The sequence below is a fragment of the Astatotilapia calliptera genome, chromosome 22 (assembly GCF_964374335.1).
Source record: "Astatotilapia calliptera chromosome 22, fAstCal68.1, whole genome shotgun sequence".
Lineage (NCBI taxonomy): Eukaryota > Metazoa > Chordata > Actinopteri > Cichliformes > Cichlidae > Astatotilapia > Astatotilapia calliptera.
This window is the reverse complement of record NC_137442.1, coordinates 35,606,329-35,667,276: the sequence shown is the minus strand read 5'-3', so window position 1 is coordinate 35,667,276 and position 60,948 is coordinate 35,606,329. Positions and strand designations below refer to the sequence as shown.

The 60,948-nt window shown below is 42.1% G+C and overlaps 2 protein-coding genes across 2 annotated transcripts in view; one reads left to right on the top strand and one right to left on the bottom strand.

Moving 5' to 3' along the window:
* The first annotated feature begins 769 nt into the window (after window positions 1-769).
* Window positions 770-31,501, top strand: lrrc3b (leucine rich repeat containing 3B). The gene is made up of 2 exons (XM_026156338.2): window positions 770-909; window positions 30,253-31,501. Exon 2 carries the CDS (start codon window positions 30,399-30,401, stop codon window positions 31,179-31,181), a length of 783 nt encoding a protein of 260 aa, XP_026012123.1. The 5' UTR covers window positions 770-909; window positions 30,253-30,398; the 3' UTR covers window positions 31,182-31,501.
* Window positions 31,502-53,714: 22,213 nt separating this feature from the next.
* The window catches only part of LOC113014825 (tropomyosin alpha-1 chain-like), a 13,178-nt gene continuing 5,944 nt past the window's right edge, over window positions 53,715-60,948 (bottom strand). Inside the window, exons 3-10 of the mRNA XM_026156576.2 lie at window positions 60,473-60,606; window positions 58,295-58,412; window positions 58,048-58,118; window positions 57,794-57,869; window positions 57,541-57,603; window positions 57,271-57,340; window positions 55,408-55,486; window positions 53,715-54,348 (exon numbers count right to left, since the gene is read on the bottom strand). Coding sequence (XP_026012361.1) covers window positions 54,345-54,348; window positions 55,408-55,486; window positions 57,271-57,340; window positions 57,541-57,603; window positions 57,794-57,869; window positions 58,048-58,118; window positions 58,295-58,412; window positions 60,473-60,606 — 615 coding nt within the window. The 3' untranslated portion in view covers window positions 53,715-54,344. The remainder of the gene's footprint in view (window positions 54,349-55,407; window positions 55,487-57,270; window positions 57,341-57,540; window positions 57,604-57,793; window positions 57,870-58,047; window positions 58,119-58,294; window positions 58,413-60,472; window positions 60,607-60,948) is intronic.

Genomic DNA, 60,948 nt, shown 5'->3' with positions numbered 1-60,948 from the left:
ATAAGCACTTATCTCCTGGGAACCTTTAATGCCTGGAGAAGTCCTGGCAGTCAGTTTAATAGTCATTAAAGTGTCTGGATCAAGAGGTGGACCTCTAGACTGACAATATTCACTTCAGAGAAAAACCCAACAATGTAATGAGCAAGCACTTTGGCGACAGTGGGAAGGAAAAACCAGGAACACAAGCTTTCACTAATCACAGCGTTGTTTTCCTGCTGAGTTTCTGACTTTCAGACTCGCACCCATTTCCCCTTCACCCAACAGAGCCTGTCCATCTTTTATATACAGTTTTTTCTGACTTCCTCATGGTGCCATTGTTTCACTGTTACTGTGAAGACGTGACAGAAAAATCATGGCATAGTACCTGGGATTACTGTACTTGTGAAATACTTTCTGGAACTGAAGCTACTGATAAAAGTGCAACTGGAACATCAAAATGAAAAACAAACACAAGAACAAATAGGACAATCTCCAAATGTGACACAGTCCAAACAATAGTAATCTTGAATATAGCAGCCTGCTCAAATAAATGAATTTTGTAAAGACAAAACATTTAAGAATGTAAAAATATGGCAATGAAAACATTCAATGGGTTACAGAGAAAGTGATTTTAATATATGGTTCATCTGTCTCCTGTAGTGCCTGGTCATCAACATTTTATACTGAAAGGTGAGACCGGTAGTGGGACCGCCTGTGTCACCCTGTAGCTTCACACAGCAGCCCCTCCCTTTACCCCATTCATTCCTGTGCAGTGTTTTATACTGAAAGGTATAAGATGCTAATTCACACAGCGATTTGTACACGCGTGAGCGGGCAGCAGAGCAGAGACTGCGCTCTCAGCCTGTAATCAGCTTCATGCGATCCGGACTTTCCGCTCCAGCAGTTTCTACAGCCGATGACTGACTGCAGGTGAGCAGACTTGTGTCGCCTGTTGCTCCTGTGTCCGTCTCCGCTGTGTTACGTGCGGACTACCCGTCCTCAGTCAAGGCCGCTGCTTTCATCAATGTTTGCATGGAAAAGAAATGTTTCTTTTTTTAATGTATGATTACTGTGTGATGTTATATAAAACCGCCTGTGTGCTTGTAGTCTTATCTTACAATTCGATTATGAAAGCTTTGAATTGGTGTAGGCAGTTCAGGTAGGGTGATGCGTGATATTTTCACAAGGAACGTCGTGCCAGACGCCATTAAAAAAATAGACTTTAATGTTTATTCTTGTAATTATCTGGGCAGCTTTGCGCATTAAAGTTCATTCGCACGCCATTCAAGAGTAGCGACACCACACATTCATTCGGCTTTCGAGAAAATAGCGAGAAGCTGTTTATTTTTTTGCATAATTTCAACTTTATTCCGGCTAAACCCGCAATTTGCTGCGATCTTTTCTGGGTACACGCACCTCGGATGGCGGTAGCTGTCGTCTATCAGTATTAAAGTTCAAATAATTAGTAAATAACCGCTGCTGAGTCTGGTGTGCGTCGACTTATGCTAATATCTCGCTGATGGATCTATTGCACGGTTATTCGTTTGCAAAAACCAGGCAGCGTAAAGTTGGGTAAAGATGGGTTTGGAATATTCAGTTAAATCAAACGGGAGAAACGACAAGCTGAGAGCTTTCAATGTATGCAGCAGTTCAAGCGTTTTTACGCGCATGGCAACAGCTGGATCTTACTGGGATTGTGTATCTCAGACTGCAGGTGTATATATATATATATATATATATATATATATATATATATATATATATAGATATATAGATATATATATATATATATATATATATATATATATATATCATACACATATATGTATGTATGTATATATATATATGTGTATGTATATATATGTATGTATGTATATATATATATATGTATGTATATATATGTATGTATATATATGTATGTGTATGTATATATATGTATGTGTATGTATATATACATATATATATGTGTGTATGTATATATATATATGTATGTATATATACATATATATATGTATATATATATATATATATATATATATATATATATACACACACATATATGTATATATGTGTGTATATGTGTATATATGTGTGTGTGTGTGTGTGTGTGTGTGTGTGTGTATTACTCATATCTGGGTAGTCCCCTAATCATTAGTAGAGACACAATCTCATATCATAATGTCAGCTGCAAGCTTTAGACATGTGACATGAGTAACTTTAAAGTAGTCACTTTTGCATTGCCCCTGTGGGGTGTGCCCCCTCTGTGGGGTGCACTGGGTTGTTTATCACGTGGGTTGTTAATGAATCATTACAGTGCAGTGAGGAATTTTGTTGATATTAAACATCTGAGATGTTCGTTTAGCTTTGGTCAATATATGGAAATGTTAGTGCGGTGAAGGATGATCCAAAATACGTACACAGAGAGGCAGGTGGAGTTGAACAGGGGAACCCTTTATTGGGCTGTATGACAGAGACAGTATGGCAATAACATCTCACTCTGACAACAGAAGGATATCACTTTAAAGGAAACGCCTGGCAACAAAATGAGACACAGATGAACAGAATGTAACTGATGAGACAGGTGTAAGCAAACCTAACACAGCTGAACCAAATGAAAATCCGAAAATTGAGAGTAAGACCCACAGGCTTGATAAAAACCTCTACGCTAGACAGAGACTAGAGGAAAGAAACACAGAGACAGGGAGAAAGCTGACACAAAATTTAATTCAGACCTGAGAACTAGAAGCAAAGTTAGTTATACTGAAGAACTAGAAATTAATTTGCTTCGCAAACCCAAGATCAAACAGGAACCTACAAAAACTCAGAACCAACAGTCAACACCCATTAAGGTCCATGGGCTGTTGAGGGGAGGAGGTAATTTATGATGTTCATGTGTCAGAATAATTTTCCATATTGTTGTTTTAGTATTAAAAGCTCAGCCAGTCTTAGTAATTAAAAACAACTTTAGAAAACTGAAGGTAATAGTTTTGATTTGAATCAGTTTTTCATTAGCAAGCTAAAGCCATGTGATGGCCAGGTTAGGTTTTCTCTAGGTCATCTGGGGATCTCCGGATGTTTCTGAACAATAAAAAAGGAAGAAACTGAGATTCTGGGTCAGATTCTCTGTGTTGCTAGATCAACACTAGCAACCTGTAAATGTAAAGAAGGTTTCTTCACCTGCACGATCGAGTAAGCATCGAGATGAAGAGCAGTTCAGAGTCAACTTTGATATTAATGCAATTTATTAATTCATTTTTGTTCTCACGTGTTTTCCTTGACTTGCTCACTATTGTTATATCTGTTGGAAAATCTTGCACAAAAAGACTTGTGTTTTAGAATATATACTTAGAATATATATATTTAGAATATATGTCTGGGCTTTTTAATCGTATCAATGATAAATCAGTTCAAATTACTGTCACTGAGTTAAATATGTCCTTTATAAGGGCTACGTTAAAAAGCACTGCAGGTTCCTTTATTTCACTGCTCATACATAGAATAATTCACCATAATCATCATTGGTTCAAATTCATGGTTTAAATACAACAGTTTAGTTTAGAGCTGGTGCCTAAACTAATATCTGTATCTGAACTAAAGAAGTTATACATGAAGATGTGAAAAAAGTAAAAATTTTTACTGAAATCCAGCTGACAACTACAGGGACATATAGGGTAGTCCCAAACTGTCACAGGGTAGTTGATGGTTGATTACTTTTTTGTTACAGTTAATTGTATTCTAATTTTTGCGTCATAACTTTTGCACTGTCCACTTCCTGCTGTGACAAAACAAATTTCCCACGTGTGGGACTAATAAAGGTTATCTTATCTTATCTTATCAAAAATGAATATGATACCAATATTTAATCAGCACCTGAAGCTTCAATTGAATGAATTAGTGGTTATTAAAAGATGTTTCAATGACAAGCGTTTCATGCAAGAGTAAAAAGTAGGGGTGCAACGATACACAAAATTCACGGTTCGGTTCGATACTTTGGTGTCACGGTTCGATATTTTTTCGATACAAAAAATGTTAATGCCTTTTTAATTTTTCATTTATTAAAATTATAAATATATATTTTAACTCAAAAGTACAGTTTTTAAATTTAATGTTGCTGAAACAAAAAAGTAATAAAAAAAAAACTATCTGATGGAGGAATCACTCATCTTTGGAAAAGAGAGTTTATTACAGAGAAATGGCTCTTTCAAAATAAAAGCTATACTATACGCTTCTTCTGGGCTATATTCTCAGCAGCATATTAAACATATCAGGTCCCCATAAGGAGAATCCTGTGCTAACGGCTGTCTAAATGACTCGGGTAAAGTTTGTAGCATGCCTGCTTGTTGTTTTTGTCTTTGCACTAGGATGCTGTCGGAGTAAATGTGCAGTCATATTCGTTGTGTTCCCACTAGTGCTGTCAGCGTTAATCTGAAATGACGTTAACACCACAACACGGCAAATCTCCGTTAACGAGCTACCGCGGATCGCCCCGTGCGTGGGGCTGGACGGCCAACACGTTAACGAGCTAACTGCGCTAACACACTAGCTCCCACCCATGTAATTGAGCATTGCGTGGCACATCCAACATACTGTTTTACTTTAGTCCATGACGCGCTTACCTTCAGGGTCATACGTCACATGAAAACCAAAATAGTTCCAAACGCCAGATCTGAATGAGGGTGGGGGAGGCTCAATTTGACATGTTGCAACTAGCTTAGCTTCTGTCTTGCTAGCTTGCCCTGCGCTCAGTGGATCTGCGCTCGACAGTGCAGCCTAGGCGGAGTAGTCGAGCGCAGATCCACTGAGCGCTCAACACAGACAGCATAGTCAGAAGGAAAGTTGATAAAATAAATTAAAAATTTTGCATTGTTTGATACCGAACCGAAAGCACTGTATCGAACGGTTCAATATCGATACGAGTATCGTTGCACCCCTAGTAAAAAGTGTGACAGCAAACCCCAGTCTATCCTAGTTCATAATTACAATAATGTATTTATTGCATTTTGCTGATTAATTTGCACTGGCTAAGAATATTTGGCAAATTTTTAAAAGGTTTTAAGAAAAGACTTCCTTAAATGTAAAAATACATTTGAAAAATCTCAAATACAGTGAAGTCAAATAAAACGAGGTAAACTTGCATAAAATAAAATAATTTGCACACTGTCTTTTTTTGGGTGGAGGTTTGTATTAAAAGTAAGAGGGAAAAAGAGTTCTGATATCTACAAGCTGTGGCAATGTGTGCTTGGTGTGAAGTCAAACTAGTGAATGAGTGAATTAGTATGTGTAAGTATTCAAAAGAGCAAGTGGAGGCTGCACTGACACAGAACATAGAACAACAGAACAGTTTGTCCTGTGATTTGATGCAGTTTTGTGCTCCTGAAAACAGACATGATGGTGATGTTGTAGATGTTAATAATTAAAGGTAGTAATAATTCAGTGTGAAACCCAACAGCTCCAGGTCTTTAGCTCAGTTTTACTGGCCTGTGGACCTTTTTTTTGTTTCACTTTAAATCTGAAAAATGATGTTACATATGCTAGTCAAGGACACCCCACCCCCCCTTTAGATGAACCCCTGCTTGTTGCAGGTATTATGTGATAGAACAGTGAACCAGCTGTCCTCAGGAAGCAGCCTAATTTAAACATGGTATGTCAACAGTTGGTCATTAATAATGTAGTCTTAGTCTTACTGTAGATACTGTGGATGGAGCAGCTCCAAAGTTCTCTTTTCGTCGTGTCGCAGTTTGTTAAACAGATGGTTTGATGAAGGACTCAAAACACCTTTTTTGCCACTAAAGGTTCGAATGGTGATGACAGGAACAGGCGTTTGTTAGGGCAGGGAAATATGGCCAAAAATATTTATCACGATATACATTTGAAAATTTGTGCTAACGATATAAGTGACGATATAATTGACACGAGACAAAATTCTTTACAACTCCACAACTTTATTAGTGCAAAAAAACCCCATCAATGTATTTTCACTTAAACAAGCAGCTGTTTGTTGCATTAAAGTTTTATAAAAATGTAACAGTGCAAATGCAAATTCCTTGCTGACAGTTTAACCAAAAGGCATTTCCAGTGGAAACTGGCCGACACATCCTCAGCATAACCATGTATAATATCCACAGAACTTAAAAAGAGGTCATACACACACAACACAGCAATATTATGTTGAAGCACAGTACGTATCACTCCGCGAGGCTCCGCCTACGATAGCCGTAATGCTCCGACAATCCATCAAGCGGTGCGACTTCGTGGCTTAGCAAAGTCGTACTGAAACATTTGACAGATTTTCGAGCGCCGTGCACATAAAATCGATTCCAGGTCAGTAAACACAACCAGAGTTCATACATAAGACACACGGGATTATAAGGAGCTCTGTCGACTTTCAGAAAAATCAAAGGATTGATTTTAAGTGCGCCGTATTTTCCAAACAATACACAACGGCCCGCTAGCATGCTCTACCAAAAATAGTGCTTTGTTGTGTATCTGACGGGCGAAAGCTAGACCAGTTCCAGTGAACCATTTTTACAAACCAGTTCTGGTTCATCGGTTTCATTCAACGATCCACTTTCGCCCTCCTCATTTCCGTCGCCGCCATGGTTTTTCTGCCATGTTCGTATGAAAACAAAGGCTCTGCACATGTGCGTTTTACCCATATTCTATCGCCATATTTCATTTTCATTTCTTGGTAACGGCTCCGCTTCTCTGCTCTTCGCGGATGTTGTGTAGACAGACAACATCATCGTCAATGCTCCTGTTGTGTTATCAGTTTTTACAAACTGGGTTTGATGTTTTTAATCATTTTGTAGATGAGGCCTAACGAGCGTAGTACCGGTTTAGACTGCCAAGCTGGCACATGTGGTGATTTAAACCCATTTCGACAGGCTGTGCACACATTTACTCACTGACATTCAAACTCTAAAGTCTGTGATTCTTAAATTTTGCAGATTTCATAGAAATCTCTTCTTTTCTATGTTAAGCCCAACATCAGTTCCATGAGAAAGCAGACTTCCCTGTGTAAAAGCCCCTCACGTATACAGGCACACCGCTCTTCCTCCTCCCTGCTCTGCTTCATCACGTGAATAACCAGCAAGACCAGAAGGCATTGTGCAGACACATACAGACTGCAGTAAGTGGCACACAGAGAAAAGAGCGTGAAGTTATTTTTACTGCTTTAATTTAAAAGGTTGCAAACTGTGATGTGTGTAAAGAGTATCTGCTACCGTGGCAACCGATTTTTTCACAGATACAAAACACGTACGTATACGGGAGCCATGACTGACGTGTAAAATCCATCTTCAGCTAATGTTCATTTTAAAAGTGCAGTTGGACTGATTACCTATACACTCTATTCAGACATTCAAATAATATATACAGCTGAAAGTTGTTTAATGAATTATTTTATTGGAAATAAAAACATATCTCAAACCTGAAATAAAAATAGATAATTGTAATAACTTTGTGTTAGCTGTGAAAGCAGCACTAGAATAAAATTCAACTTAGTTTCATGTATATAGTGCTAAATTACAGCAAACCCCAACAGTCGGACACCCCCGTGAGCGTTGGCGACAGAAAGAAACCTCTGGTGGAATCAGGCTGGGTAAGGGCCTGCCATCTGTCACGACAGGTTGGGGATGATAAGAGGGCAACGCTGTGGAAGAGAGAGAGGAATAATAACTAATGATTCAATGCAAAGTTGTGTACGAATATATGGAGAGTGAAAAGAGCAGAGTAAAGAAGAAACACTCACTGGCCCATGGAAGCCCACAGAAGGCCGGGTTCAGGGTCACCTTCATCAAACAGAAAGTTAACTCATAATCTTAAAAGTAGAGAGCAGACAGGCGGCCTGTCTCCTGCATCTGGCACAGAAAACGAACTGCTGTTCAGAGAAGAAGCCAGTTCCAAGAAATCAAGAAATTCATTAGTGACAGTAATCATATTTCTGCTTTTCTACATATTTGGCAAGAAACCTGGTAAATAAATACTAGAATCAGTCCTGGTTTTTAACATAAACATAATCAGCTAATTATCCAGTCTTTTAATAGTCATGAAAATATGTTCAGATCTAGCGTATTGATGATGCATTCGCCTCATAAATCACGACTCACTGCTCTCCCAAACATGGCCGTGCATAGGCTTCCCTTATATGTTAAAAGTATCTTTATCTCTGATACTGTCCTTGTATTTACTTGCTATCAGATTGATACCAAATTTTGAAGTATCGCACTCCATTAACAGAGAATCAGAGTTCAACCACTGTGGTTGCAAATGTGACCTCATTTCTCGATGGTGCGACTAAAAAGATTCTAAGTGGCATCGGTGTGACCAGCTGTTTGAGTGAAGAAAGTCTCCGTGTGGTCAACAACAGACAAACACACATTATGCCCATATCGTGGTCTAAACCAATCAGAGATAGTCAGGGGTGGGACCTCTGATTGGCCGTGGTCCAGATATTCCTGTCAGCCTACATGTATGTATGTTTGAAAGCGGATAGACAGGTGAGTAGTAGGGGTGGGTTTCAAGAATCGATTTTCCGATTAGAATTGATTTTAGCTTGAATAATGCGACATTGATTCATTAAATCCTGAATCGATTGTCCATCCATCCATCCATCCAGCCATCTTCATCCGCTTTATCCGGGGCCGGGTCGCGGGGGCAGCAGCCTAAGCAAAGAGGCCCAGACCTCCCTCTCCCCAGCCACCTCCTCCAGCTTATCCGGGGGAACACCAAGGCGTTCCCAGGCCAGCCGAGAGATATAATCTCTCCAGCGTGTCCTGGGTCTGCCCCGGGGCCTCCTCCCGGTGGGACATGCCCGGAACACCTCACCCAGGAGGCGCCCAGGAGGCATCCTTGTCAGATGCCCGAACCACCTCAGCTGGCTCCTTTCGATGTGGAGCAGCAGCGGCTCTACTCTGAGCCCCTCCCGGATGGCCGAACTTCTCACCCTATCTCTAAGGGAGAGGCCAGCCACCCTTTGGAGGGAGCTCAATCGATTGTATTAAATGTATTTTGCCAGAAACGCCAGAAGCTCACAAAACTATTTAAACAACCACCAAACAGCCAAAACAGTAAATGAGAGCACCACACAAAGACATGAACACAAAGTGTGGACGTCGGGGCTGAAAGCCGACAGCTCAAACCAGAATGTACTTCAAGAACAGTTTCTCACCTCAAATCTGTGTTTTCTGCATTATTCGTTTGCTTGTCGCGCACCGGTCTGTTGTTGTGTACAGAGCTGACGGCCGCTGTTTGTTTTTCTTTTCCACAAAAATGACCTCCAACAAGAAAGCCTCATTTCTGCTGTTCAATACTGAAGAAATTTAAACTTTTTAAAATGATGCCAAATTGCAAAACGCTTAGCCGTGTCTCTAATCAAACCTCTGTAACACTTACTTCACTTCAGCAGCATTCACATGTTGATTCATGGTTTTGTTCAGTTTCTGTTCTACTGCAGAATATTTTTAAGGTTATCTGCTACAGAAAACCTGGCCAGGAAAATCTGCTTCATGTTTTTCTGTTTTATCCTCAGTTACTTTGACACAAAGGCCTCTGCTGTGATGTTTGCATCTCTGATGAAGTCTCACAAGTGTCAGTACTGATAAATGATCAGAATTATATTTCTGAATGTCTGAGTCAAAATTGAATCGAATCAGGACCTTGTGAACCGGAATCAAATGGATTATAGAAAGATACCCAGCCCTATGAGCAGCCTAGGCCTGACGGAAGTGGATGTAGCTGTGGGTAAAGAGAAAAGATGAAAAGAATGATCGGTAACTTTTGTTAAGTTAAGGCCTGATCCATCTAAAATTCAAAGTCAGTGCTCTGACATGGAGCCATCGACCTCTCTGGTCCAGAGACGGCATCACATAATGAGCCACACACGATCGACTCCGAGCCAGAGCCCAGTGAAAGTAAAACGGGGAAAGTTTATACATTTGGAACAGAGTGGCTTGAGCAGTCTCCCTGGCTAAGATAGAGTAAAGCTGACAACATGATGCACTGCATTTACTGTCGTGAGTGTGGAAAGACCACAGCCGCCAGTACTGCATTTGTGACTTGTGCTGATAAAGCACAGTGTATCCAGAACACATTATATGCTGCGATAAATGCACTGCCCAAGTGTCCCCTCTCCCCACGGCCTTTCAGCAGCAGGCAGCAGCAAACAGGTCGTCAGAGGAGCCGATGTGATGATTAAGTTTAACATTGTCTACAATATTACCAGCGTGCCAAAGCACTTTATGCACAAGCACTTTTTCAGTAACTTATCTTTCTTGTAGAAATGTGCTCCAAATAAAGAACTTTGTGTTGACAAGATTGTTAGTTAATCATTTACAAATCAATGTTGTCTGTATGGACAGCAATTTCCCCCCCAGAAAGTGCACGTGCCTGTGGTGTTAAGCGATGCGGTTGAACAATTTGGGTGCACCTAAGAAAAAGAGTTAGGCACACCAGTGGAACCGTGGCAAAAAGTTAGTCTAGAGCAGGGGTGCCCAATCCCGGTCCTCGAGAGCTACCGTCCTGCAGCTTTTAGATGCATCCCTACTCCAACACAGCTGAATCAAATGGTTTGATTACCTCTTCAGCATGCCATCGTGTTTGGCAAAGGCCTGATAACAAGCCATTCATTTGATTCAGCTGTGTTGGAGTAGGGATGCATCTAAAAGCTGCAGGATAGTAGCTCTCGAGGACTGGGATTGGGCAGCCCTGGTCTAGAGCTAGGGCTGCTCGATTATGGCAAAAATGATAATCACGATTATTTTCACTGAAATTGAGATCACGATTATTTGACGATATTTATTTAACCCTTTAAGACCTACTATAGAACCAAGTCCACCAGAGCTTATATTATTTTTTTACATGCTGTAGTGCCATTTGTGGGAGCATTTCAAGTTGCTATACATCAATACAACTGTTATAGCCCATATTTTAATAATATGTATGCATTAAGTCCATAGTAATTACATAAATTGCAAAAAAGTGCAATAAACTACAAAAAAATTGAAAATTGCTTTTGTTTTGTTTACATATATTTCTACTTGGAGAAATTTAAGAGGTTTATCCCTCAAAACTTTAAATACAATAAAGTTGCAAAAAATAGTTTACAACAACAGAAAATTTATTTTGAGTGTCTTCATAGTTTTATTTTGGAGATACAGCAATTTTTATATACTGCAGGAAAAACAAAAAACAATCCTATGATGCAAATTTGCAAAGAAAACAGCAGGTGCATCATTTCACTGTGGGAAGTGTTACGAACAGCTGACAGGATCGGCAAAGCCTGTTTCTGGAATATTATGTTTTTGTTCCTGCAAGCGCTTTTTATGCAATTTTTGCAAAGCTATATGTGGAACGAAATCGTGACCGAGGACAAGCTGATGGCATCAGATGTAAGTACAACTCCTCCGGTTTCATATGCAAAACAAATTATTGCGCTAGCTTACACGGTTCAGGTTCTACAGGGATTTAACAATAGTTACGCAAAACGGAGCGTGCTGCTCTGACCGGCTTTAAAGGGTTAACAATGACTTTAAAAAATAATATAAAATAGTGTGCAACACCACTGAAGTTTTTTTTTAAACTCTCTTTTCAACCAACGGCAGTCACTCTCCAAATAACTTCTGCTTAGCTTTCCGAGCTTCCCTCGGGTCCTCTTAATCAGCGGTCTCCAACCTTTTTTGCGCCACAGACGGTTTATGCCCGACAATATTTTCACGGACCGGCCTTTAAGGTGTCGCGGATAAATGAGGGAGGGGCTAATAATCGGCTCAGTCATTTTTAATGATCGTTGAAAGCCCAGATCGTAATCGTGATTAAAATTCGATTAATTGAGCAGCCCTATCTAGAGCCCTGCTATATCTTATACACCAATAGGATTGCCTTTCATATATTACTATTTGGGCTCAAATTTTGGGGGGTGTTTGAAGGGGCACAAAGATATCAAAAATAACTCCCCTCAAATTTCTTAAACCAAACGTAACAAGCCTGTTTGTGAAAATGGATTAGAAAGTACAGATATTTGGGTAAAAATATGAAAACTTGCTAGAAAGGATCATTGGAGGCCTTCTCCCACCCACCTCTATCGCAGTCAAAGCCCTGGGGGGGCCTGGGGCGATCGTGGCTCAAGAGTTGGGAGTTCGCTTTGTAATCGGAAGGTTGCCGGTTCGAGCCCCGGCTTGGACAGTCTCAGTCGTTGTGTCCTTGGGCAAGACACTTCACCCGTTGCCTACTTGTGGTGGTCAGAGGGCCCGGTGGCGCCAGTGTCCGGCAGCCTCGCCTCTGTCAGTGCGCCCCAGGGTGGCTGTGGCTACAATGTAGCTGCCATCACCAGTGTGTGAATGTGTGGATGACTGGTTGTGTAAAGTGCTTTGGGGTCCTTAGGGACTAGAAAAGCGCTACACAAATACAGGCCATTTAACAAAGACAAATACTGTATAAAGATTCAGATTCAAGATTCATGGTCTTTATCGTCAGTGCAACAATATACACAGTATACAGCGTACCGAGAGGCCGTTTCACCCCAAGCCCCCCATGGTGCATTATAGGTATATAAGAAATATATCTCCAAGAGATATCAAACTAGAAATTACAAATAAATAATAACTTGCTAAATTTAGGTAAAATTAAGAGCTTTAAAGGTACTGTATGTACGATACACAAAGACGGGACAGAGACAATACAAAGTGGATTGTGCAGTAGGTGTTGAATACCAGGTTGAGTTATGGTCAGGATATTGTAAAGACAGGATGAAGACATGTGCAAGATGCAAAATGTGCAAATATAATATAATTTGGATGTGTTCAGTAACTATGTGACTGAGTGTGCAAATAAGCATGTTGTTCCCAGGTCCAGTTTGTTGTGGATTTGTGGAAGTTTTTGTTGTTTTTGAGTCCTTTGGTGAATACTATATGGCACATATGTCAAAGTCAAGGACATTTATATCCGGCCCGCGAGATCATTTTATATAGATGTACTATTATTGTTATGCATGGCCCGGCGATATGAGGCGCTAATAACACACAAACTACAGATCCCATAATGCAGCGCTGCAGCCTCCTTGCTGAACGCTAGGCTAACTGGGAACATTTGCATCAATCAAGTCAAACTTCTGTTATTGCGAAGCTAGTCGCTCATAATGGTGGAGAGAAAAGTTGATTCTGAAAGCAGAGCCTTTCAGCACCGGTGGGAGGCTGAATATATGTTTACAGACATGCCGGTAAACCCGTGTGTTTTAGTAGTGGAGCTAATGTGGCTGTAATGAAGGAATTTAGTTTAAGACGGCACTACGAGACAAAACGTCAGGATAAGCTGAAAAACCTAAATGCAGAAACTACAGGAAGTAGAAGAGCTAAAGAAGAATCTGACATTTCAGCAGACTTTTTTCACCAGAGCAAAATCACAAAGTGAAGCTGTTGTGAACGCAAGTTTTATTGTAGCAGAGGAGCCAAATCAGCCCGGTACCACTCTGAAGAGCTGCAGGATGAAGCTGTGCGACGTCTTGTGTCCAGACAAAACGCAGATTTTGGCAAATGTGAGCCTGAGCAGAAATACGATTGCTGATCGGGTTTGTGAGATGGCCACTGATTTTTTAATTTTTTTTTGTGATTAATATTTTATTGTACTTTTAGAACACTACAGTCCACTGCAGAGACAGATTACATCACATAAAAAAACATCAGCATAGCAGCAGAACAAATTCAAATTCAAATTTTATTTGTCACGTACACAGTCATACACAGTACGATATGCAGTGAAATGCTTAGACAACTGCTCGTGACCTAAAGAAAACAAAAAAGGAAAAGGCTATGAATAAGATAGGAAATAAATATGAAAAATTAAAAAGGGTAAATTTAACTAGAAAGGAATAAAATATAAATTAAGGTTAAAAATGAAATAACTGTACAACACAAATTAGAATGAAGGGTAAATTTAACTGGGAAAGAATAAGATAAAATATATAAATTAAAGTTGAAAATAAAATAACTGTACAACAAAATACACAGTATAAAACTATATAAGAATGTATGAAGAAATATATATACACACACACACACACACACACACACACACAATAACAGCAGCTGTACAAGTATTAACTGGAAATGAAAAATATAGTGACCAGTGTTGTGCAATCAATCAATCAATCAATCAATCAATCAATCAATCAATCAATCAAAGCTTTATTCGTCACATGCAGGTTGCCCTGCAGTGAAATGGGACCCCCCCCGACCTTACACATATAGCACAAACATTACATGGGGATACAGGTCGGAGATTGGTAGAATCAAAGAAAAAACATTGAAATGTACACTACAGTGGGGAAAGTACAAGAGGAAAAAAGAGACCCCTACTCATGCTGTGCTTCCATGGTAGGACAGCATGAGAACAGGAAACAAAAAACTCCTTTGCACAAAAAAGCACATAAATGTCCACAGCACAACATTGTGAAGACATGACAAGCCACAGGGGTGGGTGGGGGGTGAGGAGTAATCCGAAGAAACACAGCAGCCACCCTGCACAGCGCTACCATTCCAGCGCGGCACACAGACCCGCCGTGTTCCCTCGCCAGAAACAAGCATCGAAGGCGTTGGAAAGGGAGGGGGGATTCATGGGACGGGAAGAATAGTCATCACACAGTCGTTATCAGGGAGTTGTTTTGGTGGGCTCCAGCCTTGGGCCTAGCAGCTGGCGCCGTGGTGTCCAAATGTTGAATATTGTTGATTTCTCCTTTGTGAGCAGCTCAAATTTAGCCCTCTGACACTGGTCCCTCGCTTCGAATCCAGCGGGCAACCTTGTGGGGGTTTGAACAGCCGGTTCCGCTCTCTTATTTCTCTGATAAACCAGGGCTAAGCCAACGCCGATCAGCATGAACCCTGTTATCATGGTTCCGAATAGGTAGATATCTTCAGCGTCCTCGATCGACAGTCCCGCCAGGCACACGGTCCTCCAGTTCTGCCACCCGTCCATCGTGTAACCGGCAGGGAAAGTCCCTCCAGGGCACTCAGGCTCTCCCGAGCCCCGACTTCTCGTTAAGGGTGTCAATAGCACTCAGAGACCAGTTGATCAAATCCATAATTCTCTTTTAGGTCCACATTATGTCTTGTGCAGTGCAAATATGCTTAAAGTGATTTAAGTGATGAAGTGAAAACAATGTCCAGAAAGTCCAGTGTGTGTGTAAGAACCATATGTGTGGGTCAGTACTGTGTGGTGGTGTGATTGAGAGACCGTATCGCCTGCGGGAAGAAGCTCCTCCTCAGTCTCTCTGTGTTGGTCTTCAGGGAGCGGAATCGCTTTCCTGACCTCAACAGAGAGAACAGTCTGTTGTTGGGATGGCTGAGGTCCTTCACGATCTTCCTGGCCTTGGTCCAGCACCGCCTGCTGTAGATTGAGTGCAGGTCAGGGAGCTCGGAGCGGATGGTGCGCTCAGCTGACCGCACAACCCTCTGTAGAGCTCGTCTGTCCTGCATGGTGCTGTTCCCGAACCAGGTTAAGATGTTTCCCGCCAGGATGCTCTCTATGGTGCACGAGTAAAAGTTCCTGAGCACCTTGGAGGGCAGTTGGAAGTCTCTCAAGCGTCTGAGGTGGTAGAGACGCTGTCGGGCCTTTTTCACCACGGTGTTGATGTGACAGGACCATGACAGGTCCTGCGTGATGTGAACTCCGAGGTATTTGAAGCTGTCCACTCTCTCCACTGGGCACTCGTTGATGACGGGGGTCTGGTAGTTCCTCTCCTGCATAGTGCTGAAATCCACTATCAGCTCCTTTGTCTTACTGACGTTTAGAAGGAGGTTGTTCCTCTGGCACCAGTTCTCCAGATTCCTAATCTCCTTCAGGTAGGCCGTCTCGTTGTTATCAGAGATCAGGCCCACCACGACGGTGTCGTCAGCAAACTTGATGATGGTGGTGGAGCTGGTAGTGGCCACACAGTCATATGTGTACAAAGAGTACAGCAGGGGGCTCAGAACACACCCCTGGGGGGCTCCAGTGCTGAGAGTGGTGGAGGCTGAGACATGTCCGCCCATCCTTACTGCCTGTGGTCTGCCAGTTAGGAAGTTGGAGATCCACTGACACATAGATGAGCTGAGTCCCAGATGCTCCAGCTTGGTGGTGAGTGTGGAGGGAATTATGGTGTTAAATGCAGAGCTGTAGTCTATGAAGAGCATTTTAACATAATTCCCCCTTCTAGTGTCCAAGTGAGTGAGTGATGTGTGGAGGAGATGAGAGATGGCATCGTCTGTGGAACGATTTGGACGGTAAGCGAACTGTAGTGGGTCCAGTGTGTCTGGTAGTGAAGAAATGATGAAGTCTCTGACCAGTAGAGAATACCAAACCAAAATGAGGGGGGGCAAACAAAGCAAGAGATAAACAAAAACATGAAAAAAACCAACAACAAAAAAACAAACATACAAAAAAGAAACAAAAACAGCCAGCCTTTGACTATGTGGGTCTTACTGCATGCCACACTCTGACATCCCTGAGAGTGCTTTGTCAGAATTCCAATGTCTGTCCCACTCTAAGGTCTAGTCTGTTCGTTTAATCTGGACAGATATGGATCCCACTTCAGATGGAAACTCTCCACTTTATTCAGGAGCCTGTATGAGAGTTGTTCTAGTGCAGCGAGTCTCCCTAGTTGAATATGCCATACAGAGACAGGTGGGGTGGAGGGGGCCTTCCACTGGGAGATAATGAGTTTACGCCCCAGCATCAATGCAGTCTGTACCCACTCAGCAGCCTTAGGCGGAGCATATTTAAGGAGTGATGGGTCCCCCAAAACAAATAGTCTTGGTGAAAAAGGAATATCCCATCGTATGGTTGATTTGATAAAGTCATGTATCTCAGTCCAAAAGATTTGGGTTTTAGGACAGCTCCAAATCATATGGGTCAATGTGCCTACCCCAGTCTGACATCTCCAGCATTCAGGGGACTGTATGAGGTTCGCCCTATACAGTCTGTGTGGCGACCAGTAAATTTGGTGTAGTAATTTGAATTGGATTAGTCTCGTTCTAACTTCCCTGGACACCTTTTTACTATTCTGCAAAATTGTAGTCCATTCCTGATCTGTAAAAGCCACACCAAGGTCAGATTCCCAAGCTAACTGGAGGGCAGGTAGCCCTTTACTCGTGCCCTTAATAAGCATTGAGTAATATTTAGAGACTTCACAACCCCCCCCCCCCCCCCCCCGCCCCCCAAAGATTTTATTGATGTAGCTGAGATATTCAATAGTTGGAGGTGGTGTGGAGGAGGAACCAAAGGTTTTGAGCAATTAGTGCCGGAGCTGCAAGTACCTCCAAAACTGACTTTGTGGCAACTGAAACTGTGCTTTAAGGTCGTTGAAGGACTTGAGAATCCTCCCCTGATACAGGTCTCCGAGAACAAGTATCCCTCTCTGGACCCACAGTCTCCAGAAAAATGGCGACTTATTAATGCAGAGTTTGGGATTGAGCCATATGGAGGCCTCAGTATGAAGGTGGGAGTTAAAATTTAGTAGCAAGGCCACCTTCTTCCAGACCGTCTGCAGAAAAGAAAGAATGGGGTGGGTTTGTATATCTGGTGGGAGCTTGGTGGTTAAAATGTGCATCGGAGGGAGTGGTGAGCACAAAGTACTCTCCAGACTAAGCCAGGGGGGGGGGCTCATTCTGGAGGGAGAGCCCAGTGAACCATGTGTCTCAGACTGAAAGCATAATGGTAAAATAGTAGATTTGGGACCCCCAGGCCACCCGACTCCACTGGTTGCTGTAGCTTTTTAAGCTTTATTCTAGGGCGTCTGTTATTCCATATGAATTGGTTGCATAATCTGTCAAATTGATGGAAATATTTTGATGGGATTTTTAGCGGGAGTGTTTGTAGTAGGTAATTAAATTTTGGAGCACAATTCATTTTGATGATGTTAACTTTACCCCAAAGGGTGAGAAACAAAGGGGACCATCTAATTATGTCGGTTCTGAACTTGTCCAATAGAGCTTCAAAATTAGCCTGAACTATGTTGTATAACAAACGGGGGAATGTAATGCCCAAGTATTTAATACCAGTCTGAGGCCAGCTGAAATCCCCCGGCTGGAACAGGGTTTTGGGGCAGAAGGCTGTCAGAGGGAGCGCTTCAGACTTTGACCAATTTACTCTATATCCTGATATATTAGAGAACCGGTTAATAATTCTCAAGAGAGCAGGTAGAAATCGTTCTGGCTGTGATATTAGGACCAGGGCGTCATCAGCATAGAGCATCAATTTGTGGTTATTATTGTGGACCTGGATACCTGGAAAATCAGGGTCTCTACGTATTGTCGCTGCCAGAGGCTCTAAAACTAAAGCAAAAAGCAGAGGACTCAGTGGGCAGCCCTGTCTTGTACCCCTGTGGAGGTCGAAGGACTGTGATATAATACGGTTCGTTAGTATTGATGCTCTTGGATTGTTGTAGAGAAGTTTGACCCACCTTATGAATTTTGGGCCAAAGCCAAATGCTTCCATTACACAAAATAGAAAACGCCACTCCACCCTGTCGAATGCTTTCTCTGCATCTAGGGAGAGGGCTATAGCTGGAGAAAAGTCCCCCGTAGGGGATTTATTCTGGGTTGCCCACATAATATCAATTAGGCGTCTAATATTATCGGCAGAGCAGCGAGTCCGAATAAAACCAACTTGGTCGGGGTGTATTAAGTAAGTCATGACCTTATCTAATCTGGTTGCTAGTAACTTGGCTAAAATTTTGCAATCGCAATTGATCAAGCTTATTGGTCTATAACTCTTACAGTCAAGCGGGTCTTTGTTTTTCTTTAAGACAAGGGAAATAAGTGCCTCTGACAGTGTTGGTGGCAGGCTGCCCTTATCCAGGGCCTCCTCAAACATTTGCAGGAGTAAAGGGAAGAGCTCATCTGCAAAGTTCCTGTAAAACTCTGCTGTAAACCCATCCAACCCAGGGGCCTTGTCAATTGGGAGATTTTTGATTACCCTTAAGATCTCTTCCTTTGAAATTGGGGCGTCCAGGGAGTCCACCTGTGTCTTAGAGAGAGTTGGGAGGTTGAGGGGGGAGAGAAAACTGTTAATTTCCTGAGAGTTTGCTTGTATTTCTGAGGAGTAGAGTTGCATATAGAAATCTCTAAAGGCTTCATTCACTTCAGAGGGTTTTGACACCATAGTGCCATCCTGTGCTCTAATTGCTGCTATGATAGTCTGAGCTTCTTTTTGTTTAATATATCTTGCAAGCAGTTTGCCAGGTTTATCTCCATCTTCGAAGTATTTCTGCCTAGCCCGAAATAGAGAAAACTCCATTTTCTGAGTCAAAATTGAGTTAAACTCATATTTAAGTCTAGTTAGGTGGGTCAGATTTGCTGAGCTCGTGTCTGCCTTAAAAGCGGCTTCAGCTATGGCAATCTTCCTCTCCAGGTCTATCTGCTTGGACAGAGCAGTTCTTTTCTTATATGAGGCATGCTGGATGATGAACCCTCTAATAAAGGCTTTCAAAGCTTCCCATGCTACACCCGCACTGGGAGCTGTAGAGAGGTTAATTTCGATATAAGAATTGATCTGCTCTCTCAAGGAGTGGAAAAAGTTGGGATCATGTAAAAGGCTTGAGTTTAGCTTCCATCTGGGAGACTTGGGGGGGCTACCAAATGAGCTCAGATGCAGGAGCACCGAGGCGTGGTCAGAAACGTGTATACTACCAATAGAGCAAGACATTGCTGAGGGCATGATAGAATTTGACACGAGAAAATAATCTATTCTTGACAGAGTGTTGTGGGGGGCAGAATAAAAGGTGTAATCTCTTGTGGATGGGTTGAATACTCTCCATACGTCCACCAAACCCAAGGTCCTACACATTTTTATAGCGACCGAAGCTGATCTAGAGTGTCGCTGTGAGGGAGTGCTTCGATCCAGTATATCATCCATGACTAAATTGAAGTCCCCTGCTATCAGGATTGGGTAGTCGCCCATATCACTAATTTTGCATTCCAAGTTTCCAAAAAAGGTGGGGTCGTCGATGTTTGGTGCATAGATATTGCTTAAAATCATCCTATGGCCTTGAATCTCAGCCAAGAGTAGCAATGTCCGCCCATCTTCATCCTTAACCATCCGGGAGCATTTAAACTGTAACTGCTTATGAATTAAAATTGTGACACCCCTACTCTGACTGCTGCCACACGAAAAAAATACCTGACCCACCCAATCACGCCAAAGTTTATCTGACTCTTGGGGAGACAAGTGAGTCTCTTGAAGAAAGACAATGTCAACTTTTTTTGATTTGATAAATGTCATGATCTTCTTTTTTTTGATTGGATGGTTAAGGCCCTTTACATTCCAGGTCATCAAAGTAAAGGCCCTTTATTGCTTATTCGCCATCATGCAATACGTATCAGACACATAGCAGTGGGGAAACGTATTATTAGAACCAGGAGTTCAATACAGAGTGGACAATAAACATTTAAACAGATACGTCTGGGGCAACCGAGAACACTAGTCACCCTCAGGTGGGCTATGAGCCCCAGAAAGCAAAACATAAACTTTATGGTCCATGACTCTAACCAGTCGAACAGTCATAAACAGGACCCGTCGCCAGCAGCAGCATATTAAGTCGTTGTAATATGAGTAAAACAGTCATTCTGGGACTTAGCTAACTGAACAGACCTCTATGCAGGTTGGTTAGAACTGTCCCCTGACAAACTGAAAAGGGCTTCATGACAACTGAATTACTAAAAGAGGAATTTAATAGTCTTAGTGAGCTTCTCTACCAACGCAGATTGTGTTGTATTCTCAAAAGTAGCACAACTGAATAAATCAAATAAAACTGCGAAGCCCTATAATATTTAAACTAAACAGTTAAGAGGTGCAAAGTATAGCGTGTATAGCGTGTTAATTAACGCTAGGGCGAAAAGGAAAAAAAAAGGGTAGCGTTTAAATCCACGCCCTGACTGTAAATAACTCAAGGTAAAGACAGAATGTAGTCCTGGGCTTTTTTGGGGTCAGTAAACTCACGTCTGCCCTCCGTCATTTTCAGCACCAGCACCGCTGGGAACAGTAGGGAGAACTTTATCTTCCTTTCGTGCAGCAGCCATTTACAGGGATTAAATGCCGCTCGTTTGTCCGTGACAAGTTTGGAGTAGTCAGGGAAGATCATAATGCGGTGGCCGTTCCAGTTCAGCTGTCCCAGCATCTGTGCAGCTTCCATGATCCGTTCCCTGTTCTGAAACCGCAGAAATCGGGCGATGATGACCCTCGGGGGATGAACGTCAGGTTTGCGTCTCACCAGGCTGCGGTGTGCGCGGTCAATCTCCAGCCCGCCCAGGAAGTCGACCTTCAGGAGCCCTCTGGAAAGCCGGCGAAGCGCAGGTTGTTTCTCCGTCCTCTGTTTTCGAGGTCGTCTAATTTCTGTCGTAGAGCGTTCACTTCGTCACTAGTAGCAGGAGGATTTTCCTTTAGCACTCTGCTAGCATCCTCAAGGAAATCTAGACGAGACTCAGCGTTGCTTATTCGAGTAACCATATCCGCTAGCTTAGCCTCCACTGCCCTCGTAGCAGTTTGGATAGCATTCAGCTTGCTCTCTTGTGTCTCGGAGGTTTCCTTAAGTAGCACGTAAATACTTGCAGTGTCTTTGGCCATTTGTTCAGTTGTAGCAGTCTGAATAGTATCCGACATTGGAGGTGAGGGCGGGTGCACATCATTAGCTTTCGCTGTGGTTTCCTTGCTAGCGCCTTCTTGCCGTCGAAGCGTAAGTTTTTGTTGGTGACTCGGCATTTCTGAGCTTTCACAAAGAGTCTTCAAGCTTCCCACTGTCCTGAGGTTATATTTTGTAAGTGTTGTGTAGCGTAATTCTCTAAGTCTAATGCAAATTAGCTGCCGCTGTGACGGAGCTTCCCCATTCAAGCTGCCATCTTGACCGCCTACGTCACCCGACTCCAGATGGCCACTGATTTAAGAACACAGTTGTGTGAAAGAAGCAAAAACGTTATTGCATACTCGGCTGTGGATGAAAGTATAGACATGATGGGCATTGCACAGCTGGCCATCTTCATCCGTGGAGAGGAAATATTGAACATTAAATCGATGCACGGGACAACAACAGGAAAATACATTTTTTAAAACATATGTCAAAGTGTAACCGATATGACAAACTTGTTGGACTTATAACAGATGGAGCGCCGGTGTTGTGCGGTGAAAAAAGCGGACTAGTCAGCAGGATGCGAGTAAAGATGCAGGAGGAGAACTGTACCGGTGAGTTAACAGCATATCACTGCATCATACACCAGGAAAGGCTGTGTGGTAAAGTCCTAAAAATGGAGCATGTAATGATCACCGTGACGCAAACCGTAAATTTGATCCGAACTAAAGGTTTAAATCACCGTTAATTTCAGTCTTTTATGTGGGAAATAGATCATACAGAGGTCCGTTGGCTGAGTTGTGGGAAAGGTCTCAATCGAGTTTTTGAGCTCAGCGAGGAAACCTGTCAGTTCATGGACATGACATGTATGATGCGGTGAAGGCATTTCAAGTGAAGCTGTCACAAATGCACCAGTGCAACCTGCCTCACTTTCCCTGTTGCCAAGTAATGTTGAACCAAGTCAGCGGACTTCTCAGAGCCAATGCAGGGGGGCGCAGTATGAAAAAAAAAAAAGAACGCTGCTAGCATAATGGACAGGTTTTTTGACGGGGCGCCCACACAAACGCAAAGCAGGAGATGAAGCATCGCTGAATATGTTTCCAAACCAACTTCATTCTGAGCCAAAGACTAGAAAATATGGTGAAGCAAATCTTCCCTCTGGCTTCACCTGCACAAGTGCAGAGGTAGGTCTCCCTGCAGGATTGGTTTTCCCTGCGTCGGGAGCAGCGCTGGGCTGTTCAAATCACGGACAAACAGGATCCCACATTCTTGATTTTTAGTTTACAAACACTTCTTGTAATGACTAACGACTCCTGACATTTTGGAGATGTTTGCTCTGTATACAGTAAAGTTGCAGCGGGATACAAATAACATCAGGCTGATCCTGCCACGATTTGTCCCCCGGTTCAAATCACGGACAAACAGGATCCCACAGCTGTTTATGTTTTTGAACCCATTTTGCACAGAGAGGCATTTTTTGATAAATGTATTGATATCGATGTTGAATATTATTACACAGGAAAAAAACAACTACATGTAAAATAATGACACCGTGACGCCTCTGCCTTTGTAAATGGAGGGACAGTAACTGCGTGTAAAACCTGCAGACAGTCAGATTAACAGTATTTGTCTCTATCTGCCATTCTGCAATTCATCTCATGTAAACAATAACGTGGCGCACAGCGTGACGTGAAAAAAGGCACATACCTTTGACGTTGAGTGACGAACTCTGTATTCCTCGTCCACACGTAAACGCAAAAACAGAGATTTAAAAAAATCTCAGTTTTCGGTGATTTGAAACGCTGTTTAGGTGGACGAAAAGCCCAAATGCACAGAAACAGCTCCGTGTGTGGACGTAGCGTAAAAGAGTTAGTAGCTTATTTTATTGCTACCTGTAATTTATTGCAGTTTACTTGTATTTGTTTAATTGTTTACTAAATGTTTGAGGTGTGAAATAAACCGTGTGAAAACAAAATATGGGTGTGTGTTGTTGGAGGATGTGTTTGTGCGCGGGGGGGATTTTTCTTGTAAAACACAGGGGCGCCTAGCAAAAAAGGTTTGGGAACCACTGGCTGATGACGGTCTTGGAGACAGTGACATCCTCAATGCTGATTTGCTGATGCAGCTGGTCGCTGAGGTTATGTACTTCACCAGGTCCACGGTGTCTGTGTATGTAGGAGCTTCTCTAAACATATCCCAGTCTGCACATTCAAAGCAATCTTGCAGAACAGGTATGGCCCCCTCTGGCCATGTTCTCACCCCTCTGTTTGTTGATGGGTCTGTAGACTGGGGTGAGAAGTATGGAGATGTGGTCTGATTGTCCAATGTAGGGGAGGGGTGAAGCCTTGTATGCATGCTGGATGTTTGGGTAAACAAGGTCTAACATGTTGTCCCCTCTTGTTGCAAAGTCAATGTTCTGATGAAATTTGGGTAGAACTGATTTAAGTGTGGCATTGTTTAAATCCCCGGCGACGATGAAGAAGCTGTCAGGGTGGGCTGTTCGCAGATCACTGATAATCTTGTAGAGTTCACTGAGTGTTCCACTAGCTTTAGCATTAGTGCTAGCACTGGGTGGGATGTAAACAGCAACGATGATCACCACAGTAAACTCTCTTGGGATATAAAACAGCCTGCATCTGACTGCTAAGACCTCCACGAGTTCTGAACAGTGCACAGACACAATTGGGAAACATAACTGTAATTTTACAGTTACGTTTCCATTTTGGCATACTCATCTAAAATCAGAAAAAAAAAACATTAAATCAAAACAGCAAAGTTATTTGCAGCCATTTACCTTTTACCCTTTTTTATAACCATTTCAAACTATTTACAGAACAATCAGCTGTTCTGCATTAAATAAGATGCCACACAAATTATTTGTGCCACTCCAAAAAATAATTTCTGTCCACTATAAAGGAGAACATCACAGCCTGATACCTGCAGGTCTGACAGCAGCAGGTGTATCACTGCTGTTTCTACCTGGAGACAGTGTTTACACTGTAATCTGCCTTTGGTGGCTTTTTGGTAACATCTGTAACATTCAGCAGTCGCCTCATTGTTCTGACACACAACACAAAACTATCCAAAACACCACTAACTAACTACACAAGACAACACATTAACTACACACTCCAAACACGCTAAATGTCACAAATCTCCCACATCTCAAAACTCTCTCTCTCTCTCTCCTAAAACTTCCCCGTCTTCCTGAACAACCCAATGTCATGTTGCCATATCATTCTTTGCATTTTTCCACCAACACAGACGGGCTGTTTTTTTATTTTTTGGTGATAAGCAGAGAGTGCTCGCTGCGCTGTCCTTAGACAGTAAACGTGACGAAACTATTGAGGAAAAACAGGCATATATATTGTTTATCATGACTCTGGTTTTACGTGGCCTATCAACACAAATTAAAAAATGGTATATATCTGTCATGGTTGGCTGTGTGGCAGGCGGGCAAGCAGGAGTGGTGGATCCAAAATGCAGGACTCAGACACAGAAGTTCAACTTAAAGCGCAGCTTTATTGCTGGAAAACCTCTTACTAACTAAACTCACCAAAAGACAAACAAAAACGCTGGTGGACTAAAACACTGAAGCAGAAATACTGAACTGGAACTAGAGCTGGAAACAAAACACTGGTAACACGGAGGCAAAACACACACAGCTTGTTGAGGGTACGACGCAACACTGACTCAGAGAAACACAGGGACTAAATACACTGGGAAGTAACGAGGAGAATGAGACACAGAAGGAGGGCACAGCTGGGGGAAATTAGAACTGACGAGACAAGCAAAGCAGGACACATTCACATAAGACACGGACCTACAAAGTAAAACAGGAAGGATCACACAGAGACGCGAACTTGACACAGTGGAGACAGCAACTAAGAAAAACAGAGACATAAACCATAAGGCAGAGGACTCTAAGAACCGAGAGACACAGAGGGGAACTCAAACATGCAGACACAGACTTACACAGAACAGAGGGGACACAGAGAAACGAGAAGGGCAAGGGATCGAAACTAGAAACCATAGAAACTCACACCAAGTACAATAATACAAAAATCACAATGAACTAAAACGCTGGGTCAGGAGACCCAGGACCCTGACAATATCACCTTGTTGCTTTGTCATCTTAAAGTGGTCATGTGATTGGCTTAGCACGACTACTTTATTCTTCTTCAGTCAAACAGCAGCACTCATGCGACTGTTTTGCCCCTGAGCTTCAGGTGTTGTGCCAAAAAGTGATCGTCGGGCAGAAAGTGAATGCCGCCCACGGGAGCGCGCAGCTGCTTAAAGCTGCAGCACCCGGATTACTTACAGCTACTTCCTGCAGCTGATATAAGATGCTGTAAGCTGAACACAGCTTCAACTGTCTGTTTGTTGAAAAATAGTAACGCGACCACATTTTCTTGTTAGTAACGGTAACAGCATTGTAACGATAGAAATAGTAATTAGTTAGATTACTTGTTACAAAGTAACGCTGTTACTTTTAATGCCGTTATTCCCATCACTGCTGATGGCAGTTTTAAGAATGCAGCTATGCACAGCTTCAATAAAATAAAAAGGCACATTCTGACTTGTCCATCATGTAGAAATCACCTTTGCATAATTTTAAAGTTACATATTATTATAAATTCCACATGGTCTCACAAAATTTGCAGATGTCTTAACTTCAGTTTTGGTAACATACTCTGAACTGCATAAAAATGGGAAAATACATTTAGTACAAAGCACATCAGTGGCGTTCAGTAAGACAGTTTTACAGACGAGCAGAGATGGGAGGAGAAGGCTCATATTTCAACATCATTAAGAGGCAACAATAGTTTCAGTGCAGTAGAGACGATGCACTGCAGCTGAATAACAGCAAAGCGTTTATTGTGAGGATGCCAGTTTCTGCAGTTTCCCATAAACTTTGTGTGCTTTATTCCCTACATTCAGGTTGAGGGGTCAGATAATGATGATGGTGTTTTTAATTGGACAGTCCCAAGAAAAGATATAGGAAAATATTACAAAATAGATATGAGTTGTTAATAACTTCTTAAGTACACAGACTACAACGTAGTCTGTGGAGGCAGCAAGCGCTGTTTGTATAGTCCTCATTAAGACTGGGTTGAATGCTAATGACTAATAATAATCTCCTACCTGTTTTGGTGATAAGTGGGCCAGAATAAAGCAGGGAGACCACCAGAGAACTGCAAAACAACTTCAGTGATCAAAAAATAAAGCATGAAAAGCACAGACAGTGGCTGCAGTGACACTTTTCACTGTGTTTAACACTCGCTGTCTTTGCTCTTCTTCGCAGCTCACAGACCAACAACAACACGAGCGACAGAGGCCCACACACCAGTCGTAGCACATACTTCATCTGACAGCAGAGCTCACTGCAGGCAGACGGACTGGCTCTGCAGTAGTGCAGACGTTGAACACGCTCGCTCTGTTCGAGCATAAATTCTGCAAGACTGTGATCACTGTGACTGTTAATTTATTTGGAAAGAGTAAATGTGAGGATTACTAATAGTGACAAAGCTCCGGGTCTCGTAAAGCAACAATGCACCACATATTTCCAGCAGAAATACACATTCACATGTCTGTAGCTCAGGTCAAAATACTGACTTGAAGAACATATTTCAGGCAGAAATATATGGTTAAATCCCTGCATGTCAACTATCCTTGGACAGGATGCTAAGCCCAAGTTGCTCTATGAATATGCATAATCGGTAGATAGAAAGACGAAAGTGTTTGTGTGAATGAGGCATGTTGTATAAAGCGCCTTAAGGGCTTCGGGAGAGCAGAAAAGCTCTAAATAAGAATCAGTCCATGTGTCATTTACATAGATATGGTTGTTGAGTGCTTTCTGCCTGCCTATTTGTATTGCAGTAATTGCTGGATTTTGCAGGAAACAACACTTAATTAATGTATAAATTGAGATTTTGCATTTTATAACAGAACATTAGCAGTGCGGTAAGTAATTGTTTCATGCTTTGATTTCCAAAACATAAGTAATCAATTATGACACAATGGATCACTTAGATCACTTTCTGTCTTCTGTCTTGCCTGTTCGATGAGCAAAATCTCTATTCTGTGTGCTGCAAGCAAATATCAGTATTTTATAGAAAGGCTAAACATTATGATACCATATATCATATCACCCATTAGAGCACTTCGCTCTCGCTCTGCAGGCCTACTTGTTGTTCCTAGAGTACTTAAAAGTAGAATGGGAGGCAGAGCCTTCAGTTTTCAGGCCCCTCTTCTGTGGAACCAGCTTCCAGTTTGGATTCAGGAGACAGACACTATCTCTACTTTCAAGATCAGGCTTCAAACTTTCCTTTTTGCTAAAGCATATAGTTAGGGCTGGACCAGGTGACCCTGAATCCTCCCTTAGTTATGCTGCAATAGACGTAGGCTGCCAGGGATTCCCATGATGCACTGGGTGTTTCTTCTTCACTCACCTTTTTCACTTACAGTGTTTTTTAGACCACTCTGCCTGTAATTATTAGTTGTTATTAATATCTGGCTCTCTTCTACAGCATGTCCTTGTTCTGTTTTGCTCCACTCACCCCAATCACAGCAGATGGCCCCGCCCCCTCTGAGCCTGGTTCTGCTGGAGGTTTCTTCCTGTTAAAAGGGAGTTTTTCCTTCCCACTGTCACCAAAGTGCTTGCTCATAGGGGGTCACATGATTGTTGGGTTTTCTTTGTTTTCTTTGTATTATTGTAGGGGTTTTACTTTAAAATAATCGCCTTTAGGTAACTGTTGTTGTGATTTGGTGCTGTATAAATAAAATTGAATTGAACTGATTTGAATGGAATTGATTGGAACACCTGATGAGTGAGTAAGTACTTTTGGCAATGTAGTGAATGTGATCCAGACCAAACCTTTTCTATCTTCATCATCTTAGTAGCTTTCTTTATTTCCTGCTTTTAGTGATGTGTTTCCTGATTCACTACCATTCCTCTGTCTAATATTCTTTATGCAGCAGCTCCTCAAAGTACTGCATCAGTCTTTCAATTCAGTTCAATTCAGTTCAGTTTTATTTATACAGCCCCAAATCACAACAACAGCCGCCTCAAGGCGCTTTATATTGTAAGGTCGACCCTACAACACTACATACAGAGAAAAACCCAACAATCATATGACCCCCTATGAGCAAGCACTTTGGTGACAGTGGGAAGGAAAACCTCCCTTTTAACAGGAAGAAACCTCCGGCAGAACCAGGCTCAGGGAGGGGCGGGGCCATCTGCTGTGATTGGTTGGGGGGAGAGAAGGAAGACAGTCTTCATTTGTTAACACATTTCACATCTCCTTACTCACACTAACCTGTTACACATCTTTTCACAGCTCAGTCTTGCCGTCTTTCTCTCTGCTAATTGATACAAATGCTTTTCTTCTTCTTTATTGTCCAGCCTCAGATATAACTCGCTTTGAGCCTTTTGCTTTGCCAGCTCTCTCTTTGTGTTATGCATAGTTTCCCATAAAGTTTGCTGGTGTTTTCTTCGTCTCCCTGGCTATCAAATGTGTTCATTACTAAACTCTTTGAATATTTTCCAGTGGATACACCAAACACCTTCTTGGCAGTCTCCCACACTACTGCAGCTGTATTTTCACAGTCACCTGGTAATTCGTCTCTACCACACAGAACCTGTCTCAACTCCAGCTTTCACCATTTCATCGTTGCTCTGCCTTCACTTGCTTCCACATTTTGATTTCCAGAGTCATTCTACAATCTACAATCCTTTCTACATTTTATAATCTCCTGTCCTTTTCAGATTGCACCTTCTGCATTAGATATGGTCTACCTTCTTCTACTCTTATACCTCACTCTATGTTGCTTCTTCTTGAAGTAGGCTACATGGTCACCATGGCCGTTTCTGTCCTTTTGGCAAAATCCACCATCTGTCCTTCTGCATGCCTCTCCTTAATACATATATACTTGTCACCTCTGTTCACTCGACCTACATGTCCACTGAAGTCACCTCCAGTTACCAGCCTCTCCGCCCTGGAGACACTCTCCATCCTGACATCCAACTCGTGCACACCGATAGTCTGATCTTGTCTGACATCCACCTTCACGCCCTGTGGCTTCCATTGTCTCATCTTCTGAGACTGAAATTGTGTGGAGCATCACTAAAGTAAAACATTGCCCATATGCACACCCACTTTTGCGTATCCTGTTTGGGTATCCAGCATTGTGTTATACTTAACAGATGGTATGATAAGCCTCAGAATTATTCAGCATTCATCTTTTTATCTCTACTTGTGTTAAATTTTGATTCTATTGACAAGAGTAAGATAATGCTTGCACTATTATTTCATCATATTACTACTAAACAGATCAATCATACATTTTATGATTATGCACTAATCCAGTATAAAAGGTTTTACTCTTAGTCTTTCAGAAACACTTTTATTCTGATGATGCTGTTGGTAAAGTCAGGCTCTGGATATTCATTCTCTTTAGCAGAATGAATATCCAATGAATCCAATGAATGAATATCTTTCACTGGTAGAAAACTTATTTGGATTCATTGTATAATTTTGATTATTGATTAAATTTGATCATCTATCATGAATTCTACTTTCATGAAATTTTACCTGCCACATTTAAGATCATTTAAATGATGAACCTTTGACTATACTATATTTTTAGCGGATATGTTTGACTGACTCTGTCTTATCTCATTTCAGGCCACAACGCAGTATGATAACATCTGTTCACGCTTCCATATCTTCAGTGGGTAAATTGCGAAAGCCAGTCGCTACTATGCAATGTGTGTAAGCGACCAGTGGTGGTGCTGTGGCCCGAGGCGGGATGCTGCTGACAGTCGGTCAGCATGACTCTGCTGGACTTGTGGCTGTCACGCTCCATCCCCATGTGCCTGCTCCTTCAGAGCCTTGTCCTTATGGCCTTGTGCTTTCCCTCGGCCAGCATGTGTCCAAAGGGCTGCATATGCCAACGCGATTCCCACCTCCATGGCTTCAATGTTACCTGCAGTCAGTCCCGCCTCAAAGAGATTCCTCCCAGTCTACCAGTTGACACTGTCTTGCTGAGGCTGGACCACAACCAGATCGGCAGCGTTCCCGATCTCGCCTTCCATGGACTTAGGTTTTTGAGGGAGCTAAACCTTTCTTACAATGCAGTGGAGACTTTAGGGGAAGGTGCATTCACTGGCATAGAGGCAACTTTACAGGTGCTGGACCTTTCCCACAATCGCATCACTAGCGTACACAAGGATGCCTTTGCTCGACTGAAGGCCCGGATTATTGTGAACGATAACCCCTGGCATTGTGACTGCGCCCTTCAGCAGGCTATTGGAGGAATGGCCCATAACCATGAGGCTGCTGCCCGGGTTCTCTGCAGAAGCTCGGAGCTCCACGACCAGGAGGGACAGCCGTTCTTGGCGGTTGACATAGATCTCTGTAACTTGGCAAAAAGGACCACAGATTATGCTATGCTCGTAACCATGTTCGGTTGGTTTGCTATGGTCATTTCATATGTGGTGTATTATGTACGTCAGAACCAGGAGGACGCGCGACGCCATCTGGAGTACCTCAAGTCTCTCCCCAGTAAGCCGAAAAAAGCAGACGAGACTGATGACATAAGCACTGTTGTCTGACAGCAGTGGCCCCGTGACTGTGTTCAGCAGAAACCTGGTGAACACCAAAATGTTTTACATTTTTAGCATTTACTATACCAAACTTTTATGTAATATGAGCATCAAAATGTATTTGACTGTCTGTCTTTGATAGGGTTTGCTCATGACTACGATGACAGGAGGAAGGCCGCACCAACATTTTGGTTTTTACAGTACAAAGAAAGTCTTGAAAAATTCGAATCTCAGGTTTAAATATTTAAATGGTAATGACTTTTGTAGAGGCAGTGGAACATCTGAAAAAAGCAAAATTATTTGTAAAACATGACACACTGTTTTTCCCATTTGTCTGTTTCATTTGCCGTCTATCTGTTGATTGATCTATCTGTCTAGATTGCTGACAATCTTAAATTTTAGGTTTTTGTAGCTACAATACAACAAGGTCTTTTCAAATGTAGGTTTATAATTGGGATGTAGCATTAAATGTAGCCAATAATGTGGCTTTTTAATTTTATTTACAAGTTTATTATGAAAAGCTTACTAACCATTTTTAAAAGTACCCCCTTTGTGTAGCAAAAGTAATTGCACAAATAATACGTTTTTATGACATAAAAGTATCTTGTTATAACAAGCTATTTTATTATGGTTTTAGCGACGTGCTGCCATGATAAACTGCACAGGTCAGGCATTGAGGCTTTACATTAAAAGCCTGTAAAGTCATATGTGGTACCATAACAACATAGCTAAAAACAAAAGCTAAAAACAAATAGCTAATAAAAACAAGGCGTTTAAAAGCCAGAAAGTGCTATTAAAATACACCATATTGCTAAAATTACTGGTTCGCTTTCACAAGCACATGAACTTGAGTGACATCCCATTTTTAATCCATAGAGTTTAATGTGATGTCGGCCCAAATGTTGCAGCTATAACAGCTTCAGCTCTTCTGGGAAGGCTTTCCACGAGGTTTAGGAGTGTGTTTATGGGAACTTTTGAAAGATTTTTCAAAAAGTGCAGAGCCCAGCTCCTGAAAAACAATAGCACACCATAGTCCCCCTTCCACTAAACTTTACACTTGGCACAATGCAGTCAGACAAGCACCGTTCTCCTGGCAACCAGTTCAGTTCAGTTTCCTTATATTGCACCAAACCACAATAACAGTTGCCGCAATGCGCTTTATATTGTAAGGTAAAGACCCTACAATAATAAAACCCACCAAACACTGACTAGTCAGACACCATGCTTAATACCACTAAATCTGATGTTTTGCATTTGCAGTGTGCTTGTTGATTTAGGCATTATCTGGTTGCAGATAATAATGGGAAGGTCCATTGGTTTGTTTGGTAAGCTATCATAGAAACGTCAAAGTCCAAAGTAAGATCATTTGGAATATGAATATGATCCATTTCTGCAAATATGTCCAAAGTCTGGAATTTACTTTTTTTTCCAAATGTGTTTGCGTTGGATCGAATGTGTTCGTGTCAGTCTATACTATCACTGCAGCAATTAGATATTCCATGGTGTTTCTGTGTATTGCAACATTAAAAACTTCACTTCTTTTATCAAACATTTTAAATCACTAAACTAAACTAAGTCACTTCAGCTTAAAATGCACAAACTAAGCTCCTGTACAGGATGGAGCTATCTGTGGTATGTCCGTGTGTGTGTGTGTGTGCGTGTGCGTGTTTTCACAAATTGCAAATTTATTGATTAAAGAGTAAAACCGCTGAAAACTTCAAATATGTAAATAATCAATCTATAATGATGTCAGTGTTTCATTTAAATATTTTGAATATTTAAAGTGGAATAATCTGCTTCATCAAGGTCTGATTAGATTTGAGTGATCAAACATCCCAGCAAATGTCATTGGGTTCTTACACTGTTAAATCACGACTGACATTTTTCTTAGCTTGAAACCTTTTAAGTGGTTGTTTGAAGTAAAAGCATTTTCAGGGGCTTTGAAAGCTGCAGAGTGTGGTTGTATCCAGACATTAATTGAACTTCCCAAAGTTGAAACTTGACCATCACATCCACATCACGCTATGCTTGGCAGAAACATATGTATGTTTGAATGTCTTCCTACAGAGGCTGTCTGAAAATGTGAAATGTGTGAAATTTAAATGTGTCCTGACATCATATTGCAACTTTCAAAGAGCTTTCTTGTTTTTTTATACAATCTGGAGGACACAATCAGTGGGCTCTAAGTCTTGTTAAGAACAGGATTCATAATAATCTCTCTCAGTTTTGGAGTTGTTCATTATGAATTTATACACATATTTCTGATTTTAAACAAATGTTTCAAGACGTTTGATTCATATTTTAGCATATTAATGGTTAGAAGTAGATCTTAAAATATCAACATATTACTTCCAGCATGGTTGGCTGGAAGTAATAACATCCAGTGTAGTATTTGGTTTTGAATATGAACTCTTGCCTTCAGTGCTACCACAGCAGGAAACGTAATGTGCTTGGTAATGCAGTTTAAATGAAAACCCTTAATGTTTAGGGGTAGGATATGATGAGTAACACCAACATATGAGGGACTTTGGTCATGGACCCTGGAGAAGTTTCTTTTATTCATGGAAGTACTCAATCGTGAGACAAAGTCTGAGTCAGAAGTCAGCCACATTAACAGCTTAGGATTTCTTCCAGTACATCCTGATGGAACAATCCCCTCATTTTATCCTGTAAGGAACTCAGAAGGAATTTGTACCAAACTAAGATCTCTACACAAAAACAGACATGGAAGATCTACGTTTGCTTGCATTCAGCTTCAGTATAGAAAGCAGCTGGGTTAGCAGAAGGTTATCTGACTAGTGTAGTAACTGACTCCACTCTTCACTCCTATCCCAAGCCCTCTATAAATCATTATTTCTGTTTTTTATTACTCTAATCATGAACATAAACTCTGGCTTTGGCCTTTCTAGAGGATACAGGCCTTCAAGTTTTTACATTTTCCAGATTATAATCATGCCAAAGGTGCCATGAAGAGATCAGACAAGACTTCCAGGTTTCCCTCCAGAATATTTGTAATAGTATGCTGATCACATGATGACAACTCAAAAACATGCTACAACTACAGGTTGCTTTATTGTACTGTGCATTTGTTCCTTCAGTTTGTGGCATCTTTGTTTATTGCTATTGCTGTTGTCAATCAGAGTAAATCTTTGTATGTCTGTACTGTGCAAAGGGAGCACAATACTAAATGTCAGTTGCAGCTGACTCTAATTGTTGGTAGTGTTACTTTCCTTCAGTCTCAGAATTATCTCTTCATTGCATTCCTTTGTAACAGGCCACACTGTTCTGATGATTCTGTTTTTGTTTTATAACTTTGTTCTAATTGAAACACATTAGCATTGAAGATTAATGGAAACCCGATGGAAAACCAGTACTGATAAAAAAGATACATATGGAAAAGTACAAGAAATTATATTCTCTCCACAAAACAATAATTTTAAGTTGTCCTGCAAACAAGTGATGTATTTTCTCTGAATCTGAATGTTCAATTCATGTTGTACAGTAGCGGTTATAAAATTGACTAAGGGAATACGTCGTGAGAATATGTAGCTATTGAGTGCTAGGATCACATGTAAATAGCAATGTGGATGTTTTGTGAAATACCTGGATGTTTTGTGAAATACCTGAAAACCCTTTAATTTGTTGGTCTTGTCTTCAAAAGACAATATCCTACTCCACAAGATGGGATCAGGATCAGTCTGTGAAATACATGTACAATGTCATGAAGCAAAGTGTAGCCAAGGATTTGAGAGTTTTTCTAAGTGCCTGAATATTTCTCTTACAGTTCTTTTCTTTTTATGTCTTCTTTTTCCATCTCTTTGCTTGGACTTTCAGAGTTTAGGATTATTACTGTTTAGTGGATTTGTGCTAGCTAGAAAAAGCAGAATCAACCATACGATATATGAACTATAGTATACCATATTGCAGATCTTGCACAACAAGAGCAGTGTGTAATAGACTAACACACCATGTTAGCATTGACTTTCATAGTTGTGGCATGAAATACAGAAAATAAAATAAAGAAGGTATGTAATGGTTCATGGTATTTTCTTTTCGCAGCATTTGCTAGTGAGTGATGGATTACCTTTGGCTAAACAGATAACTCTTGTCTGTTAAGCCAACATTTCAAAGTTAGTAGGGTAGTAAACTATAGGTGTACAATAATGATTATCATTATGTCAAAGAGACAGTTTTTCTCAAATGGTAATCTGCAGCAAATATATAACATTCTAAGAAAGATTTGGAGAGAATTTAGCTTGTTTCAGTGAAAATAGCAGACCGTTCTCACTCTTGAGGCGTAATATACTGACGGTTTGTCACGTCCCAAGGTGTTCCATAGGAACGCGAAAGATTACTTTCAGCGTTCCTATGCTACGCGCCGGGTTATGGATGAAATCCAGTAGAACGACGGTACCCTAGCCCTAACCTATTGTCATGAACCGCAGTTCATGCACACAAGCAGGATCCAAAAGCAGACTCAATACGCTTAATGTGAGCGTGCAGATTTTATTGTTTTAACAAAAGGTGACCCGGAACAACCAAGGAAGCAAAATCGCAGAACTGAAGGAAACCGGGAAGACAAATTACACAGGGAAGCCATAATCAGGACTGTGGGGGGCTGCAACGGAAAGGGGAGAAAATTACTAGTGAGCAGTTGGATTGAGGGACATTACTAAACAGGGCTATAGTAATTTAGCTTACGACCAGAGCCGGACCGTGGGGCTCTGAAGAGGGGGAGCGAGTTAGTGGGAAGCGAATCCATGGAGGCAGGGATGAGGACAGATGGTGCACTTAGAGATCTGAGCAGCCAGGAGGACAGGCAGGTGGCAGACACAAACCCCGGATAGTAACCTGGGCACACGGAGGTAGAATTAACACAGTTCATAAAGCGTCTTGATGCATTCTCAACCATCCTGGAAAGTAAATCTCCAAAATGTCTGTGAAGGTTCTCAGTCATCCAGGTCATCGTAGTCAAAGGAGCTTGCAAAGAAAAGCGTCTGGACTTCTTTAAGTTGCTAGAAGACGTTTCACCTCTCATCCGAGAAGCTTCTTCAGTTCTAAGGTCAAATGGTGGAGAGTCCCAGATTTAAACCTAGTGGGAGTTTCCCCCCGCTACAATAGGTGACACGGAGGAGCCCATGGCACAGCCATGTTTTTGACTGTAGAAGCCTTTGTTGTATTTGAAGTATGTAGTGGTGAGGCAGAGGTCTAACAGTGTGCAAATCTGATCGTGGTGAAATTGGTCCTGTCTTCCAATGAGCTGTCTTCTTGTAGTCGTTTTCTGACAGTCTCCACGGCCTCCGTGGTGGGTATGCAGGTGAAGAGAGAGACTACATCAAAGGACACCATGGTTTCATCTGGATCCAGGGGAAGTTTCTGGACCTTGTCGGTGAAGTCGGTGGAGTTCTTGATGTGGTGTGGGGTGTTCCCCACGAGAGGAGCAAGGATGGTAGCAAAGTGTTTAGCAATGTTATAAGTGGCTGAGTTTATGCTACTGACTATGGGTCTGAGTGGGACAGCTTCCTTGTGGATTTTAGGAAGTCTGTAAATGCAGGGTATGGCATCCCCTGGGTAAAGGCGGTGATATGTAAGGCGGTCAATGATTTTGTCCTTTTCAAAGTCTTGAAGGCAAGCTATAACTTTCTTTTTGTAGCTGCTTGTGGGGTCTCGCTTTAGGGCTTCGTAGGTATTGTTGTCACTGAGGAGAGTTGTGATCTTTGTGTGGTAATCTGTAGTGTTTAGGACCACGGTGCATCTTCCCTTATCAGCTGGTAAAACAGTGATGTTGTGGTCTTTGCTCAGGGAAGCGACAGCCTTCTTTTCTTGTATTGTGAGGTTGGACGGAGGGACTTTGGCACTGGAGAGCATGGCTGAGACTTTTATCCTGATTTGCTCTGCTTCTGTCTGTGATAATTTATTAATCCGTATGGCGGTTTCTGTGGCTGTGATGAGGTCCACTATGGGCAACTGTTGTGGAGAAATGGCAAAATTGAGTCCTTTGGCTAATACTCTCTTTTCAGGTTCAGTGAGATTCCGGTCTGAAAAGTTCTTAACCCATTTCTCCTGACTGGCATCAGGTGTGTTTTCTTCTCTGGGTTGTGTTGGTTCAGAATGAGGAGTGTGTGTTTTTGAAAGCAAGGTGTGGAATTTCCTGCGTTGTCTTTCTTTTCCTTTAGAGTGTTGGGCCCGCTGAGCCTTGTCCACAAACTTGTAAACCTCTTCTAAGATTGGAGAGGGTAGAAGGATTTCCAGTTCCTGCAGGGTCTGGCTGATCTTGATCTGGAGGGCATCTATAGTGAAATGGACCTGTCTTAGCCTTTCACTTAAAAGGTGATTTTGTGCTCTCTGTAGAATCAAGTCTGCTCTGTATCCCCTGACAGTGGATCCAAGGCGCAGGCTCTTAGGAACAACTCTGCTTTGTCTGCATCTTAGGTTGAAACGGAGATGGTTCCTATAATCCGCTAGTTTCCTTGATTCCCTTTCATACTCCCGCACCAGTTGAAGGGTGTTCCTCCCAAAATGTACGGCAATATGATCATTGACCGCCTTACATATCACCGCCTTTACCCAGGGGATGCCATACCCTGCATTTACGGACTTCCTAAAATCCACAAGGAAGCTGTCCCACTCAGACCCATAGTCAGTAGCATAAACTCAGCCAGTCAACATTGCAAAACACTTTGCTACCATCCGTGCTCCTCTCGTGGGGAACACCCCACACCACATCAAGAACTCCACCGACTTCACCGACAAGGTCCAGAAACTTCCCCTGGATCCAGATGAAACCATGGTGTCCTTTGATGTAGTCTCTCTCTTCACTTGCATACCCACCACGGAGGCCGTGGAGACTGTCAGAAAACGACTACAAGAAGACAGCTCCTTGGAGGACAGGACCAACTTCACACCCGATCAGATCTGCACACTGTTAGACCTCTGCCTCACCACTACATACTTCAAATACAACGAAGGCTTCTACAGACAAAAACATGGCTGTGCCATGGACTCCCCGTGTCACCTATTGTAGCCAACCTTTACATGGAGGAAGTGGAAAGGAAGGCTCTTGGCTCTTTCAAAGGAAGAGTACCCAGCCACTGGTACAGATATGTGGACGACACCTGGGTCAAAATCAAGACACAAGAAGTGGAATCCTTCACTGCGCACATTAACGCTGTGGATAAAAACATCAAGTTCACCAGGAAGACACAAAGGACGACTGTTTGCCTTTCCTGGACTGCGCTGTGCACATTGAAGAGAACGGCAACCTCAACATCGAAGTTTACCGGAAGCTCACACACACGGACCAGTACCTCCTCTTTGACTCCCATCACCCTCTGGAACACAAACTTGGAGTAATCAGGACCCTACACCACCGGGCAGAACATGTTCCCTCTAAGCCTGAAGGAAAAAAGAAGGAACACACACATGTAAAGGAAGCACTCAAAACGTGCGGCTATCCTAAATGGGCGTTCTTAAAGTCAGCAAAGAGGCACAGAAAAGAAGATCAGACACCAGCGAGGGAGGATAAGAAGGACAGACGCAGCAACATTGTCATCCCCTATGTAGCCGGTGTATCAGAGAAACTCAGGAGAGTTTTCTCCAAGCATGACATCCCGGTGCATTTCAGACCCAGCAACACGCTCAGACAGAAACTGGTTCACCCGAAAGACAAAACTCCAAAACACAGACTTAACAATGTGGTGTATGCTGTACAGTGCAGCGAGGAATGCCCAGACCTCTACATTGGAGAGACCAAACAGCCACTTCACAAGCGCACAACACAGAAGAGCCACCTCCACAGGACAAGACTCAGCAGTCCATCTGCATCTTAAGGATAAAGGTCACTCTTTCGAGGATGCCAATGTTCACATTTTGTAAATATCAAATATATGTGACAGGCAAAAACTAGAAAACACTTTTAGCAGTTAGAACAACTTATACTTAGATAGTTAGATAATTTTTAACCCTACAACTGTTTACAACTTGCATAGTTCCCATTTCTGTATAGCTGTATATCTCAGATTTCTGTAAAGTTATTTATTTCATATTCTGTATAGTTTTTCATATTTATATCCTGTTCATAGCTGGTACTCACTACAGCCTGTACATACTTATAGTTATAGAATATTCACAACATACTTCATACCGTGTACATTATAACATACCATAATAGACCCATTTCTGTAATATACTCACATATCTATATTATTGCTAATATATATTGTAATATATCTATATCACTAAAGCACTTCTGGATGGATGCAAACTGCATTTCGTTGCCCTGTACCTGTCCATGTGCAATGACAATAAAGTTGAATTCTATTCTATTGAATTCTATTCTACTTGAATGCAGAATGTTACACCATCACTTATGGATATATTAGTTTTTCGCCTCTCACTGCTTAAGCCATTAATCTTTCTAGAATTGTTCTTTGAAACAGATGCGACCTCACAAAAGATGTTCAAGGTTCAAGGTTCTTTATTTGTCACATGCATAGTTATACAAGTATAACACACAGTGAAATGTAGCCTGACACGCTCCTCGACATGTGCAAAAAAATGGGGGGGGGGGCGTGTAGAGGAAGAACATTTTATATATATATATATATATATATATATATATATATATATATATATATATATATAAACACCCAGCACGCCCCTGCGGGCGGTTTATCCTTCAAGCTCGGGTCCTCTACCAGAGGCCTGGGAGCTTGAGGGTCCTGCGCAGTATCTTAGCTGTTCCCAGGACTGCGCTCTTCTGGACAGAGATCTCCGATGTTATTCCCGGGATCTGCTGGAGCCACTCGCCTAGCTTGGTAGTCACCGCACCTAGTGCTCCGATTACCACGGGGAGCACCGTTACCTTCACCCTTCACATCCTCTCGAGCTCTTCTCTGAGCCCTTGGTATTTCTCCAGCTTCTCGTGTTCCTTCTTCCTGATATTGCTGTCATTCGGAACCGCTACATCGATCACTACGGCCGTCTTCTTCTGTTTGTCTACCACCACTATGTCCGGTTGGTTAGCCACCACCATTTTGTCCGTCTGTATCTGGAAGTCCCACAGGATCTTAGCTCGGTCATTCTCCACCACCCTTGGGGGCATCTCCCATTTTGACCTCGGGACTTCCAGGTTATACTCGGCACAGATGTTCCTGTACACTATGCCGGCCACTTGGTTATGGCGTTCCATGTATGCCTTGCCTGCTAGCATCTTGCACCCTGCTGTTATGTGCTGGATTGTCTCTGGGGCATCTTTACACAGCCTGCACCTGGGGTCTTGCCTGGTGTGATAGACCCCAGCCTCTATGGATCTTGTACTCAGAGCTTGTTCTTGTGCTGCCATGATTAGTGCCTCTGTGCTGTCTTTCAGTCCAGCTTTGTCCAGCCACTGGTAGGATTTCTGGATATCAGCCACCTCCTCTATCTGCCGGTGGTACATACCGTGCAGGGGCCTGTCCTTCCATGATGGTTCCTCGTCTCCCTCCTCTTTCTTGGGTTTCTGCTGCCTGAGGTATTCACTGAGCACTATATATATATATATATATATATATATATATATACATTGGGTGAATGTGCAATAGTAGCAGCAACCAGGTGAATTCTGTACATTAATATGAATAGACATCTGACTATTTTACAGGATAGACAATATAAACATATTTAAAATTAAAGGAATTTGAAATGTACATTGTGCCTTGGTTTAGTGTCTGGAAGAGTCCTGACTCAGTCAGTTATAGATGATGTGAGAGGGCGGGTGTGTGTGTTTAGGGCACGGATGGCTTGGGGATAGAAGCTCCTCTTGAGTCTCTCTGTCCTTGCCCGGATGATGAGGAACCTTCTACCAGATTGCAGAAGTTGGAACAGTTTGTTGCCAGGATGGGACGGGTCCTTCAGTATCTGCGCTGCTCTAGTCCGGCATCTCCTGGTGTAGGTGTCCTGAAGCGGGGGGAGAGCAATCCTGCAGCAGCGTTCTGCTGTACGGATCACTCTCTGGAGAGCTTTTTGGTCCTTCACACAGCTGTTCCCGAACCACGATGTCATGTTCTGTGTGAGGATGCTCTCCACAGCGCCTGTATAGAAAATCCTGAGGATCTTTGGAGAGACCCTGAACTTCCTCAGTTGTCGTAGGTGATACAGGCGCTGCCTAGCCTTTTTGGTCTGGACCTGAATGTGGGCAGCCCATGTCAGGTCTGAGGATATGTGGACACCAAGATACTTGAAGGACTGCACCCTCTCCACTGGAGCTCCATTGATGATAATGGGCTTGTAGTCTCTGTGCTGACTCCTTCTGAAGTCCACCACCAGCTCCTTGGTCTTGCCGACGTTCAGCTGGAGGTGATTGTCCTGGCACCACGATGCCAGATTCTTCACTTCGTCTATGTAGCCCACCTCATTGTTGTTGGAGATGGCACCCAACACCACTGTGTCGTCAGCAAACTTCACAATGGTGTTGGAGCCGTGGGTGGCCACACAGTCTGAAGTGTAGAGGGAGTAGAGCAGTGGCGAGAGGACACATCCCTGAGGTGCTCCTGTGTTGATGGTGATGCTGTTGGAGAAGCACCTGCCCACCCTCACCACCTGAGTTCTGCCAGTGAGGAAGTCCAACACCCATGCACACAAACGGCTGTTAAGTCCCAGATCCCTCAGCTTTGTGAACAGTCTGCAGGGCACTATTGTGTTAAATGCTGAACTGTAATCAACAAACAGCATTCGCACATAGTTACCCTGTTTCTTGTCCACGTGGCTGAGAGTGGTGTGTAGGACGTGGGCGATGGCATCCTCTGTGGATCTGTTGGATCTGTAGGCGAACTGCAGCGGATCTGTGGTGTCTGGGATGGAGGAGGAGATGATGTTCTTCAGCAGCCTCTCAAACACCTTCATTACTACCGAGGTCAGTGCAACTGGTAATCGTTCAGGGATGAGGGTTTGCTGTTCTTGGGCACAGGGATGATGGTGGATCTTTTGAAGCATGTGGAGACCACAGACTTCGCCAGGGACTCGTTGAAGATGTAAGTGAACACACCTGCTAGCTGGTCAGCACAGCAACGCAGCAGACGGCCGGTGATGCCGTCTGGCCCCGCCACTTTCCTTGTGTTCACTCTCCTCAGTGCCGCTCGGACGTCATGCTCCGCGATGCTGGTCACCGGGCTCTTGCTGATGATGTCACTGTCCTCGGTAGTCAGGCGGTAGATAGCATTAGCCGCCTGGCTAACCTCGAAACGGGCATAGAACTGATTCAGCTCGTTGGTGAATGCAGAGTCGGCGTTGATCGGCGCAGTGTCCCTGGCTTTGTAGTCCGTAATGGTGCGTAGTCCGTGCCACATACTCGGTGTGTTGCCCTGGTGGAAGCGGGACTCCACACGTTCCCGGTACCGGCGTTTGGCATCTCTCACCGCGCGCCGCACGCCGTATGAGGCCGCTTTGTAGGCGCTCATATCGCCAGTGGCGAGACCCGCGTTGTAGGAGGCGGTCCTGGCGTTTACTGCAGTGTGGATCGATCTGTCCATCCACGGTTTCTGGTTTGGGAATGTGGTGACTCTCGCAGTGGGGATAATCTCCTCCGCTAGCATATTGACGAAGCATACTGCTACTTCCGTAAACTCGTTGATGTGGACTGCGCATGCTCTGAGCATGTCCCAGTCGACGTCGTTGAGTGCGTCCTGTAGCGTAGCTTCTGATTGGGCAGTCCACCGTTTTACCTCCCTCATGGTTACTTCTTCCCTCCGTATGCTTTGTTTATACTGGGGGATGAGGAAGATGGCGTTGTGGTCAGACTTCCCAAAAGCCCGGTGTGAGACAGCTTTGTAGCCCTGCTTGACACGAGACATGCTGGTAAAAGTTTGGCATGACTTGTCTGAGGTTCGCTTTGTTAAAGTCTCCTGCTACAATGAGGGCTGCGCCCGGGTCCTTGTTTTGAAGCGAGCTCAGCACATCATGTAATTCGGACAAAGCCATACCTGTGTCCGCTTGGGGTGGGATGTAGACCGCCGTGGCGATGACCGAGGTGAACTCATGGGGCAGATAGAAAGGGCGGCACTTAATGCTCAGGAATTCCAGATGTGGCGAGCAGCCGCTGGAGAGAGTAGAAATGCTCCTGGCATCACACCACTTTCTGTTTATCATGAAACACACTCCCCCACCTTTGGTTTTGTTCGACTCTGCCGTTCTGTCCGCGCGGAGCACAAAGAATGAATCCGACGGAGTTACGGCCTGGTCCGGCACGGTGGGGGTCAGCCATGTCTCCGTGAAGCACAGAATGTTGCAGTCCCTCATGTCACGTTGGAAGGTGACCCTTGCTCCTAGGTCATCGAGCTTGTTCTCCATGGATTGTACATTGGCCAGTAGGATACTGGGCAGTGGTGCGCGATGCGCCTGCTGTCTCAGTCTGTTCCTAATACCAGCGCGTTTCCCCCGGCGCTTCTTTGTTCTGCGCCTCGGATGAGCGGCCCGTCCTTTGTTGTTCTCCGCGCCGCGTAGAATCTCTGACGGCCAGGAAGGGTCAGGTTTAAAAGTGTCCAAGATTAGATGTGCAACCTTGGCACCGATGTTTACAAGTGATCCGCTGTCGTAAACTATAAGACTAGAGGATTTTGGGATGAAAACCAGAGCAAAAAATAGGTAACAAACAAGAAAAGTAGATAGTCGGAGCGGAGCGGTCAGGAAGGCGTCTGGACGTGGCCGCGCCATCTCGTGTTAACTATGCTGTCAGACCTGACCAGAGCAGTTAACGAACTCCGTGAGGAGGTCGGAGCATGCTGCAATGAATCGGTAGATGCTGGGGTATTGCCTCTGGATTTGCCCTTGCACAACATTGAGGAGCTAAACAATGCAGAGGCAGCTCCTCAATCACAAGAGGCAAATAAGGCAATGGTAAGTATATAAAGATTATGAACACTTTGCAACTATAAAGTGTAATAGCGGTCAGATGTGATTTAAATACTTAACGACGGCATGTTGATTATACACACAAGCACTTACACTTAAGACATGAGACACGCTAATTCCATCTCTTAAAATGTGTCTATAGGTGAGACGCTTTGCCTTGATTGGATCATATGGGTGGCACAGGACGCACATCATCCATCCCCATCCCGGAGTAAAAATTACAAACTTATGAAACATAGAAATGTAAATAGGAAACTGTCTTTTAATAAAGAATTTAGCAAACAAAACATGTCTATTGTCACGGCTGCTGAGACGAGCCGTGTGGTATTGAAGGGAGAAAGGACCCAAAACGCAGGCAGTAGATGATAACGCTGGTGATGATTTATTTACACAGTGGTGAGAAGGCAAAACAGGCAAGAGGGAAGACAAAACTAAAGACCTGAACTGGGAAAGCTAAATGACAAACCTGAGAAGATACAAAAAGGGATGAGAGGCAGAGAGACAAGCAGGACACCGAGTAACACAGACGAACCGGCAACAGGCAGGAGAACACACAGGGCTTAAATACACACAGCAGTAATCAGGGGATGAGAGACAGGAGGGCAACACAGCTGGGAGGAATCTGAGCTGACGGGACAGGGGAAACGTAAACTGATCACACTCACATACGACACGGACCTTCACAATAAAACAGGAAACTCAGATACATGGAACCAGACAAGACATTGAACTAAACAGACAGATTCACAAACAGATGGGGAGACACCATAGACAGACAGATACAGACGCAGACTCAGAGGCAGACCGAATATAACACAGAACCTAAACAATCATCTAGAAAATGATAACAAACTAAAAGCGCTGGGTCACCGACCCAGGACCATGACATCTATTGACCTTTTTTTGTTTAGTTTTTTTTCTCTGTTGCATCACATGCAATTCTTTCTTATTTTAGGATATTAATACTGACATGATACATTGTGAGACATTTGGGTTTTTTTTATAAAGGGTGTCCAATTTGAGGAATAAGTACAATTATGTGTTTAGGTGGTTTAAGGATGATAAACATGCAGTAGTTTAGTATTGGTTAAAATACCTATAAAGAAAGGTAGATTTCCAGTCATGATTTAACTGTTGTTTTAATAAAAAGCAACTGCGAAAGAGGTGGAAAATCAACACCATAGCTCAACAGTGTTTCAATATCAGAATCTGACATTGTTTCAATGTCAACAGTATTAGAAAATATAACGTTGAATCAATGTCAGGTTTCAACATTGATTCAATATCAAAACCTGACGTTGTTTCAATATTAAAAAAGGGTGCAAGAGTGACGTTAGGTCAACGTCACACTTCAACGTTGATTCAATGACACAGCCTGATATTGACTCTACATTGTTTCAATGTTTCCTTGCTATCTGGGTCTAGCCTGGATAGCAGCTGTGAGACGAGCTGACGTGCAGTTCTCTTCCATCTTCAAATATCTGTCGGTGCTCCAGACATTTTCATTCCGGTAAGTTCTAAATATGTTCATATCACTCTTTATAGCCTATTAGTTTTATTTTCGATGCACTCTGAGCTCATAGCAAATTAGAACAAACATTCTAATGAGTGATTTTGCAGAACTACCTTCTATTTATAGAGTTGCTAATTATTTGGCATTATTGCAGCAAACCAGCCTATGAAATGGATGAAACATCGTGACTGAGTTCCAGCGCTACACAAGGGGCACTTCAAAATCCCTGCTTCAAACAAACCACCATGCCAATCAGATTACTTCTTCCATGTGGGGGTGAAGAGGGGACCCTCCTGGATAAGATGGTGAAGGTTTGCTGCGTTTTGGTGAACATGTGCCCCAGTGTGGTAGTAAAACCAGGGAAAAAGCCATGGATCACAAAGGGGATAGAAGATGCATGTAAAAAGAAAAATAATCTATATAAGAGATTCATAAAACAGAGGACAAAAGATGCTGAAATAAAGTACAAGTTATATAAAAATAGATTAGTAAATATTATAAGAACAAGTAAGAAAGAATATTACCACAAATTATTGGAGCAAAGTAGAAGTAACACACAAGAAACATGGAGGATATTAAACAGTCTAATCAAAAAGGGCTCAAAAAATAAGAATTATCCAGATTATTTTAAAAAAGATAAAGATATTGTGCTTGATAAAACTAAAGACATTGCAAATGAATTTAATGATTTGTTTGTAAATGTTGGCTTTAATTTAGCAAAAGAAATTCCAGAGTCAAGAAATAATAACGACCTAAATAAACATATTACTCAGAATGTGTCCTCCATGTTTATTGGTGCTGCAACTCATAGAGAAATAATTAACATTGTGAAGACATTTAAAAATAAAAAGTCCACTGACTGTTTTGGTATTGACATGATATTAGTTAAAAGTATTATAGAATATATAGTGCAACCTTTCGCATACATTTGTAATCTGTCCTTTCAAACTGGTGTGTTTCCCTCACAAATGAAAATAGCAAAAGTTATTCCAATCCATAAAAACGGAGAGAGGTGTCAGTTTACCAATTATAGGCCAATATCACTACTCCCACAGTTCTCAAAAATTTTAGAAAAGTTATTTGTTAATAGACTTGATAAATATATTGAGAAGCATAATCTCCTAAGTGATAACCAATATGGCTTTAGAGTGAAAAGGTCCACTTCGATGGCAGTGATGGAACTTGTTGAAGGGATATCTAATGCAATAGATAATAAGAAATATACTGTTGGTGTTTTTATAGACTTAAAAAAGGCGTTTGATACAATTGATCATTCTATATTAATGAATAAACTAGAGAGATATGGCATAAGAGGGATAGCATACAAGTGGATGAAAAGTTACCTGGATGAAAGATATCAATATGTCGAATTCAATAATGTAAAATCTAAGCAGTTGAAGGTAACTTGTGGTGTTCCTCAGGGCTCTGTGCTGGGCCCTAAATTATTTATATTATATATAAATGACATATGTAGCATTTCCAAACTGTTAAAATGTGTATTGTTTGCTGATGATACCACTCTGTACTGCTCAGGTAAAAACCTAGAACAGCTTCTGACTACAGCGGAAAAGGAGTTAAATATATTAAAAAACTGGTTTGATGTAAATAAGTTATTAAATATAAAGAAAACAAAATTGACTATTTTTGGCACTAGACAAGTGAAAAATGTATCTAAAATCAGGGTTAATGGAATTGAAATTGAAAGAGTGTACGAAAATAAATTTCTTGGAGTGATAATTGATGATAAGCTGAGTTGGAAGTCTCATATAAACCATGTGAAAACAAAAATGTCAAAAACCATTGCTATTCTCTATAAAACAAAGCATGTACTGAACAAAAAATCATTATACACACTTTATTGTACTCTGTTGCTTCCATATATGACTTACTGTCTGGAGATATGGGGTAATGCATATAAAACGAACACTCTTCATATTTTCAAGTTACAAAAAAGAGCTATAAGAATTATAAACCAATCAAACTATATAGAACCAACTAACATTTTATTTATTAATCTGAATACCCTGAAATTTTATGATTTAGTTGAATATAAAATGGCACAGATAATTATAAAGCACAAAATAACTTGCTTTGCCCCAGTACTCAGAAGCTGTTCAAAGTAAGAGAGAGTCAATATGACTTAAGGGGAACAGATTTCTTTAAGGAAAACAAGATAAGGACAAATATAAAGCAGAGATGTGTTTCTGTTAGAGGAGTTAACCTGTGGAATAGTTATGACAGGGATTTAAAAAGGTGGAGTTCATTTTCCTTGTTTAAAAACATGTTTAAAAATAGAGTATTAGAAAAATATATAAATCAAGAATGAAAAGAGCAAAAAGGAGAAAAAAAACAACCTCTTGATTCTTTTGCTTTGATGTAGTTACTTATCTAAGGTGGAAAGTTTTTTTTTCTTTGTTTTTTTTTTTTGTTTGTTTGTTTGTTTGGTTTTTGCTTTGTTTTATTATTTCCTTCAAGCCCTGTGTACAGGAGCTGCATACAAAAAGATATTTTGTGAAAAAGGTTGGCGTAATAAGCAAATGCTTCAGCCAATACCTTTTGATTAGCCTTGTCTCATGCTTTCTTTCTTTATGGTAGATTTTTGTTCTGTTTTCACTGTTTGTTTGTTTTTCACTGTTTTCACTGAGATTTGAATTTGAATGCTAATCAATAAAATCAAAAAAAAAAAAAAAAAAAAAGGAAACTTGCTCTTGTTAAATACTCTTAAAAGTCTTGTGCTGTATATGTAGCGGTAATTTGTCAAAAGACACAGTAAATAAAGTAATGTTAGTAGTGGGTGATTTTATGGAAACGCTGTCATGAGTTTGTGTAAACATTTTGTCATTTGTAAACTATATATGACATGGATTCTACTGTAACTGATGTGATTTTCTTTAAAGTGGTTTTAATTAAAAGAAAAAAAGGCAAAAATTAGTTTGTTTCTTTATTCAACTTTTGAACAGTGGTACTCAGTCAGTACATACTCAGTAAATGCACATTATTTACATGGCAGTGCACTACAGGCATAAATCTAGACCCCTAGATAAAAAAATGATGGTTCATTCCCACAACCCACAGCTTTACTGTGTACCAGCAGTTTATCCAGTAACGGTGACACGCTGACAACTCCAGAGTAGCAGGAGGTATTTTTCTGTTTTGAGGACGGCTTTTTTTACCTGCCACAGATCAACACCGTTGCTTCTACTTTAAACCGAAGAGCAGGGACATGGCTGCAGGTCTCCACGACTCCGGCCATACAGGTGCAGTGGGCAGCTTCAAACTTCCCTGTGATGCTCACAGTGACCTATGGCTGCAATGCTGGTTCATTCAGTCTTTGAGAGTGCAGGACCTGAAACCCACACAAAGTTCATTTAAAGACCAGAACTAATGAGCCAAGGCCGACACAAATGTGTTGTATCTACGTTCAAATACATTTATCACAAATGTAACAAAGTGTTTAGAAAGTTAGCACATACATGTAATTTTTCTTTTTTTTATGCATCCATCTATAGAACGCTGCAGGTTATAGTGCAAATGTGCCTGTTCTCTGTCAGAAACCTGCCTGCAGAAAATGAACCTAAGGTATGTCATGCAAGGATGTCATCACTTCCGCTGTACTGTACTAATTCACAGCAGGTGGGATATCCGGTTGTTAGGTGATGATGTATGAATCCTGCTTCTTGGTCCAGACTACTCTGCGCTTAATAAGGCTGTTGTGTTTTTAACATGTTTTAATGTTTTGTATCTTGTTCTATTTAATCTCAACAAGCCCCTAAAAACAGTCAGTGATCACTGTTGGCCACTGTTCATTTTAAAGCTCAGTTTTTTTTAAATGGAAATCATTGGGAACCCTCACGTTAACATTTATCAAATGGGAAAAAGTGATAGCAGAGCTGAACATTTAGATTTTTCAGAAATCTCTCAGTCAGAACATCTATGTTTAGATGGAAACTAGTGAGCTAGCTTCCTGCTAACTTCTAACTCTGTTAAATGTAATAAATCCTGTTTTCATGGATGCCTGGATGTTAAACTTAATTGTTACACCTGGTAAAGCAGCAACACTGATCATTTTATTAAAGATGAAAGACTTTAGACAGTTTTTAACTCTCAGTGATGCAGCAGTGTTCGTTTGACTTTGGGCCCAGTCACAGCTAATGACGTCAGACTTAAAGACCAGATAACAGGAGTTCTTGCAGTGATTTAATGGCACACAGCAAACCAAACGCAAAGCCAATGTAAAACAAAAGTGACACAAACATAGACCAAGATGCACTTGGCCAAATCTGAAAGAGGTTGTCTTTCACTCTTTTCCCTAGCTGGAAATATAGTAGCTGCTCCAAGACAGTAAGTTTAGCAAGTAACTAAACTAAACTGTGACTGGTGAGCATGTCATGGAGTGGGTGGGAGGTATTGTCCAACATCGTCCTCATCTTGGACAACATCCGCCTCTCCCACACCACCTTAAGAGGGTGCAGCTCCATCCCCACAACATTACTGGCCTTACGGATCAGTTTATTAAGCCTGTTGTCATCTCTGACTCTCAAACCTACTCAACAGCATGGAGGAAAACACCGGCCACAACATACAATGATATCATTGAACTAACGTTTAAATGTACAATTTGAAAATAAAGTACAAATACCTGAAAATTCAGCTGTAATGGAGTATTTGTATTTTGTTACTTCCCACCTCTGGCCACAATCGTGCCACAATGTTTAAAAGAAACATTTGATCACTTCTGTTGCCAGCAGGGAAAATTTAGACTGGTTATTGAATTCGTGTTTAGGTAGCTCCATGCCCTCCTGGGTTTTAAATGCACCTTAGAACACACATGCATCAACACTACAATGAGTGGGTGGAGGGAGGTTTGGAGTCTTCTCTCACCCCCATTCTCTGCGACATGCTGGAGCGGGAGGGCTAGGTGGAGGAGTTGGCCGTCCGACTGCGGTCTGGAGTGTGGGGCCTCCCTGCTGCTGCGGAGTCGGGGCGGTCTGCCTCTCCCCACCGCAGGGAAAAGGGTAACACCACCTGGGTCTGGGTGCAGTTCCCCCTCCAGGGGCGGGGGTACCTAGACCCGGTTCGTAGAGTACGCTTGGGGAGTGTGATCGTGTGTACAGCGTCTCTTTATGTCTGTCTCCACGTTGGTTGAGTGTGGAGTAAGTGCATATGAGAGCATGAGGGTGGGAATGGATGTTTGTATCTGTGTGTGCCTGTATGTCTGTGTCTATATGTCAGGTTGGGTGTCAGACGCCACCTCTCTGGGGACATCTCAGGCCCTCCAAGGTTTGGAGGGCCCCACCACCACTTCCCCTGCCAGTGGCGGACTCCCTCAGACATCGGTGCGTTGGTGGTTCTTTGTGTCCGGGGATGGGCGTTCAGGTACACACCAGCTCACTCCTTGGCGGCCGCTTATCGGGGCCTGGAGCCTGGGGCTCGCTCGGGCCACTTCGGAGGTGGGGTGCCCCCGGCCTCTCGGCCTGGGGCTCGGTCACTCAGGCACGGCTGGCTGCCGGCGGAGCTCACGGGCGCGTCACTGCAACTCCCCCTGGCTTCTGCTCCGCGGCTGCTGAGTGAGCCCTCATCTGGGACTCTCCTCAGCTCTTTCTGGGACAGTGGCACAGCTGCCCCTCTGTTGGTCTTCCTTGGTCTCTTGTGTTCTGGGGGCCTCTGGATGTCTGGAGTTTTGATCTCCTCCATACCTGCTTCACGCCCTGGAGGACGGGGCTGTGGCCCCCCCACACCCTCTAGCAGATCATTACATGAAGGAACCTTTTAAAAAAACAAGCGCGTCCATGCTCACAGGTGTACACACGGGTGATCACACCCACAAACTACACCCTTTTTGGCTCCTACCTCAAAGCACACTGTGTTCTGTTGATCTTATGTGCTGCACAATAATGTTTAATATTTAGTATTTACTGTCATATTCCCATATATCATTGTGATGTTGTTTATTCTATTACTCTTGTTCTCTTCTGCTTGTTTTCTTTTTTCTTTCTCAGCAGGTGATCCAGGTGATTGATATATGCATTTTTTTTTCTCTGCCCGTTCTGTTGGTTTTTGTCTTTTGCCCTTCTCCCCCGTCCCTCTTCTCAGCTGTTTCTCTTTCCCTCTTTCTTTCTCCCCTTCTTTCCCCCAGTCAAGTCTGTCCCGTATTCAGCAAGTGAAAATAAAATAAACAATAAAAGGTGAATCAAATGGACCATTACGGCAAGGCTGGGATGGTCCATTTGGTAAAGTAAATCCGTTGGGCATCTTTCTTTGCCTTTAGACAACAATTCTGATGCAAAAGAGCCAAACGGGACAGGCAAAAAAAAGAAAAAAAAAAAGAATTTGTGTTTACTGAGTCGTTATTATAGGGCCATTATTAAATGTCTTTAAGCTGTCCTTTGCTGGTGGGCATTATCTTTTTACATTTATCACCTTACTAACTGTTAAATCCTAAATATTTGTTTGTATTTATTTATTTATTTTATTATTTTTCTTTTGTATTTCCCCCATTTTTATTTCCCCAGACCTATTTATTTCATCTTAATCTTCATCTCATTCCATCAGGAGTGAAATTGCTTGTTTGTGTGCACAAAGTGGCCAAATAAAGAAGATTCCGATGCTGATCTTGATCCATTTGTTTTCTTCTTTCTTATACAAACCACTACATGATCATTTTACAGTCACTAAATAAAATAAAACTGACTTAAGTTTAATTTTGTTTTTGACGCACATTCTGAGGAGGATTAGCAGCAATCTTCCACTCCAGCTTGTTCATCAACCATAAACCCAGACAAAGTTTTCATTTAATTTAATTTAAAAGTCGGATTCTCACCCTTGCTCAGCATAGTTAAAAACCTGTTTCATTTGTTTGAAGGGTCACAGTCTTTCCTCACTGTGTCCATCATGTCTTCCTGTTTCTCCTTACGATGCACACAGGTCTTCACCTACACTCATCCCGAGGCTCTATGAACTGGAAAGAGGGAGGGCAATACCTCAGGCAGATCATCAGACAGCACGAGTGCCAATTAAAGGCTCCACTTTAGCGTGAGGGGTTCACTTTAGAGTGGTTCATGGTCAAAGTAGCTATTCCTGTTATTTGAATCTACCTTCGTACTTCTACCCCTACATCTGATTTTGGAATCACAGTCTCTGCTCTCTATTCCTCACTCTGTTGTTGTTACTGCTGCTGCTCCTGCAATTCTGCACAGCTAATGTCAGAAACAGCAGCCTCTTGTGACTGTGAGAGCTCGTTACCAGTTGACAGTGCAGCTCTTAACATGCCAGTTAATTCGACACATACATAAAAAGAACTATTTCTTAATATATCTCTCTTAGCTTTTCTATCTTTTTACTTTTGTTTGTTCAGTTTTATCCACTCCATCCACATAAAACTCTTCTGTAAGGTGTGTGAGTTCAAAGGAAAGCTAAGGGAAGGGGCCTGTTGCATGAGTAAATTTGATTGTGCAATCCAGTGTCAGTTCAATTACATTAAATTCAATTTTATTTATATAGCACCAAATCCTAACAGCAGTTGTCTCAAGGCGCTCAAATAGTCGGTAATGAAAATGGATGAATATGCTGCTCTCAGTGCTGGTAGGGACGGTGTGCAGCAGCCCTTTAAGCTCGCTTTCAGCCTGTCGAATTATATTGACGAAGAAAAACATAATAATATTGACCCGTCAGCCCACAAATGCATTGGCCCAGTGTGACAGATCACTGTATCAGGCCTGGGGGCTTTGGGATCTGCAGGTAGGGAGAGAGGTGGTTAAAGGCAGCAATCGCTAAGGGTTGATTACAGTTGTTGAACATCATGGTGTCTCTTGGAGGAGGAGAGTGGGCAGGCAGGGGGATCCCAGGTAAGTCCATGTTTCCAGTAAAAGTGTCAACAGGCACAATGAGGCAGTGCTGCTTTTCACATTTAGCTCCAAAAATTGGTAACAGGTACATTTCTTTAGAAAAGCCTGAAGCTCTTACATCTCACAATGCTTTGCAGGGTATCATCGATGTGCAGTGTGCACAAACCGAGAGTAAAATGAATGTCAATTTTCCATGTTAACCACCAGGGCAGAACACAGCATCGGCGTATTTTCAAAAAGTTTAAAGCACCAGTCCAGCAAATCTCTGCTTTCGTGTAATTTTCAACAAAGAGATCCAGATTTGCAACAAAATGTAAATGGTTTTATTTTTTTGCCTGTGCTCCACGTCTCCACCAAATTCCAAAACTGTTCAAATTACTTTGCTGACAGACAAATGAACATGAGACATACTTTCACCAGGGCTTTACAATCATAATACTTTGTAATTCACAATTCAGGAAAATCTTTAAGTATATTTATATATATAGGTTGGTGATATTTCTATCCAGATGTGGTTTTCATCACCAAATTTTCCATGAATTCCTGAGACAAGAAAATCCTGAAAGCATTCATTAGGGACTGAACACTGCAGAACGCCCGTCGAAATTGCAAGACAAATATTAATAACTTCAAACTAAGAAAATAAACCATGAATACAGATGACGTAACCCAGAGATGTTTCCTTAAACAGGGATACAGCACAGAATTGATACAGAAGCACAACGAAGAGCAAAACAAAACAACATTTAAGAGAGCAAACAATTATCCATGGACAACTGAATCATAAGAGGCTAACTGCACGGGAGCAAACTTCGAGGATTTAGAGGGAATACTGTAAATACAGGTAGGCGATCACAGACGCAGAGCTGAGAGTAATGGTCAGCAGAAGAAAAGGTCACAACCTGGAAGGATGGTGGAGATTCTGAACATTTAGCTGAAAACAACAGAAGCAAAAGACAGTAAGTGCAATTATATCTGAAATAACATCTTAGGCAACACAAGTGCAACATTGATAGGCCATTCAATATGTTTACAAGCAGGTCTAGATTTACAGAGAACATGGTGGCCACGACAAAAGAACCCATTGATGAATCCGTCAGCTTTAACAGAGGTGCTCAATTTGCTGACAAGATATTTGACTCCGCACAGACCACGCCCGCCACACACATTAACCAGGTAAAATACGTATTTAGGCTGAATGTTTTTTTCTTCAATTATTTTTTAAAAGTCAGGTCAAGGCTCCAAAAGCCCAAAGGAGATATAAGGGTGGCGGCTCACAACAGTTTTTGTTTGCTGGATCATTTTAGTTCAGCTTTCCTTTTGTTATATTTCTTTCAGTTCAAAATGTGTTCATTACATAAATAAAATGTAATTTTCTCTGTAGCACTTCATGGATTTCATAAGCAGCACACCTTAGTTGTTCACACAAAGCATAAATGTAAAAAACAATATATACAGTGTTATCTTCATTTTAGATGTCAGAAAGTATTTGTGGCTCCCAGTGTTTTCTTTTGCGTGGAAACCGGCTCCAAATGGGTGTTAACGGTTGCTGACCCCTGGTTTAAACCTTTAGTGTGTTTTCAGCATCATCTTTGAGGTCCCAAAACAAGCATATCAGCCTTCAATAGTGTCTCAATTCTGTACCCGCTGTTTGTCTATCAACAGTAAGAAGAGGCCACACAGAACATCAGTACCTTAAAGTTTACAGTGCACTTATTCTGGGTGGTAAAACACTATCAAACTCTTTAATGTTTAGTTGTTTATTTAGAAAAAAAAGATTAAACACTCAATTAAAAACTTAATTTAACAATAATTAAGATTTTTGTAATTTTCTAAAGCATTTTTTAAATTAATGCAGTAAAATGGACAGCCTGATGCTCTGAAATCAATTTACTAATAATGCATATTTTATGGCACAATTCATTATTAAATCACAAAGTGGTTGATTTAAATGTGCAAGACTCTTGGTCATCCATGTGCTGTCACAACTTACATAGAGGTCATGTCATTAAGGGCATGGTCCAGTTCCTCACTGATGGCTTTGTACTTGAGCTTTTGTGCATAAAGTTCATCTGTGGGTATAAACACAGACAAGAGACAAAAGTGAAGAAAGAAAACAGACAGTTTGAACAAAGAGGCTGAAACTGATCTGCAGAAACATTCACAGTGAAATACTAAGTTATAAAAAAATGAACTAAGCAGTTCTTTCTTAAATAGAAGAGTCCAGTTAATAAGAGTAGCCTTGTTTTCTGTGTTAGTGCTGCTCACTGTCTTGGACTCTTCATCACAACTGAACGTACTGGAGACATCCTCCCATACATGCATGTATGCCTTGCCTGCTAGCATCTTGCACCCTGCTGTTATGTGCTGGATTGTCTCTGGGGCATCTTTACACAGCCTGCACCTGGGGTCTTGCCTGGTGTGATAGACCCCAGCCTCTATGGATCTTGTACTCAGAGCTTGTTCTTGTGCTGCCATGATTAGTGCCTCTGTGCTGTCTTTCAGTCCAGCTTTGTCCAGCCACTGGTAGGATTTCTGGATATCAGCCACCTCCTCTATCTGCCGGTGGTACATACCGTGCAGGGGCCTGTCCTTCCATGATGGTTCCTCGTCTCCCTCCTCTTTCTTGGGATTCTGCTGCCTGAGGTATTCACTGAGCACTCGGTCAGTTGGGGCCATCTTCCCAATGTATTCTTGGATGTTTGTTGTCTCATCCTGGTCTGTGGTGCTGACACTCACCAGTCCCCGGCCCCCTTCCTTCCGCTTAGCGTACAGCCTCAGGGTGCTGGACTTGGGGTGAAACCCTCCATGCATGGTAAGGAGCTTTCTTGTCTTTATGTCAGTGGCTTCTATCTCCTCCTTTGGCCAGCTTATTATCCCAGCAGGGTACCTGATCACGGGTAGGGCGTACGTGTTGATGGCCCGGATCTTGTTCTTACCATTCAGCTGACTCCTCAGGACTTGCCTGACCCTCTGCAGGTACTTGGTGGTTGCAGCCTTTCTAGCGGCCTCTTCATGGTTCCCATTCGCCTGCGGGATCCCCAAGTACTTGTAACTGTCCTCTATGTCTGCAATGTTGCCTTCTGGTAGTTCAATCCCCTCAGTTCTGACTACCTTCCCTCTCTTTGTTACCATCCGACTACACTTCTCCAGTCCGAATGACATCCCGATGTCATTGCTGTATATCCTGGTAGTTTGAATCAGTGAATCGATGTCTCGTTCACTCTTGGCATACAGCTTGATGTCATCCATGTACAGGAGGTGGCTGACGACTGCTCTGTTCCGTAGTCGGTATCCGTACTGTGATGACTCTGCCATTATGAGCTTTAAATGGAGCCAGGAAGCATTTAATCACAATGCGTCTGTGCTAATAATTGGGTATATATATATATATATATATATATATATATATATATATATATGTATATATATATATATATATATAGCGACACAGCTATGTTAGCATAACAAACACAGTGAAGCTGGAGGATGAACGCTAACTTTTTTCCACTGGATAATGTTAAGGTTCCTGATAGTTAGAGACAAATGCAATCGCATGGCAGGATGCTGTAAACGGACCAAACTTCAGTCAGGAGAACAACTGAGATAATCCATCCACAATACCAGGTTAGTCTTTAATATACTGCAACAACATGGGAATAGAGCCGCTGCCAGAGAATTCAACATTAATGAATCAATGGTAGGAAAGTGGAGGAAGCAAGAAGAATGAGCTGAGTAAAGTGTGACTTATTTGACTGTTTTGTTTCGCTTAGTGCGTCTTATAATCTGGTGCACCTTATGGTCTGAAAAATACGGTAATTAAAGGGTGAACTTTGTTGAGAAATGAGTGTTTTACCTTCCAGATCATCAATTGTCTTCTCCAGCTTGGCCACAGATCTCTCAGCAAACTCAGCTCGCGTCTCGGCCTGTTAAAGCAACAACTTTTGATCAGACAACGAAGTTGAAGAAGTAACAGAAATGCAGCAATATGTTGACCTCTCAAAGCATCAAAACATTTAGAGCCCAGCGCTCATTTAAATGTAAAAAATTTTTTAAATAGATAAATAAAATGATCAATAAATCCAGCATTTAGAATATCTACAGGTCATTTTTCTTCCTTGCTCACCTCTTTCAGTTTGTCAGTTAGGATCTTAATTTCTTCCTCATACTTGTCCTCCTTTTGCGAGTACTGTGTGGAAGGAGAAGATTATTCAGAGGGTGAGGTCTGCAGGATGGTGAAGTGTCACAGCGGGGCAAGGAGATACTTGGTTTGACTCTAAACCTCCCGAGTGTACTGTGTCAGCTTCTTTATTGTTATATGTAAAAAGTCACGTTTTGAAAATATATGTTTACTCTCAGTGTCTCTGGCCTTTCCTTACCTTCTCAGCCCTGGCCTCCAGGGACTTTAGGTTATTGGTGACATTCTTCAGTTCATCCTCCAGCTCAGCACATTTACTTTTAGAGTTTTTAGAAGACAAAAATAGGTTGGTGCAGAAAACTCACAGTTTAAATGTTTGCCATGACATGTAAAAAAAACCCTGTAAACACTTGAAGCAGTGCTCCTAGGAAATAATTGCTTCTGTCCTTCAAAAAACCCCAAACATGAGGCAGGTAACACGGTATATGTACTCACGCCTCAGCCAGCTCTGCCCTCTCCTCTGTACGCTCTAACTCTCCTTCTACAATCACCAGTTTACGAGCAACCTGAGGAGAAAGTGTGAGAGTTTAAGGTCCTGCACCGTGGATTTGCTATTTTTCAGTATTATTGTAATAACAACACAGAGGTAGATACAGTTACCAGCTCCTTTCAAATGTCTTTGGTTCCTAAAGAAAGTGCATCACTGCAGCGGACTGCAACAGACAAGAACAAAAACACTCGCCTCCTCGTATTTGCGGTCAGCCTCCTCAGCGATGTGTTTAGCTTCCTTCAGCTGAATCTCCTGGAGCTCCATCTTCTCTTCATCTTTCAGAGCTCTGTTCTCAATCACCTTCATGCCTCTGTGCAGACAAACCATCCTTACTTTCTGACAATACAAATACACTGCTAAACATTTTTAACCCTCGTGCTTCGTTCATTTCATGTAAAACAATTTTGTGTTCTCGATCAGATATAGAAACTATAATAATAGATGTATTATCACTGTATGTTGTGTTAGATTTTTGTAATCAGCTCACGTTCTTGTGAGCATGACAGCCTTTCTAAGTCTCATTAATCTGAAAAAACATCTGGATTAGTTTGACTGTAAGAAATGATCAGATGAAACACAGTCTACTGTTTATCACAGGCTACTTTGGATAAGTTACAACGTTAAGAACATTTGTTTTTAAACCATTTCAAATCTTTTATAGTCACATAAAGCAACACCTGTTGTGGTCCTGGCCAAAAGTGGACGGGAATGTTTTATTTGTGTGGCTAGGAAATTATCCCAAAACTGCACTTCTGACATATCTTTATGCCATGTTTAGACTGCTTGATTGGCATTTACTTTTTGAAAGGGCAGCGTCCCCTACCGGTGACCAGACACTGTGATGTTTGGACTTGGACATGAGTGATGAGTGGCTGCTATTCCACGCACTCGTCACAAACCTCTAATCACTGCCAGTTTGTCTTGCTGATGATGACCCTGAACAGTATTGTGGCTGTCAAAGCGAATCGCCCATAACAACATGTAAATCATGTTTAATTAATCAGGAACAGTTCAAAGCATGATTCGATGGCCATCATCGTCATCATCATTCCTCTTTATCTGGATTATATTCCGTGCCATCTTCAGCTTCTGATCCATCCTCACTGTCAGTTTCCTGGCCTCTCTCCTCCTCACCAGTGTGGTGATCAAATATGTAATCAAGAGCCTCACTTAGGTCATGGTGCTGCCACACAGTGACCTGTCACCATAGCTACACAGTGTTTTCTGTGGGGCAGGTAGGATTTGATGCATAGAACAGTTCATTTTGAAAATCTGTCAGCTAAATATAAGAACGTGGTGTTAATAACCTCTGTTTAGATGCTGCTGCCTTACATATGACTGGGAGGAAGCTAATAATAGACTGTGCAATAATACACAATTTAAAAAATGAGTATAGCACCAACTCAATGAAACTTTCAGATATTGACCTGATCTGTTAAGTAGCAAAGGGGATTGTTTGAGCTGCTTTGGTCTTAATAAAACTAACAAGTGCACCAGAGAAGCAGGTTTAACAGGTGGAGGCCACTGACTCTTTCCCCTCCTCATCTTTTCTGAATGTTTTTTTTGGTACTTTTTAGTTTTGCATTTGGCTGGTGTTGGTGTGTGTACCAGTAGCATGAGGCGATACCTTGGCCTTACAGAGGTTACACAGATTGTCCAATTGTAAGGACGGCTGTTTTCTGTTGGACTCGTCAAGGTTGTTAGTTTGGTCGCTATTTCTAAGTTTGTTATGTAGTTTCATTGTAGTCACGTGTATGTAGCTAGTTGAATCATTTGCATTTCTAGTTACTTGTTCCATTTCGTGTCCTCGTTGTCTTGGTCTCGTCTGTGTTCCCCCCAGCCCGTCATGTCCCTCGCTCTCTCGCTCCTTGTCTCATGTGCATTGTGTTCAGTTTTGTTTCCCCTCTAACGTTTGTCTAGTTTGCTCCAGCTGTGTTTCTATGCATCTCCACTTCTCTTATGTATACACTCTGTCAGTGTCTCTTATGTTCCAGTCATGGGTCTGATGACCTCCAAGTGTTCCTGGTTTCTAGTGTACCCCCAGTTTAGGGTTCCTGTTTAGTTCCTGGCGCCTGTTTTGTATAAAGTCTGATCAGCCAGTACAAAGATCTCGCTTGCAGTTTAAATTTCCATCTGCTTCCATGGCTGCACTAAGCTCAAATACTCAGTAGCTATTCAACATCTATGGAGTTTTTTACTGATATATTAAGATACATTTTCAGTCCCAGGTCTTTTTTGTGTGGTTCTAGCACAGTATGTTCATGAACCATCCAACGGGAAAAGTGTGGTCACTGACATTCAAGCTGTTCCTATAACGCTTGACTTGTGATACTCATCGCAGAAGAACAATAGAGGTCACAGCAGAGTCACCTCTCGCTCTCATCTGCAGCCTTCTCAGCTTCTTCCAGTTTCTGCAGAGCTGTTGCCAGCCTCTCCTGAGCGCGGTCCAGCTCCTCCTCTACGAGCTGGATACGTCTGTTGAGGGAAGCCACTTCTGCCTCTGCCTGAGAATACAAGGAGCAGATTAATTAGAAAAACAGTCTGTTACATACACTGCACATGTCTAACACAGTAAAAGCAGCATTTCCTGATAGAAGCGTATTGCATGTTATTCCAAAGAAGTGGATAATATAATGTGGATGTGGACAAAGCTTTTCCAAAGAATCTCTTCAAATAACCTTTTTGGTTTTCAGTGAGTTAGGATGATGTACTCAGCCAGAAGCTTATCGTGATACAGTGCATGTATTCTCTCTTTTTCCACATTTTGTCTTATTACACCATTATTCCATTTGCTTGAAATTTTCTTTTTAAACATATTTACAAATATTAGATTTAACAGGTCTTAA

What these genes read in the sequence shown, in the direction of transcription:
- lrrc3b (XM_026156338.2), top strand. Translation starts at nt 30,399, where the DNA reads ATGACTCTGCTGGACTTGTGGCTGTCACGCTCCATCCCCATGTGCCTG.